The sequence below is a fragment of the Rhineura floridana genome, chromosome 10, assembly GCF_030035675.1.
Source record: "Rhineura floridana isolate rRhiFlo1 chromosome 10, rRhiFlo1.hap2, whole genome shotgun sequence".
NCBI classification, from domain to species: Eukaryota; Metazoa; Chordata; class Lepidosauria; order Squamata; family Rhineuridae; genus Rhineura; species Rhineura floridana.
In genome coordinates, this window is record NC_084489.1 from 69512820 (window position 1) to 69584908 (window position 72089).

The 72089-nt window shown below is 40.8% G+C and overlaps 1 protein-coding gene across 11 annotated transcripts; it reads left to right on the forward strand.

Annotated features, from left to right (window-relative positions):
- The first annotated feature begins 5905 nt into the window (after positions 1 to 5905).
- Positions 5906 to 50612, forward strand: CREM (cAMP responsive element modulator). Of its 11 annotated transcripts, none has more exons than XM_061586083.1 (8): positions 5906 to 5995; positions 17028 to 17151; positions 25907 to 26053; positions 31006 to 31103; positions 31209 to 31351; positions 33036 to 33224; positions 46131 to 46287; positions 48201 to 48755. In XM_061586083.1, the coding sequence occupies exons 2-8, from the start codon at positions 17032 to 17034 to the stop codon at positions 48343 to 48345; spliced, it is 999 nt and encodes a 332-aa protein (XP_061442067.1). In that variant the 5' UTR covers positions 5906 to 5995; positions 17028 to 17031; the 3' UTR covers positions 48346 to 48755. The 11 variants fall into 11 exon arrangements, with proteins under 11 accessions (XP_061442067.1, XP_061442068.1, XP_061442069.1 ...); XM_061586084.1 differs by lacking the exon at positions 5906 to 5995 and adding an exon at positions 6126 to 6378; XM_061586082.1 differs by lacking the exon at positions 5906 to 5995 and adding an exon at positions 6388 to 6515 and having other exon boundaries at positions 48662 to 50612.
- The last annotated feature ends 21477 nt before the right edge of the window (positions 50613 to 72089 follow it).

The following is a 72089-nucleotide window of genomic DNA, read 5'->3' on the forward strand; positions in this document are numbered from 1 at the left end:
AACCATAGTTCACAAATGGACAAAACTGGGTCGTGGTGATGGGTAGGGTTATTGTTAAGGGCTACAAGCACAATTTTGTAGCAAATATTCCAGTAATTAGAATTATTTCATGTGGGTATTATTATTTTTCTCTTGATACCTGATCCACCTATTTCCTTTCTGTGCCATTTCCATAAAGGGATACTTTTCCTGATGTTTCTACTTTCAGACCTTTCCTTCCAGGAGTCTGACATGATTAGTTATTGTAGGTAGTACAACACATTTGTTTACTCCTGGGAGTAATTGTATACCATAGAAGTCTCTAGAAGGCTTAGGCAAAAACTTTACTATTACGTATACTGTATTCTTTTTTTGGGTTCTGCCAACACCAGTGCAAGCCCCCGCACAGGACGAGCTGTTCGACAGTGGAACAGACTGCCTCAGATGGTGGCATCTCCTTCACCTCTTTACCCTGTCCTTTGATACCTCAGATGTATAATTTTAGGACCCACCCTATTTTGTGATTTTAGGTAGCTTTTCATGCTATGTTTTTAAATTGTTGTAACATGTCCTGGGACTTCTGGGTGAAGGGTGGGCAAATGATGACGATGATGTTGATGATGATGATGATTATGTGGCTGGATACATAATCGGGATATTGTAATAGTGGATGTCTTGCAGCAAGGTAAGACAACCTTTTAGACCCCTTTCAACTATAAAATCAATGTGACTATTTGTAGTAGATTAGAATTACATCTCATGAAGCTTTTTATTTAACACATTTGTGTCCTATCCTTTCACTAAGTAGCTCAAGAGCAGTGTACATAGGAGGCTATCCCAGTGTACAGTATTCTCATAGGTGGATCAGACTGACAGATGATTTCTCCAAGACCACTCGAACACCAGTCCTATTCATGCTGTTATGAGAGTAAACACCACCGAAGAAGTAATTGGGATCAATGCAATGTAGTTAAGGTGCTCCCAGGTCCATTTAAAGCAGGAGGTTTCAAAACATTTGATCGTATCCTAGTGGGGTGATAGAGTAGGCATTTATATTTAGGTTTCATACAGAATTAACCAGTGGTTTTCAATGGCTGAAACAGCTTCCTTTTCCTAGCATGTTTTTATGTTGTCGTTATTTATTATACAGCCTTGTGGGTTTTTCACATTCCGCAATGTTAAACTGAAAATACCCCCCATGACATTCTGATGCTTCCCATAAGCTCATTTCAAAACAAAACCTTACAAAACTTACAGTTCTGAACTCAGAAACACTTGCTTAACAACCCTCTCAATTTTCATGGCGATACACAAAACAGTCAGAGAGAATAGAGAGTTCAATGTCTAAAAAGAGAGAAAAAACCCCCAGAGCCCTTTTGGACTTTTTTCTCTGAGAGTTCTCATAATCTGTTGGAATTTATTAATAATCAGCCATATTCACAGAGTACCTGTAATCCTAATACTGACCATGTCCCATACTCTGACCTTCGTCGTCTGCAGTTTAAAAGTTAAAAAATGCCTGGCTGAGTTTTAATTAATTTAATAAATTTTGGCTGGCAGCCTATGACAACACAGGGCATGCTCAGTAAGAACCAACTGTCAGTGTTCTAAAAGCCAGACTCATAGCTGCTGGGCTTGCCTAATCAGGGGAACACACCCACACCAGACTTTGATTTCACTTGAGACAGTCATGGCTTCCCTCAGAGAATCCTGGGAAATGTAGTTTGTGAAGGGTGCTGAGAGGAGACTCCTATTCCCGAGAGAATGGTTTAACAGTCAGCCACTCTGACTGAAGGTCTGTGAGGGGAACAGGGCATCTCCTAGCAACTCTCAGCACTCTTCACTAACTATACTTCCCAGGATTCTTTGAGAGAAGCCATAACTGTCCATTCCAAACTGAAATAAAGGCCTGGTGTGGATGTGGCAAGGGAAAGCTTTGGTTTAAATTTGGTTGGGAGGCTACATGTGCCTGCTGTAGAATAAAAAGGTGGGGGAAACACTGAAAAGTAATGATTGTTGTCGTTGTTGTTATGTGCCTTCAAGTTGATTACGACTTATGGCAACCCTAATGAATCTGTGACCTCCAAGAGCATCTGTCATGAACCACCCTGTGTTCAGATCTTGTAAGTTCAGGTCTGTGGCTTCCTTTATGGAATCAATCCATCTCTTGTTTAGCCTTCCTCTTTTTCTACTCCCTGCTGTTTATTCCAGCATTATTGTCTTTTCTAGTGAATCAGGTCTTCTCATTGTGTCCAAAGTATGATAGCCTCAGTTTCATCATTTTAGCTTCTAGTGACAGTTCTGGTTTAATTTGTTCTAACACCCAATTATTTGTCTTTTTCGCAGTCCATGGTATGCGCAAAGCTCTCCTGCAAGAGGAGAGTTGATTTTCTCTTATCCGCTTTTTCCACTGTCCAACTTTCACATTCATACATAGAATTTGGGAATATCCACAGTCTGAATGATCCTGACTTTGGTGTTCAGTAATACATCTTTACATTTGAGGACCTTTTCTAGTTCTCTCATAGCTGTCCTCCCCAGTCCTAGCCTTCTTCTGATTTCTTCACTATTGTCTCCATTTTGGTTAATGATTCTGTTCACAATGTTTTCTGTTTCGAAAGAAAAGGGGCTTTCCTTCTGCCCAGTGAAATCTCCTCCCCTCCCCCCACCCTCCCTGCCGCTCCCCCACATCAGTGTTGGACTATGACCTGGAAGACCAGGGTTCGAATTCCCACACAGCCATGGAGTTGACTGGGTGACCTTGGGCCAGTCACTGCCTCTCAGCCTCAAAGGAAGGCAATGGTGAAACCACCTCTGAATACCGTTTACCATGAAAACCCTATTCAAAGGGTTGCCATAGGTGGGGATTGACTTGAAGGCAGTCCATTTCCATTTTCAAACATGATTGCACAGAAATAAATCCCATTGAACTCAAAAAGTATGCAAATGATCAAACCCTCCCTTCCTTCTCCTCCCTCCTATCCCCTTCCTTTTGCCCCTTCCCTCCCCCTTCCTTTGCTCCTCCCTCCCCATCCCCTTTCCCCTCCAATGCCCTCCTTCCCCTTCCCCCTCCTCTTCTTCCTCCCCATGGTCAGTTTTACCTATCTTAAGCATGATTGCATGGAAGTAAATACCATTGAACTCTATAAGCATGCAAATTATCAAATCTGCCCTCCCCCTTCCTTTGCCCCCCTCCAATACGCTCCTTCCCACTCCCCCCACTCCTCCCCCATGGTCAGTTTTTCCTATCCTAACCAAAATTGCATAGGAGTAAATCCCATTGAACTCAATAAGCATGCAAATGATCAGACCTGGTTTTCTCCTCCTTCCCCTCTCCTCTCCCTTCCTCCTCCTCGCCTGCCCACTCCAGCCCTCCCTCCATCCCTGGTCAGTTTTACCTACACTAAGCATGATTGCACGGGAGTAAATCACACATGCAAATTCAATAAACATGCAAATGATCAAACCTGTCCTCCACCCCTCCCCCTCCTGCCTGCTTCCCTCCCAGTCCTCCCTTCCCACCTCCTCCTCTTTCTCTTCCCCTCCCCATCTTCTGTGGTCAGTTTCACCTATCCTAAGCATGATTGCAGGGGAGTAAATCCCATTGAACTCATTAAGCATGCAAATGATCAATCCATTCTAAGCAAACTTGCACAGGATCCCATTTCTTACCTCCCGGGTTAAAAAGCGGAGGAATTCACTAATAGGCAAAAAACCTTGCGGATTAAGAATGTACCTATAGCTCACAGCTATTTCTATCAAACTTTAAAAAGCAGGGATATTGGGCACCTATAGTGAATGCACCAGGGGAGCGGGAGACCTGAACTCCTATTGTACTGCCCTACAAATTGGTCAAAATGCAAACACCATTTGGATTGTTCTTTCACAGTCCAATCCACTTCCTGTGTAGCTTGGAAGAATTTGGTAATATGTGCCTCTGAGCATATGGTGAGTGGTGGCAACACCTGCAATCAGCCCAAATAATAGAAAGAAGACATGTGCTGTGCTGATCTTGTTTTAGCAGGGAGGAAGCAACATTATTAAGACGTTGATATAGTTCAGATGGTCACTTTATATATGTCTGATTTACTTTGCAATTTTAGTGAAGTTTCCTATAGGAAATCATTTTCTTTTGTTTCTATTTCTGTGAATATGTGAAGTAGAGCAAAATTTGCACTAAAAAAACTCCAAACATAATTGTGGAATAATGGCACGGACTTCTGCAGAACAGTCTCCAGTGGAGCTCAGGAGTGTCTCAATTTGCACATAAAACAGTGGGAGGTGAAATATATTACAGCAAAATGCTAGGTGTGCTCTATGTTTTTAATTGACCGCACCCACCTTGCCTTAAATGAAGTGGTTTAAACATAGCAGGCTGAAAACATGCATCCTCTTTTTTCCAACAGCTAGAGTCATTGCTGAAGTAGCAACATATTGGAATCAGTCTGATTTTACATCAAACTGCAGTTTCAGATTCCACTGTTAATGCACCCAAAATAGAAACAGAACATAACATCCAATTTGAAACACAAAAAAATTCTGTCTTCACCATCATATGACACTGATCAATAAAAAGGCTTTGAAATTAATAAAAATAAATTTGACACAGATTTCTATGATAAATAATGAGGGAAATAAACTTTTCTAGTTTAGATTCTCTGTAGAAACATTAGTAACACAGGAAAGAAGCAAAGTAAGAACACCAACAAACATACACAAATATAATTCTCTATCTTTGGAGATGGCAGGTGTTGCCACCACTCACAATATGCTCAGAGGCACGTTACCAAATTCTTCCAAGCTACACAGGAAGTGGATTGGACTGTGAAAGAACAATCCAAATGGTGTTTGCATTTTGACTAATTTTATTTATTATTATTTATTTATTTTATTTATTAAATTTATATACCTCCTGACTAGCAATAGCTCTCTAATTTGTAGGGCAGTCCCAATATCTCAGAGAGGAGGTCAGGTCTCCTGTTCCCCTGGTGCATTCACTATAGCTGCTCAATTTCCCTGCTTTTTAAAGTTTGATAGAAATAGCTGTGGGCTATAGGTACGTTCTTAAACCGCAAGGTTTTTTTGCCTATTAGTGAATTTATATAGCGCCATCAGATACACATGGCACTACATAAAATAAAACAAGTCCCTGCCCAACTTTTTAAAAATACCACTTTACACAAGGGACGGGGAACCGGTGGATTCAAACTTCCTTCAGCCCTAGCCACCATCAGGTCAAATGATCAGGAATAATGGGAATAGCAGTCCAGACATTCCTGGAGAGCTGAGTGTCCCCCGCCCCCGATTTATACTCTTGCTTCTTTGGCTCTCGATACACACATTCCTCATGAATAGAAAAACAATGTTACAGCGCAATCCTATCCGTGGTTACGCAGAAGTACGCCCCTACTCTGCTCAGTGAGGTTTACTCGCGAGTAGTGCGCCTAAGGATCGCAGCCTCAGCCCCTAGTACTCCAACTCAAGGTGCCGTGCAATCCTGAGTTATGCTCACTCAGAAGTGATCCCCACTGTTTAGTGGCGTTTGCGGCCAGGTCAATCAGCGAGCGAGGCCTAACTTTAGATAGATTGGATAGGGAAGGTGCACGCCTCTCCATCTAACCCACAGTCATTTATTTCGTATTTGGGGGGGCCTCGACCATGAAAAACAACAGCCACTTCCCGCTTAGCCAATCAGAGGGCCGAAATGCCGGCTCGGCAGTTGGCGCAAGTACCATCCGTTAGGCCGTGTAAGTAACCAATGGGCGTTGGCTAGGGGAGGGGGCGAGGCCGGCCCGAGCTGGCCGTGGCCCCGCCCTTCGCTTCCCCTATTCTCTCCCCCTCCCTCCTTTCCCCGCCGGCTCAGGTGAGCGGCGCCGGCCGCCATTTCCTCAGCACCTCCCGTGGTGGTGACGGCGCAGCGGCATCAGCGCTGACGTGGAGGCGACGCGCGGCCTCGCCCGGCCCAATCCCTCCTCCCGTACCTACTTCCCCTGTGACGGGGGCGCCACGTACTCGGGTGAGTCGCGGGAGGGGGCGGGGACAAGAAGAGTGTGCGCAAGGCGGCCTGACCATGAAGGCTGCGGGGAGGGAGGCAGGGGCTTGAGGGGGGCAGCTGTGAGAGGCAAGCAGGCGGAGAAGAGTAGATGGGACGGCAGGAAGCAAGGGAGGAGCGAGTGGGCGAGCGGAGCTTGGGGGAGGAGGCTAGTAACAGTGTGGTTGTTACACTCTCAGAAAGGGTGGGCGCAGGTTGGACCGATATCAGATGGGGCTGAATTTGAGAGCCAGACCTCCGTACTCCGCCTTTTGGGGATCAGATGAAGTCGGGATCGCCTCTGCGCATGTGCAGAGTGACACCCCCCCACACACACGATGTGCATAATTGCACCCTACTCATCCACAGTAAGGCTGTTTCAGAATTCGGAGGCAGTAGCTTGCAGGCTGGTTTAAACAAACATAGTTTAAAAAGCACACAGTGAAATCTTGTCCATGTTTACTTGAAAGCAAGTCCCTTTATGTTCAATTGGGCCTATGTGCAGGTAAGTATCTGTAGGATTTAAGGGGAAGGGTCTTGGGTCAGCGGTATAGCATCTGCTTTGCATGCAGGAGGTCTCAAGTTCAATCCCCCACATTTCTAGCAAGGGCTGAGAGAATCCCAAATGAAATCCGGGAGAGCTGCTGCCAGTCAGTGCAGACAATATTAAAGTAGATGGGCCAATGGTCTGACTCAGTAGAAGCCATCTTCCTATGATTGTAGCCTAATGGCACAGTCGTGCGGAGTTCAATGAAACTTGCTCCCTAGTAAGTGTGTTTTAGGATTGCACTCTTAGTCTCAAGTTTTGATCTTCTCTTTTAGGGACTAATTGATGTCATCCTCTTTGTTTTCGAAAAATTTCCTAGTTGGTACTATGTGCGCTGCTGATGAGGGTGGGGCAGGAAGTTTAAGCAAGAGCTAGAAAACTGTGGCTTAAACCTTGGCTTAAGGTGGATCTGAAAGGGGCGACAACAAATTAGGGATGCAAGAAAAGTGATATGATGGCAAAGTGATGTGCTGGCCATGCGTTAGCGGCAGGTTTAGGCCTATGACATAAGGCGAGATTGAGAAAGGAGGAGTTGAGAATAAAGTAAAGGGTGCCCCAGTGTGATCCAGTGGCTGAAGTTAGACTTGGATCTGGGAACACATCAACTCAAGCTTACCATGCTGTGGTCCCGCTCTCTGAGCTGGCATTGGTCAAGTTGTGTTATCATAGCAGCCTTAGTTTGAAAACAAAAAGGGAATACTAGCAGTGATCGGTCACGCTGTTTGGTAAGGATGAGCACACAGACTGTGAAACACCTTAACAGTTTACATTGTAACAAGAAATAAAATATTTGCTGATAGCTGAGAAAAAGAGAAGAGGTTCTGTGTATGGAAGGGAAGAGGATTGTTTACAAAACATCTTATTGCTTTGCTTTGTGAAAGTGCATTTTTACCTAATTGATGAGATGTAATGCAGTGAAAGCCCCTTCTTATAAATGTCCATAGGTAACCTCTTTTGTGAATGTGGGAGTGTGTGGGGTGTGTTGTGAGTAAGTGCTTGTGAATGAGGGAGTGTATGCTGTGTGGTGTGAGTAGTGTGTGTAGGTGCTGTGTATGTAAATCTGGGTTTGTATTATGTGCCTGGGAGAGAGGATTCAGAGCCGAGTGGGAAGACTTGAGGGGGCCCCAATTGGTGTAGTGACGGGTAGAGGGAGATATGGCGTTGTGCGGAAGACTTGCCAGGTGAGGGGAACTCGGCCCAGACAACTAACGGCTGTGCCTCGTTCCAGTCTTCCCCACAACCACAGGTTCGCTGGTTGCCCTATCAGCCAGCCCTCAGATCTCCAGATGCTGCTTTTAAATGCCAGATCGGTACATAATAAAATCTCCCTCATCCATGATTTAATTGTGGATGAGGCTGCCGATCTGGCATGTATAACTGAGACCTGGATGGGCGAGCAGGGAGGAGTTGGCCTCTCCCAGCTGTGCCCACTGGGATACTCGGTTCAGCATCAGGGTAGATCTGAAGGTCGGGGAGGGGGGGTTGCTGTGGTCTATAGGAATTCCATCCCCCTTTCCAAGCACCCTGTCCATGTGACTACTGGTCTGGAATGTTTGCATCTTGTGTTGGGTCAGTGGGACAGATTGGGGATTCTGTTGGTGTACCGCCCACCCCACTGCCCAACGGACTCCCTAACTGAGCTGACAGAGGTAGTCTCAGATGTACTGCTGAGATCCCCCAGACTGATGATGCTGGGGGATGTCAACATCCATGCCGAGGCCACCTTATCTGGAGCGGCTCACGACTTCATGCTTTCCATGACAACCATGGGGCTGTCCCAATATGTTACTGGCCCAACACACGTAGCAGGCCATACTCTAGATCTGGTTTTCGCAACTGGACATGGAGATGATGATCTGATGGTAGGGAGTTTTACATCAGTCCCTCTGTCATGTACAGATCATCACTTGTTGAGGTTTAGACTTACAGCGGCTCTTCCCCTCTGTAAGGGTGGGGGATCTATTAAGATGGTCCGCCCCCAGAGACTTATGACTTCTGATGATTTTCAAAGGGCTCTGGGGAGTTTTCCGGCTGATAGGGCTGGCGCTCCTGTTGAAACCCTGGTTGAATGTGGAATGCAGAAATGGCCTGGGCAGTTGACACGATCACTCCAGCGCGCCCTCTCCTTTGTAGAGCTCATGCAGCTCCGTGGTATACTCCGGAGCTGAGAGCGATGAAACAGTATAGGAGACGGCTGGAGTGCAGATGGAGGCAAACTCCTGATGGATGCAATCATGCACTGGTAAGTGCCTATACTAAGTTATACTCAGAGGCAATAAGGGCAGCAAAAAGCAATATCTTGCTGCCACTATTAAAGCATCTATTTGCCGTCCAACGGAGCTCTTTAAAGTTGTCCGTGGGCTATTGTCTTCTGGCCCTAGGGACTCGGTGGAATCATCTGAGGCCCGCTGTAATGAATTTGCTAGGCACTTCCAGGATAAAATCTTTTGCATCCGTCGGGACTTAGACTCCAATGTTATAGCAGTTGAATCGAATGAGGTATCCAGAGCACGGCCTTGTCCTGATTCTTTGGATGAGCTTCAGTTGGTACAGCTTGAGGACGTTGACAAGGTGCTTGGATTGGTGCGTGCAACCACTTCTAAGTTGGACCCTTGCCCCTCTTGGCTAATAAAAGCTAGCAGGCATGGAACAGCCGGCTGGGCCAGGGAAGTGATAAATGCCTCATTGCGAGAGGGAGTGGTCCCTAGCTGCCTGAAAGAGGCGGTGGTAAGACCACTTCTGAAGAAACCGTCCTTGGACCCAGAAAATCTTAACAATTACAGGCCGGTAGCAAATGTCCCATTCCTGGGCAAGGTCCTTGAACGAGTGGTTGCCAGCCAGCTCCAGACACTCTTGGATGAAACCGATTATCTAGATCCATTTCAATCGGGTTTCAGGCCTGGTTTTGGTACAGAGACAGCCTTGGTCGCCCTGTATGATGACCTTTGTCGGGAGAAAGACAGGGGGAGTGTGACTCTGTTGATTCTTCTTGATCTCTCAGCGGCTTTTGATACCATCAACCATGGTATCCTTCTGGGGAGACTCTCTGATTTGGGAGTTGGTGGCACTGCTTGGCAGTGGTTCCGCTCCTGCTTGGCGGGTTGTCTCCAGAAGGTAGTGCTTGGGGAGCACTGCTCGACACCCTGGGTACTCCAGTATGGGGTTCCACAGGGGTCAGTTTTGTCCCCCATGCTTTTTAACATCTATATGAAGCCCCTGGGTGCGGTCATCAGGAGTTTTGGAGTGCGTTGCCATCAGTATGCTGATGACATGCAGCTCTACTTCTCCTTTTCATCTTTTTCAGGTGAGGCTGTCAATGTACTGAACCGTTGCCTGGCTGTGACAATGGACTGGATGAGAGCTAATAAACTGAGGCTTAATCCAGATAAGACCGAGATGCTGTTAGTGGGAGGTTCTCCCGACCGGATGGTGGAAGTTCAACCTGTTCTGGACGGGGTTACACTCCCCCTGAAGGAGCAGGTTTGTAGTTTGGGAGTTCTTTTAGAACCTTCATTGTCACTTGAGGATCAGGTAGCCTCGGTGGCATGGAGTGCCTTTTACCAACTTCGTTTGGTGGCCCAACTTTGCCCCTATCTGGATAGGGATGACCTCGCTTCAGTTGTCCATGCGCTGGTAACCTCTAAACTAGATTACTGCAATGCGCTCTACGTGGGGCTGCCTTTGAAGACCGTTCGGAAACTGCAGCTCGTGCAAAATGCAGCGGCCAGATTGATAATGGGGACCAGGCGGTCCGAACATATAACACCGATTCTGGCCCGCTTGCATTGGCTGCCTATATGTTTCCGGGCCCGGTTCAAGGTGCTGGTTTTAACCTATAAAGCCTTATACGGCGTGGGACCACGATACCTGATGGAACGCCTCTCCTGATATGAACCTACCCGTACGCTACGCTCAGCATCGAAGGCCCTCCTCCGGGTGCCTCCTCAGAGGGAGGCTTGGAGGGTGGTGACAAGAAAGAGGGCCTTCTCAGTGGCGGCCCCCGAATTATGGAATAGTCTTCCTGATGAGGTATGCCTGCCGCCGACATTACTATCTTTTCGGCGCCAGGTTAGAACTTTCCTCTTTTCTCAGGCATTTTAGTATGTGTAAAAATGTTAATGTTTTTAAATTTAAAATTTTAAGCTTTTAAAAAACCTTTTAAATATGTGTTTTATTGCATTTTATGCTGATTGTTGTGAACCGCCCAGGGAGCTTCGGCTATGGGCGGTATATAAATTTAATAAAATGAAATGAAAAATGAAATGAAATGTATAACTTCTTGGTTGCTATTAAGAAGGACCTGAGTATAATCTTATGTATGTTTATGTGGGAGTAAGCATCACTGAACATAATGGGACCTACTTCTGAGTAAACATGCCTAGGATTGCTTTGTTTCACTGTTTCATATGCCTTCCATGCACCCCCACAACAGTTTCAAGAGAACGTGCAAGGAACAAGGGCACCATATACAAGGCTGAAGAAAATTGTCTAAGCAGCCACCAGTTTTTGTTGATCTCAAAACAGAAAACATTCAGCATCAGTTCAAAAGAAGGGGGATGTGTGATACAGCAGGTAGAGGTCCGTATGAGGGGTAAGATGACATACAACTAGGGCATTTACATAATGTGCCGTGCTTCCCTTCTCTGATAATACACCTGTGCAAGTGTGAGAGGGGACCATTTTGTCTCCTTTATCTAGGTCATCTCCCTGCAGACTGTATTTGGAGGGCATTCATGCAGATCTGTTGCCTAAACTGTTGGTTTTCAGGTTTATAAAAATATTTAATTTGTTAATAGTGTCTTTTAAACACCACTTAAATGGCGTAAAAGACCCATAAGATTAAAAGCTGTGCTTCTGCCCCCCCCCCCCCAGCTGGAATAACAAGTGTTTAGCTGGAAATAAGTGTTTAGTTGTTGGTTTTGCAAAATAACACTAACAGAGCAAGTGTGACAATACCTGGTCCAGTGAAATAATCTTACACACAAACTGGAAACACGCTTTCAAGTTACACAACAGCAATAAAACCTATACCTGTTATGTCTAGAGTACTTGAACTAACTAGTACATAAAAATGATAGTACAATCCCGGCGCTAAGATTTAAAATCTGAAAGTCTTGACAAAAGGGAAATGGAGGGGGAAAATACAGGTTAAATGGGCTTTTGAATTCAGTAGCGGTCAGTTTAATCTTCTCTTTAATATGTTCCATGTAACAGCAAGCAAAAGGTGTTCAGGATCACATAAGTGCAAGAATGTTAGTATGACACCATATCCTTGTATAATGGGATTTAGGCCTTTTTCCAGAGCATGTTTATGTATTGTAAAGAGAAAAGTAGTTGTTTAGTGTCAATTATGTATCTCCATTGTATCTGGATTATGTTTTTTGGGTTGGGGTTTTATTTCAAGTGTTAAACGAAACAACTGCTGTTTAGTATATTTAGTATATATGAATAATAGCGCCTAATATATGGTGCAGTATAAATTAAGGTAACTTGAGGAGGACTGATTATCACTCAAATTCTACAGCCTGAGATTCATGTTTTTTCAGTCAGACTCACTATTAGGGAAAATTGTAGGCTGTGCCATGTGTGAAGCTGTTTGCCATTTTTGTCTTCATAACTGGACACAGTTCCATCACCTGTCAAGGAGCAACGCATATGGCTGTAATGTTATGGTTTCAAGCATGACATTTATTAAATGCAGGGTTTATAACTGAAGTTGTTTTGGATTTTGATTTCAAAGTCTTTGAAGTCACAGTGAAAAATTGAGAGAATTTTCTTTCTTTTGCTGGCTATAGACATATGGAGAAAGACCCTGCTTTGCGATTGATAGAATCAGTCCATAAACTGTAATTGCAAATATTAATGACAACTTCTTAATTTGCAAAAAGCCTGTACTTTGGAATAAAATAATGTCTTAAAAGTATGCTTTCAGCATTTTATCAGCATAATAGTGTGTAGTCTTATTTAAATATTCAGTGATACTCATTATTGAACATTTGGATCCCATTCCAAATAGGAATGTAAAACAAGATCCCATATATGTGTTATCATGAAAATAATTTCTATAAACTACATATCTGTATAAAGTAGAACACTACATGTAGATTTTTAATGGATGTATTTTCTTGAATCGGGGGGATCCCCCCAATAAAGGTTTACTTTCCAAGTTTGAGACTCTTCTTTGCACTAAAATCCTTCTAAATTTGTGCTGGGGAGTGTTGGATTCTAAGGTGCTCTCTCAGTTCATGTGGGTAACAAGCCTGTTAAATGTGTCATATCAATGCAGCATGTGTCCTTCAGGAAACACATCTCAGAAGCTTTGGATGTGTGCAGGAATTCTCTGGCAGGTGAACAGGCATTGTTCACCAGGCACATAAAGGATTGCCACCAAAAGTTTGAAAGCTATTGTCATAGAGTACAAAACCTTCAAGAACTGAGCGGTGTCAGTTGTGGCATAGGTACCTTGCATCACACAACCTTCCTTGCATCACAAGCATGTCTTCAAAAGTCTTGTCAAATCGTAAATTCAAAACTTTAGTGAAGGAGCTTCTGTTTTTTGTTTTTCATTCTTGATTTGGAGTGCTTGTGTTCCATAACATTTATTAAAATCTGTTGTGTGTGACTGAGCAAAATCTTTTTACTTCTATGCATCTGCTTGATATTCTAGTAAACCGTGTGTACTGTGTAACATTGTGAGTGTTGGTTGCCATGGTAGTAGTTATGACATCACAAATGGAACATAACTTCACTGCAAGGTTCACTAGAAGGGAGTGCGGTCAGGAGAAGGAAGAAGTCCTTTTTTAAAAAAAAAATTAAATCATAATGAGCAAATGTGGCAAAAAACAGCATGCAAGAATTAACATAAGGTAGTCATTATGTATTTAGTTGTTAAAATATGTTTCTGCACTGCAGGGGTGTATAATGTGTTTCATATAGTGGCTCAGATAAATTGAAAAGTAGCCAAGCATATAAAGATCTTGACGTTTAGAAAGGAGGTTTTTCTGTATGTGTTAAAATGGGTTATTTCAGCAATGAAGTTGAGATCTGTGATAAAATCTTCTTTTAAAGTCCTCCTTTGAGGATTGGATTTTTTTTGCAGAAGTCCTGTGATCAAATATATATGTAATACTCTGGCTTTAGATCATGTGGCTGCAGGTGTAGCAAAGATATTGCCATCATTTTAGCGGGCTGCATCTCCACATAGCAGCCCTTCACACAGATAAACCCATCCTTTGGATCACTGTGACAATCTAAGATTATTTATTTATTTATTAGATTTATATCCTGCCCTTTCTCCCAGTAGGAGCCCAGGGCGGCAGTTTCCTTTGGGATGAGAATGATATTGTGCGTTATACTACAGGACTTTCTTTTTTGCAGACATGAGGTATCCATGCCTGGATATACTGTCATAAGAGTAGATCCACTGAAATTCATGGACTCTGTTATGATGTCCCCATTGATTTCAGCGGGCCTACTCTGAGTGTGACTAACTTTGAATATCTCCCATAATATTTAGCCCTACATCTTGTGGCATGCAAATATTGCAAGCACATGGTATAGGCTGAAAACAACTGAAGCTTCTTCAAAAGGTTTTTTTCTAAGGTTTTTACCTTTACCAATCTGCATAACTCCAGCCATATAATCATAACTGGCACAGAGTATGGACAAAGATTACACCAGTCAGCTCATGGTCTTTAGAAGCTACGTGAGACTGCAGATAAGCTACAGCCCAATTTAAAAAGGAGTGGTGCTGATTAATAGGAACAATGTTGAAACAACTTGTGTTGCCAAATGAAAAGGTCTGGCATAGCTGAGGTTCCCCCCTCCTGCATGAATACTGGGGATGGACTTTGAGATAAAGACCTTTATTTATGAGGAACAAAGAGGCTAATGACTTCCAGCTGAGTTATTTCACACCTGAGTTCTTTCACCCCAGTGCCAACAGTGTAATAGAACAAGACTGTGCAAGGGGAACCTCTTCAATTAATTTTTTTTTAAAAAAAGGTTTTATCTGCTCCTTAAGAGCACAAGAGACAAACAGCTAGTGATTTTTTTAAAAAAGACAAGTCTGGCACATTGAGACAGTTTAAATTTTGGTGTACAAGTTAAAACGTGTCCCTCCGAGCACCCCCTGTGCTGTTCCAAAGGATCATGGGGCACCCTTTTCATATAGCACATTCCCTTGTTGCCCAAAGACACCATTTCAGTTGCTTATGCTAGTCCTGTAGTCTCTAATGTAGTGACATGATTGTGTCATGAAAAGCATCTGCCTTTTCCCCAAGAGGCTAACTGTAATGTTAGTCTGGGTGTGTCTTTCAGCACCTGAACCACCTGTGACTATTGTGAGCTTCTTGTCCTTAACAGTACAGCCTCATCCTTTATTATTAATGTAATCTTTTCTCAAATATAAAAATATCATAAGCGTTTATAATATATTGTCATATTTTATGTAAACCCAAAATATAAGATACAAACAAAATTATTGTTACATGCACCCCAAACTCTGAGCAATGAGAAGTTTTAGGATGTTCCAGTATATATCGGGGTTGGTTTTGCTAGGATGAAGATCACTGGAGATTTACAGTGTTTATGTGATACAAAGTTTATTTACACACATATCCTACCTGAACATAAGATGTAAGGCTTACTGCATTCATACTCCCAATGGATGCTGTGTCCCATTAGATTTCTTGGAGGGGGTGCATGAAAGCTATAGCTTTGGTTTGTCACAGACCTCACCTCTGTGTCTCGTTCAGATCTAGTTTCAAGACTGTGAGTCCTCTTTCACACACAAAATCCCTGCTGGCATCGCCTCCAGCCACTGGATGGGGAAGAAAGTTCTCTGTCCATTAGTTCCTATGCCAACAAGTCACCTGTACTTGGCCAGCTCTTTATAAGGCCCCTTCCTCTCAACAAATCTGCCAGGCTAAGCTTGTTGAACCAGTTTTAACTTTCTTAAAGTAAAGGTAAAGGTGTCCCTGCACTTGGTAGTGCGAGTCATTTCCGACTCTTAGGGTGACGTCTTGCGACGTTTACTAGGCAGACCATATATATGGGGTGGGATCGCCAGTTCCGTCCCCGGCCTTTCTTTACCCCCAGCATATGCCGGGTACTCATTTTACCGACCACGGATGGATGGAAGGCTGAGTGGACCTCGACCCCTTTTACCGGAGATTCGACTTCCTCCTTCAGTTGGAATCGAACTCTGGCCGTGAGCAGAGCTTTGGCTGCGTTACCACCGCTTACCAGTCTGCACCACGGAGTCTCTTTTTACAACCAGAGACTTGGGGCTGGGGGAGTGATTGGGAAAGCTCATTAACAGCACAATCCTAACCGTGTCTACTCAGGAGTTAGCCCTATTGAATTCAATAGGGCATACACCTAGGTAAATGAGATTAGGATTGCAGCCTAAATTCAATTCCAAACTCTACACTACAATAAATCAAAATCTAATATAAAATGGACACCGTTTATATGAGCCAAAACCTCCTGGCTCACATTTTTATACAATTTGAATAAAGAAAGAATGGCACCTATGTGTTTGTACTGTTTCTCTTAGGCTGATTCTGCTGTCCCAGAGTCTTTATAGTATATTGACAATGTTAACTGATCATCGTTTTTCTCAGCTATATTGTCGACAATTGCTCCTGGGTCCAGTATTTGGCCAACAGTATTCTAGGCTGAAGTGAATTAGTTTGCAACCAACGTTCTAGGTTCCATTCTTACATAAGGATGTAGACAATTCAGTAATATTATGAAAGGGGATAACATAATCTTGTAGGCAATAATATTTTTAACACAATCCAGCATACCCTTCCAATATACTGAGGCTACTTTACTGTCCCACCAACTTCTTTAAAAACACCTTAACTGTATTTGTATACTGCCTGGGTGCTTAAAAGCTATAAGTACATTTTAAAAAAGTTTCCAAAGCAGAAACAGAGTGAATAACTTACAGTTCCACAAACAAAAATCAAGAAAGGACAAAAGCTCTACAAAGCAGCCCACCAAATCTCCTTGGGAACAGTATTCCACCATTATAGCACCATCTCTGATAATCCCCTGCTGTCATGGCTAGAAACTGTTTCCTCCTGAAAAAAAATAGCACATGGAAGAAGATCTTGTCGGCAGAGCTTAAATTTGGGGAGGGGAACCTGTAGCCCTCCAGATGTTGCTGAACTGCAATTCCCATCATCCCTGACCATTGGTCATGCTGGCTAGGAGTTGAAGGGCTACAGGTTCCACATCCTTATCTTAAAGAATGGAGAGGACCCATTCATGTATCAACAGATGGTGTTCCTTCATTGGGGTTTTCAGCTGATAAACACACTGGAACCCTCTTGTGGAATCAGACTCTGGTATACTTTACGTAGCAAAACCTTAAACAGAAGGCAAAAATGAAGAGATTGAATGGTGATTCAGGCATGGATTATTTCATGTCATATCTGTGCATTTTTCTCTGATTTTTAGACAAATGACCATGGAAACGGGTGAATCACAGCAAGATGGCAATGCAGCAGACTCTGTTGCAGAAAGTGATGCTGTTACTATACAGCCTCCACCTGGCCAAAATCAGATCTCCACTATAGCACAGGTAACTTGAAAGGCACTTAAAGCACCACCACTACCACCTATATGGCTAGATGCTGCAGTCAGGTAAAACAATGCAAAACCTGCCTGCAGGCCTTGAGTACATGAGCTGCTGTTTTGTGTTGCAACAAATAACATGCTGGACCTTGGCTATGAATGCCTTGAGCCACCTACACCATTCAGCCTAGCCTATTTTGCAGAGTTGTTAAAATTAGAATGGGATAATCCTTTGTCTGCAGCCATGGGTTGCTTGGAGGGAGGATGGGATACAAATTTTAAAAGCTAAATACCTGAGGAAAATTCAAAATAATTCTTACCAAAAGTGCAGCTGGTGTTGTATTGAGTCATCCATCATCTTGTGTTATATCAGGGATCTGAAACAGAGTGATAAGGTTATATACAGTACTGCATTGTGTCTGCAGTGTTAACATTGCTGTAGAGTTACGGCTCTGCTGGCCCTGAAGAAATAGCTTTTATTGGGCCAAAGCCTGGAAGTGTGGTAAAAACCGATTTTTGCTTGAACTCTGAGTTATGCAGAATATAGTTAACGTTGCATTACTTGTAGGTGTGGTTAATTATATGCTAAAACAAATAGTCTTAGGCTCTTCTAGTGGTTGGGATTGTAATCAAGCACTGCATCAGGTACATGTAATATGCTGAGATCTCTAAGTAGGTGGTTCCTATCCAGAATGCCTGATTACATGGATTCCGCTGCCTAAGGCTGGCAGAACTATGCAAGTGGGGTAGTGGCTGTTTCACCCATCTTCAGTCATTGTTAGGAAAGATTGGTGCCAAGTGAGACTTCTTTGCTAGTAATGTGGCCATTGTCCTTTGTATGCAGCAAAGTTACATCTTTTCATCCCCAGGTGAAAAGATGAAATTAAAAGATGAGATGTTTGAGCATTTCCTTTTGGGACAAGGACTGAGAGGTCAGACATTGACTGATAGAGTGCATGATAGAGACCGACAGAAGAAATGAGACAAGTTGGTCTTGCCTGTAATCTTGTCTCTAAGATGTGGGAAGGGCCATTAGTTTCCATTATGTTTCTGCTTTTTTGTCCAGAAGGGTGTTTTATGCAAAAGCATTCATTATTTGGTAGGCAACACAAACTCTGCTTTAAGACACCTTTATTACTTGCTTCTGATTTTTAGTGCATAGTATTGTGTGAGGTGTGAGTTAGGAAGCCCCTAGCTAAAAAAACCTTATCTTTGCCATGAACTGTACTAGGTAGCCTAAACAAGCAGCTTTTGGGTTCAGCCACAAATCTGCAGTATGAGGATAATAACCCTTACCTACCTTATAGGGTTGTTGGGTGGATTGCTGCAATGATATACACTGAATGCCGGCAGGGCTGTAACCACCGGCTGGGCCAAAGAGGTGATAAATGCCTCCTTGAGAGAGGGAGTAGTCCCTGGTAGTCTCAAGGAGGCAGTAGTGAGACCTCTTTTGAAGAAACCTTCTTTGGACCCAGATGTTCTGAACAACTACAGGCCGGTGGCGAATGTCCCTTTTTTGGGCAAGGTCTTGGAACGGGTGGTCGCCGGCCAGCTCCAGGCGCTTTTGGATGAAACCGACTATCTGGATCCGTTTCAATCCGGTTTTAGGCCCGGTTTTGGCACCGAAACAGCCTTGGTCGCCCTGTATGATGACCTTTGTCGGGAGAGGGACAGGGGGAGTGTGACTCTGTTGATTCTCCTTGATCTCTCAGTGGCGTTTGATACCATCGACCATGGTATCCTTCTGGGGAGGCTCGCAGAGTTGGGAGTTGGGGGCACTGCTTGGCAGTGGCTCCGCTCCTACTTAGCGGATCGTCACCAGAAGGTAGTGCTTGGGGAACACTGCTCGACACCCTGGACTCTCCATTGTGGAGTCCCTCAGGGGTCGGTCTTGTCCCCCATGCTTTTTAACATCTACATGCAGCCTCTGGGTGCGGTCATCAGGAGTTTTGGAGTGCGTTGCCATCAGTACGCTGATGACACGCAACTCTACTTCTCCTTTTCACCTTCTTCAGGTGAGGCTGTTGATGTGCTGAACCGTTGCCTGACCGCGATAATGGACTGGATGAGAGCTAATAAACTGAAACTCAATACAGACAAGACTGAGACACTGTTGGTGAGCTCTTTACCTGCCCAGATGGTGGATGTTCAGCCTGTTCTAGATGGGGTTACACTCCCCTTGAAGGAACAGGTTCGTAGTTTGGGGGTCCTTTTTGACCCTTCCTTGTCGCTTGAGGCTCAAGTGGCCTCGGTGGCGCAGAATGCGTTTTACCATCTTCGCTTAGTAGCCCATCTATGCCCCTATCTGGACAGTGACGATCTCACCTCTGTTGTTCACGCTCTGGTAACTTCTAGATTGGACTACTGTAATGCGCTCTACGTAGGGCTGCCCTTGAAGACCGTTCGGAAACTTCAGCTAGTGCAAAATGCGGCAGCCAGGTTGTTGACGGGGACCCATTGGTCCGCGCATATAACACCTGTCCTGGCCCGTTTGCACTGGCTACCTATTCGTTTCCGAGCCAGATTCAAGGTGCTGGTTTTGACCTATAAAGCCTTACACGGTGTGGGACCGCAATATCTGATGGAATGCCTCTCCCTCTATGAACCTACCCGTTCACTTCGTTCAGTATCTAAGGCCCTCCTCTGGGTACCAACCCATCAGGATGCCCGGAGGATTGTTATTAGATCTAGGGCCTTTTCTGTGGTGGCCCCCGAACTATGGAACAGCTTACCTGAGGAGATACGCCTGGCGCCTACGGTACTTTCTTTTAGGCACCAGGTTAAGACCTGGTTATACTCCCAGGCATTTTAACGTTCATGTTTTATATTTAATGCTTTTATTCTACTCTGTTGTGATTTTGTATGTTTTATTGTAACTTTGTATTTTAACTCTGCTGTTCACCGCCCAGAGAGCTATTCGCTATGGGAGGTCTATAAATAAAATAAATAAAATAAATAAATAAATAAATAAATAAATAACGTTTAATAAATCTTATATAATGGTTACAGTTGGATCCAGAAGTTATGTAGATTCCTTTGAAATCAGTGGAACCGGCATTCAGTTAACTTAGTTCTTATCCAGCTTAATTACAACACTGTTGTATTCCTTTAAAGTTTATAATGAAATATTTGGAGTCTTTTATCTCTCCTCAATGTTCAGTAAGCACCATAGGAACTGGGTCTGATCTAGATCTAACTGCCTATATTGTGTTGGCTTGTGTGTTGTTGTGTGAAACAGCATACATTACGTTGGAGTTAAGTTGAGCAAGAAAACGTCTTCAGAGCATGTTAAGAGTCTTTATTAAGACATTAAGGCCAGAGGCTTAAGAGTAAATACATGTAGAGATTCTTCAGTCACCCCCCCTTCTGGTACATCTCTCTCCATAGCTAAACACAAAAGACAGCCTCTCAGCTCAGAGGCATAATTCAGAAGAGCACAACACATAGTCTCTGTTAGAACTTTCCCAGTCGTTATCAGATGGCTACCATAGCAACGACCCTGGCAGTCCGTTCCCAGACAGATCATAGACATAACTCCCCCTTAACCACAGTTACGTCTTCACACTTGCAGGCTTCATGGAAAACTACTAGAGACAGTAATGCCAACTGGTCACCAGCCCAACAGCCCCCCTTTTTTCCATAAAGACTGCAAAATACACATGAAATACATCTCCATAATACATAGTCATACTGTCATACATTTCTACAATACCTCTTGCAATACATTTCAGTACATTGCAAACTTACATCTCAGTACAGTTCAAAACTTTATTTCTCAGTACAGTTCAAAACTTTATTCACTCAAACTTTGGTTCATTCCAGGCCTTGTCACCAGTTTGCCAAATTTCTCCTCACACAAAGGCTTGGTCATTATGTCAGCCACCATGTTGTTAGTGTCACAAAATGTTAGGTTAACAAACCCCTGCTGCACACAATCCCTTACGTGAAAGTATCTGACACTAATATGTTTTGTTCTCTTGGTATGAGCTTCTGATGTGGCTATCTTAATGCAGGTCTGATTGTCTTCATATACAGTAATCGGAAATTGCATATCAATGCCTATCTCCTGCATGAGCATTGCAAACCATTGTAGCTCATTACAGGCCTGTGACAGGGCCACATACTCGGCTTCTGCACTTGATGTTGCAACCACATTTTGTTTCTTGCTGCTCCAGTCAAGGCATGACCCGTGCCACATCACAACTATGCCAGAGGTTGACTTACGACTGCTCAGCTCCCCTGCATGATCTGCATCCACAAAACATTCAAGACCTCCTGTCTTTGCTCCTGACAAAACCAGACCCTTTGTCTTCGTGCCTTTCAGATAACGCACTATCCTTTTAATCCCTTGCCAGTCAGCCTCTGAAGGATGCTCTACCTTCCGGCTTAAAATACTGACTGCATTACATATGTCTGGGCGAGACACCTTCACCAAATATTGCAATTTCCCTATTATGCGCCTGTACTTCTCAGGATCTGTACAAGGCGTCTCCTGCACATTCTGTTGGAAAGCCACAACCATTGGAGTCTTCACAACATTGCATTCTGTCATGTTGCATTCTTCTATGATCTGATTTATTTTACTTTCCTGACTCAGTGTTATGCTTCCGTCTTCTGCACGCACAATATCCGTGCCTAAATAGTGTGTGACAGGCCCCAAATTCTTTGTGTCCACCTGCCTGCTCAGTTGCTCCCTTTGATCCCAAGGTTTTTCTGCAACTTTAATGCTTCTGCTCAGAATTAACTGCTGTGTTTCTGGACACCAAACTTTGAAATATGCATTCTCTTGTGCTCTAGGTGCACGTTTGCCACGTCTCTTACCCTGTGGCTTGTAAACTCGGCTGCAGTGCGCTCTTTCAGGCATCAGCCTGACTGCATTACATGAATACTGTGGCTGTGTGCTTTTAACAGCTGTCTTCTTACAGCTCTGGCAGTCATTCCCTTTCCGCCCCATTAAACTCAAGGCATTAGCACACTTCACACCCATGGTCATTTTAAACTGCCCTTGTGTCATGAAACCCTGACAGACAACATTTTCTCCTCTTTGCACCCAACATTTTCCTTTATCAAACCAGACTGAAAATTGACAACTCACCAGTTTTCTCACAGATAAAATATTATGAGCCAATCCTGGAATAAACAAACATTCTGACATTAGTCCAAGTTTGTCAAATTTAACCAGACCACGTGCTTTTACGGATTTCCGTGATCCATCAGCAAGTAAAACAAAGTCCTGCTCATCTGTAGACGTGTAAAACAGACTCCTGTCTTTAATTAGTATATGGCTTGCTCCGCTGTCGACAATAAAGTTAATTTGTTCCAAGTCTTTAGACTTCTGTTTACAAACAAAGTTCACACTTCCCTGCTTCAAGCCTCTGTCCCTGGAGTTTCGCTTGATTGCACAATCTTTACGGAGATGCCCACGGGCCCCACAGGCAAAACAAGACTTCAGCTGCTGTTGCTCCCGCTTGTTTTCCTGTCTGCTTTCGACAGCCTGCTCCGGTTCGGCACATTTCTCCGCCTTGCTTCTGACAGCCTCCACCGGCTGGGCTCTCTGCGCCTCCTGCCTCCGCTGCCATTCCTGGGACAAATTCTGCAACGCGTCCCAGATCTGTTTAGCCGACGGCTCATCTCTCACACACATCAGTTGAGAATCCGATAGAGCCAAGATTATAAACGCCTGGGCCCTCTGGTCTCGACGCTTCCAGGCCGCGGTCGGTACCGCCGGGGTTTTTTCTTCAATCACGTCCCATAAATCCTCTGTTATCAGCAAAGCCCTCATCCTCGGCTTCCAGCTGCCAAAATTCTTTTCATTAAGTTGTTCCATCAGCAAGCCTCCCCCAGACAGGTTTACAGCCATGTTGCTCACCTCCGTCTGGTTCAATCAATCAAGCTGCCCTCTCTGGAACTCCGTCTGCAGTTCAGACCAGCAACTTACTCCCGTGTAATGCGCTGTGGAGCGTAACCATCCTCTGCTACCACTGTTGGCTTGTGTGTTGTTGTGTGAAACAGCATACATTACGTTGGAGTTAAGTTGAGCAAGAAAACGTCTTCAGAGCATGTTAAGAGTCTTTATTAAGACATTAAGGCCAGAGGCTTAAGAGTAAATACATGTAGAGATTCTTCAGTCGCCCCCCCTTCTGGTACATCTCTCTCCATAGCTAAACACAAAAGACAGCCTCTCAGCTCAGAGGCATAATTCAGAAGAGCACAACACATAGTCTCTGTTAGAACTTTCCCAGTCGTTATCAGATGGCTACCATAGCAACGACCCTGGCAGTCCGTTCCCAGACAGATCATAGACATAACTCCCCCTTAACCACAGTTACGTCTTCACACTTGCAGGCTTCATGGAAAACTACTAGAGACAGTAATGCCAACTGGTCACCAGCCCAACATATTGTACATAGAATTAAATGCAGCTTTGGAAGTTAAGCATTAACAAGCCTGGAATACTGAGAATACAGAACAGTGGAAGCAGCAGAATACCTATTTATCTGAAATAAACTATTCCTGAAAGAAGCTTACTCTGTGTCTGTGTGTGTGTGTGTGTGTCTGACTATTTTTGGCATTACCCTATGCAGTGCTATAAAATTTTGTTTCCCACTTTGTGACATTGTCCTGCAGACTGTCTGCTTCCAGTAATATGGAGTCTTTGCAAATACTCAAATGGCAGTGCCATAGCTGGTTCCCTTCCTTATTGACATCGAGATTGCCAGAAAGACTGCAATCTACATATGAGTAATCAAGCAAACATTTGTGAATGTGAGAATAGGAAAGGGTGCAGTTTTAACATATTGCCATTAAAGCAGGAGAGGAAACAAATGCATCTCTTGAATAGCTGTAATTTGTTTTTTGTTCTGCCAGTTTACAAATAGATAAATGATATAAATCATAAAAATAAAATAAAAGGGTGAATGAAAGAAATACAGGATCCCTTGGAGATTCCTTGTAAACTTTCAAATATTACCGGTCCGGCAAGGCTAGCTTGCAATCCAGCCATTTAATGAAATTGAAAAGTGGCTTTAGTAGCTTTCAGTGCACACTTAAGTTACAAGAGAAGGACCTTTTACTTACACACCCAGGTTTTTATATGCTGATCTCACATCACAAAATGGACTGGATGAGGGCTAATAAACTGAGGTTCAATCCAGACAAGACTGAGATGCTGTTAGTGGGTGGTTCTTCTGACCAGATGGTGGATGTCCAAACTGTTCTGGATGGGGTTGCACTCCCCCTGAAGGAGCAGGTTCATAGCTTGGGGGTTCTCCTAGAACCATCTCTGTCACTTGAGGCTCAGGTAGACTCGGTGGCACGGAGCGCCTTCTACCAACTTCGGTTGGTGGCCCAGCTGCGCCCCTATCTGGACAGGGATAACCTGGCTTCAGTTGTCCATGCTCTGGTAACCTCCAAATTAGATTACTGCAATGCACTCTACGTGGGGCTGCCTTTGAAGACGGTTTGGAAACTGCAGCTTGTGCAAAATGCAGCAGCCAGATTGGTAACGGGGACCAGACGGTCCGAACATATAAAACCGATTCTAGCCCACTTGCATTGGCTGCCTGTATGTTTCCGTGCTCGATTCAAGGTGCTGGTTTTGACCTATAAAGCCTTACACGGCTTGGGACCACAATACCTGATGGAACGCCTCTCCCGATACGAACCCACCCGTACACTACGTTCAAGATCAAAGGCCCTCCTCCGGGTGCCTACTCCAAGGGAAGCTCGGAGGGTGGCAACAAGGGAGAGGGCCTTCTCAGTGGTGGCCCCCAAATTATGGAATGATTTTTGTGACGAGGTGCGCCTGGCGCCAACACTGTTATCTTTTCGGTGCCAGGTCAAGACTTTCCTCTTCTCCCAGGCATTTTAGCATGTGTTTTTAAATTGTTTTTATATTGTTTTGGATTTTAAAATTGTGTTTTAAATTGTTTTTAAAATATGTTTTTAAATTGTGTATTTGTTTTAATGTTTTTGATTGCTGTAAACTGCCCAGAGAGCTTCGGCTATGGGGTGGTATACAAGTGCAATAAATGAATGAATGAATGAATGAATGAATGAATGAATATAGCTGGCTGGGTTTCTTATACTGGGCACATTTGGCATTGTTAAAAATCTTGTATAATTACAACCATCTATATAAAATCATTTCCATTTCCATGATTTTCTTCTTATACAAGCTCAGTATAAACATTGGACTAACCATTTATGAGAGCCCCTGTGGATTAAATGTTGGGACTAGGACATGGAAGATCCAGTTTAAAGTTGGTAGACTTGCTGACTGGCCTTTGGCAAAATGCTTGTTCTTCTTTGTTTGTAAAATGATCATTCAAACTTCCTTGTGTTTAACGAACAATTCAATTCAAATGAGGAAAAATAATGATTACTGTATCAATTTGTACAAATCTATTGCCATTAAAGGGCTACAAAAATGATTGTATCTTGGTCCTCATCCATGTTATACAATATGGTGACTGCATTTTTATTTGAACCAAAAAAAGGCCCTTTCAGTTTTCAGTGGGGTAAAGTCCCTTTTGTCAGTGCTTAATGTGTTACATTTATTTAGTATGAATGACACGTCATCTGTTTTTGAAAACCCAATTGTTACTATAAGCAGATATGATTTTTACCATATTAGAAAACAGCACATCATGTTTCAAAGGTGAAACTTTAATATCAAACTGGATTTTTGCCAAATAAGTAATATGGGTATGTAGATGCTTATATTGCTAATGCTTTGTTGATATTTTTCACCAATGTAATAGGTTTCTGTAGCAGGATCAACAACTGGAAGAGGATCTCCCTCCGTAACTGTCGTGCAATTGCCTTCTGGTCAAACTGTCCATGTGCAGGGAGTGATTCAAGCCACCCAACCTTCAGTTATTCAGTCACCACAATTGCAATCTGTTCAGGTTAGTTGTGCCTCTCTTATTTTGCTATAGGCTTTGCTTCAGGGCTGTGGAGTCGGTACGCCAAACCTTAGACTCTGACTCCTATTTTTCTACTGTCTGACTGACTCCGACTCCACACAAAATTGCTTCCAACTCCACAGCCCTGGAAAGGGCTGTAAATGTCTTTTTAAATTGGAAGTACTCATAGGAGCATTTTTATCGCTGCCTAAATATGCGCTGATCTTGGCATCACAGCATTTGTCTTCATCTGGGTCCTGTCATACACTGACACACAAAATGTTTTCCATCTTGAGTTATGGTGAAATGCTCAACTACAGCTGACTTCATGGGAAGCTTCTTTGACATTTTGAATTTATATTTTAAAAAATTTGTCAATCAAAATTTATTTTGAAGTCTGAGTCAGTACATTTCTACTGACTCCGACTCTGACTCCACCCAAAATTGCTTCCGACTCTGACTCCACAACTCCGACTCCACAGCCCTGCTTTGCTTAACCTTCACTTGGCCTCATTGATTTCTGATTTGTGCTCTAGAAATCGACAGAAGAACTTCCTTGTATTTATGGCCAAGATTTCACTGCTGGTTGACTTAATATTTTGCTAGCAATAGTATATGAACATAATTCTTCTGTCTGCTTCTTTAAAGATTGATTACTTCACATCAGAGCATGTAGGCACACACCTTACTCATAAAGATTTATCTAATTGTTATGACCCCTTTCCCATGTGCTGCTGCTTTTTCTTTTTCTGTATGGATAATCTTCTAGCAATATTGTAAAGTAATGCATATGTGATGGCCAGGCACTGTGCATGGCCAGCTGTGAAAATCATGCATGAAGTACAGATGCATAGGTGCAATTCTCAGTATTCTGTATATACTGTTTACTTACAAAAATATGTTTCAAGTCCTCATTGTGGTAGAGAAACTTCTCAAGGGTACTTAGGAAGCAGAATGTTGACACTCCTTGATGTCAATGTGTTATCAGTTTCTGGTATCCCATCACCCACTGATGTTGCCTCCAAATTAGTGACAGTTCAGAATCTTTGCCAATATGCTTGTTTCAGGTGGCATGATCTAGTTTCTGAAGTAGGAAATTTTCAAGTGCAGATCCCATGGGATTTCACATTTATTGTATTTTTATGGTGGGGACAGTGATTTGAGTCTGAAAAGTTTCCAGTGTATTTTTCTGCAGAAAAAAATTCATTTCATAAGTAACAATTAATGGATAGCAATTGTAAATGCAATTTTAGGCAAGCTTGTTAGTTTCAAAGTTTTTAGCTTTGTTTACTAAATACATGTAAAATAAGCATGCTAAATTAGATAATTCTAGGGCATCAGAAAATTTTCTGATGCACACTACCACATGCAAAATTGTGTAATTCAGGTGTTTTTTTTAAAAAGAAAACTCACATCACTGGGTAGGAACATCCCTGATGCAGTAAATATAACACCTTAAGAATAGCATTTATTCTGATTGTGAAATGTATTCATGGTATGTTTCTGGGTTTACCCAAGAGCAAGGGTGGGGAACCTTTTTCAGCCCAAGGGCCACATTCCCTTGTGGGCCATCATCTGGGGTCTGCATGCCAGTGGTAGGTGAGGGGCAAAGGAAAAAATGGGCAGGATATCAGATGCTTTTTCCTTTCTACAGTAATATACATTCCAGCCACATAAAAACCAGAGTTTTGTTGTGTGAGTACACGTGCGCGCATGCGAGCACACCCACACCCACCCACCCACCCACTCACCCACATGCTTCTGCCCAGGCAAGCAAGAAGCATAATCACAATAGACACATTCTAGCCAGGAAAAAGCACTTGAGGAGGGCATGAGACAGGACCTGTGAGGGCTGTGGGTGGCTTTCGGGGAGGAGCATTGCCTGGGCAGAGTCCTGAGGACCAGATGGAGAGGCCTGGATGGTTGCGTTCAGTTCCCAGGCCTGAGGTTTCCCACACCTGCCCTATAGGTTAAGAATTATGGGTTTGTTTATTTGTTTATTATATTTATATACTGTCCTGTATTCAACCAACCTTTACTCAGAGTAGACCCATTGAAATTAATGGACCTAAGTTAGTCATGGTCATTAATTTCAATGGATCTACTCTAGTAAAAATCAGTTGGCCATTTGGACAATGTGCTCAAGTGTAAGGAGGAGAACAACACTAAATTTCGAGGATCACATAAGCATCCCTGAAATACGCAAGGAGGGTTACTGTACATATGGCTAATTCAATTACATTCCAAAGACAACGTCTGTAATTGTGAGTACAAGGATACAAATATACAAAGGAGAAGAGTGAGAAAGATGAAAGAGCGATATTAAGGAAGGATGAGAAAGAATTATAAAAGAGATACAGGGATGCTGAAGAAAGGGGAGCAGGAGACAGCCGCTTTAAAAGTTATCTCATCCTGTCACTTCTCTTCCATGTTGATCCTTTCATTTCTGCCTCTTCTGTTTTATAACCCCTTTCATGCTTTTGCCGTAGATTTCTGGCAAAACTTCTTTGCTAACCTTCTCTTCTGCCAGCTCTCTTGTTCAGCCAGCTGAGATTCCCTCTGCCAGAAAATAATCTTTCCCTTTGGATCTCATGAAGTATTGTACACTGGCTCCTTGTAACTTTCTCTGCATCAGCTTCGAGCTTATATATTTATTTTGTTTGGAGTATTTATAAACCACTAAACATTACAAAATACCATCGTGGTGTACGGTAATGATAAAAACAAACAAAGAAAAGCAGACAGAACAGTTCTCCAAAGAGAAATCTGATCCTGCCTTTGAGTCATCCTTCTGGGAAAGCCTGTAGAAATAAGGATCCAGTGAAGTGTATACAGTGTCGGAGCCTACCCATCTTCAGTGGTCCACAAAGCAGGTGGCACTGCACTGAAGGACTTAGTATGAGTTGCCTTGGAACAAATCTCTGGCACCTGTGGCACCAGAAGGAGGGCCCTGTAGATGACTGCAGTAAATGGAGTAAGGTGATCTCTCAGATATCTTGGCCCCAAGTTGTTTAGGGCTTTATACAGTGGCAGCAAAACCTTGCATTTGACCTACTAACACACTGGCAGCCAGTGCAGTTCCCTGAGCATTAGTGTTACCTGTTCACAGAAGGCAATCCCAAGCACTGGCTGTGCCACTACATTTTGCACTAGCTATCGCTTCTGGGCCAAATGTAAGGACAGTCACCCAAAAGTGCATTTCAGCAATCCAATTGCAAAGTTACCAATATGTGGTCCTCTGTAGCCAAGTTATCCCTGTCTAGGACAGAGCTTGGAAAAGTTACTTTTTTGAACTACAACTCCCATCAGCCCCAGCCAGCATGGTCACTGGATTGGGCTGATGGGGGTTGTAGTTCAAAAAAGTAACTTTTCCAAGCTCTGGTCTAGGAATAGCTGTAGTTGGCATACCAGCCAAAGCTGGTAAAAAGCACTCTCAGCAATCAAGGCCACCTGAGCCTCCAGTGACAATGATGCTTCCAGTACTGTTCTAGCATTTACCTTTTACTTCTCTGCCTTTACGTTCTATGTTTTTTTCTCTCTCTCTCTCCCCTTTCTCTCCGGCTGCATTTCACGCAAGCTGTTCTGCTGTTAGTTCCCTTTTGTTCCTTTCTCCCACTCATGTTAAGCTATTATATGTAAATTGCTCTCTCCTCTTCTGTCGTTCAAAGATATTTATTTGCCATTTTTTATATCTTTACTTCAAAAATGTGTTTCCACCTTCAGATCCTTTTCTGCTCTATCATTAGCTCACACCCCTGTTGCTTCTCCTGGCCTTCCTTATCCCCTCTCCTGAGCAATGACTGTGTTACTCGCCTCTGTCTTCTGTGTAACAAATAGTAAGCTGCACTAACCAGAGTCTTACTTTTCTGTGAAGGAAAACAGATGCCCCCTCACATACGCAAAGTGTTTCTTTGCTCTCTTAGCAAGAATGGGGAAGTAATTCTCTGGCTAAAGCTCTGCATCTTTGTTGAAACTGCTGGTTTTGCAACTGTGACCTTGCTTCAGAAGCCAAGATGATCAAAATTTTGCATAGCCCTTACGTAGGGGCATTGCTAGGTACTTAAAAGACTTTGGGCACAGGATCGTGATAACCTTTGCATATGTTAATAGACAGGAAATGGAATGGAAACTGCCCTCAAGTCAATCCTGACTTTTGGCGGTTCTATGAATAGGATTTTCATGGTAAACAGTATATTCAGAGAGGGTTTACCATTGCCTCCCTCTGAGGCCAAGAGGCAGTGACTGGCCCAAGGTCACCCAGTGCGCTTCATGGCTGTGTGGGGATTCGAACCCTGGTCTCCCAGGTTGTAGTCCAACACCTTTACCACTACACCACACTGGCACCATACACCCAATAGACAGATGGATGCAAATTAAAATAATGGGTGGCTGGGGGTGGTCTACCAGCTCTGTTGTTTGCAGCATGACCTGCAACCCTGTGGACAAAATAAAAACAATAAATTGGGAGGAGAAGTGCAGGAGATTCAGAGCCCAATGCGAAACACCTGTGGCTTGGTCCCTCTGGGCCACTTCCATCAATGACCCTACCCTTAGATCAGATATGGGGAACCTTTGGCCCTCCATATATTGCTGAACTACATTTCCCATAATCCCTGGCAATGGGCCGTGCTTGCTGGGGCTGATGGGAGTTTTAGTTCAGCAACATCTCCAGGGGCAAAGTTCCCCACACCTACCTTAGATAGTAGATCTTAGATATAAACTTTACAGTTTATAATTTACAAAGCTCTGCTAAATTTGCAAAGCAGTTTTATGAAATCCTGTGAGATAGAATTCTAGTATTAAATTCTGCTCTAGAAACCTGGATTGTATGCTGTGGATGTGGCAGGAACACTTCCATTTGGTGTATAGAAACTTTTTTGTATATAAAAAGGCCTTGAACTCTCTTACGTAAGTCAACTCTAAGAGGATGAATTTTCTAAATCTTTATATTTTAGGTAGCATCAGCTACAAGCACAGATGACTCTATAGAGTCGGAGGTTGTCATTGATTCTCAGAAGCGGAGGGAGATCCTCTCAAGGAGGCCTTCATATCGGTAAGCTGTTCTTTGGTGTTGCAACAATTGCTATTTTATGATTAAAATCAGTCACTCATTTCACAGGACATTCTTTAAATGTGTATATATATTTGTTTGTGTCAGAAAAATTCTGAATGAACTTTCTTCTGATGCACCCGGTGTCACTAAGATTGAAGAAGGAAAGCCAGAGGAAGAAGGAGCGCCCTCTGGCATCCCTGCCATGGCAGTGCCAACCAGCCTTTATCAGACTAGCACCGGGCAGTACAGTATGTATTCCATAATATCAGAAAACACATTTAACTGTTGTTCTTAAAAGCAAAATGCAGATTGCAAAATTAGTAAGACAGAGCTATTGGGGAGAATGGGGGGAAAGTGTCAAGGAAAAGTCTCCATAAAAACAGTGAAATACATTTTTAGTTCAGTAGAGCTCTCTTTTGATTTACCATAATCATATAAGCAAAAATGAAAGCTTGCTTGCTTTGTTTCATTCTTTGTCTTCAAATCTTATTCATGCTCCTTAATGCGTGTGACTTCAGATCTATAGATTTCATTATGTAACTGAAGGCCAGGATACACAAGGAACTTTGTGTCTTCTATAAACACTGCCTCTCAAAGCTATAAATGCAACTCTTGGTAAAGGGTTCTTTTTAAAAAAAAATTAGCTCAGGATTAGACTCTTAGCATAATTTACTGGGAACTAAGCCTGCACTAAGCATCATTGACATTGACATGAAGGAGGACACACCCCAAATTCTTATAATTTATTTATTTTATTTTATTATTGTATTACATTTATATCCTGTCCTTCCTCCCAGAGGAGCCCAGGGTGGTACAGAAGCTGTTTCTGCTGAATTGTGCACTTTGGTTTTTGTGTAGAAAATTACCAGGAATCTAGGCTTTACTGCTGTGCTTTGGAATGAAAAGTCCTAGGCTGGAAGTGCACTTAAAATTCAGTAGAGAAGTAAAAGTACATTATAATAGTTGCATATTTTCATTGTAAAATATGAGAAGAGTTGAAAGATTTGTGATGGGAAAATTATTAATAGGGTTTGTTTTGCCATTAACTGATAACAAAACATTTAGCATGCAACATTTTACTTTGCATTACGTTGTTCCTGTGCTGACACCTAAAAATTAGTATCCTGTAATATAATAAGCCGTATATAAAATGTAACTAGTCTCGTATTGTATTGTAAGGAGAAGATAACAGCTGGTTCTTGCTATTTTCTCTTGTTCTAATTAGGAGATAAATAATTTTGCTACTATTTTGTACTGTCTTCTATTGTGTGAGCTGTTAAAAGTTGTCTCCACACAGCTTTAAAAGCACCCCCTAGGTCAATATCAAGTTGAGTTAGACCAGGGATGGGGAATCTGTGGCCCTTCAGATATTGTTGGACTCTAACTCCCATCACCCCCAACCATTCACCATACTGGCTGGGGCTGATGGGAGTAGGAATTCAAAAACATCTGGAGGTCCATAAGTTCCCCATTCCTGGGTTAGACTGCATTCGAATTGAAAAAGTGGTGGTATGTACCAGATCTGTGTTATCAAAACCGCTGATAGCTTGACAGTCTTAATTTTTTTCTTAATTAACATAGAACACCTACTTTATTCTTAACACCTAAAAAAAAATGGTAAGAGAGCACACCCAGAGCTAGAGAATTGCAGAGATGAAGTAGGGGACCTTTTCTCAGGACCTGTGTCTTTATCAGGTGCAATCACTCCTGTTCTGATTCAAAGGCTCAGCAGCATTACCTGCCTTTGTAGAAGAAGACTGATTGGAAAGCAGTGACTGCAGAGCCTCACAGGAGCCCATCATTAATTTCTTATGGCACATGGTTCTTTCAAGTCACACTAGTGTGTCCCAAACAGAATTTGGGAATGGCTGGTTAGAGCTGTTTCAAATACTCTTGTTTCTGTTGTCTAACATAGCTATTGTTTTTGTTAAGTTGCTATAGCCCAGGGGGGAACAATCCAGATCTCTAATCCAGCATCTGATGGCGTTCAGGGGTTGCAGACATTAACAATGACAAATTCAGGAGCTCCTCAGCCTGGTGCTACCATTGTACAATATGCAGCTCAAACACCTGATGGCACACAACAGTTCTTTGTTCCTGGGAGTCAAGTTGTTGTCCAAGGTATGTTCTTGTTTTGGGTTTACTTCTAAATGGTATTTGTAGATCTGTATTTGTTTTGAACTCTTCTATCCTCCTTTTCTATTGAAAAACATAAAGTCGTTTACAAATAACAATCCAGTGAAAACAATGACAACTTAATTACATAAACCTCCCTTTAAAAAAATCAAGTAAAAGCAATAGTAAAAATAAAAACACAAGTCACTTGGTTAAAAGCCTTAGAGAATAAAAAGGACACAACCTAATGTCTGAAAGAGTCCAATGTTGGTACCTGCCATGGGCCCCATGGAGAACATTTGCAGGATTGGGAGATCGGGGAGGGGATTGCAGATGTTGGAGAAGGGTCTGGTGAGATCATAGAGGAGATGTTTCCTGAAACCCCTGACAGCCCTGTGCCTAGTAGTCATTTTAGTGTTTCCGCTGAGGATGGCTTCAGCAGCCCCCTCTTGCCTGTGGTGAAGAGTGAGGAATGTGGTCTGCTGTCATCGCCGGCACCTAGCCCAAACTTATTTGTGCATCAGCCAGGCCTTAATGAATCTGCTGGACAATTAGACTGGAAAGTGTTAGATTTAGCTTGTGTAAGTAGTGTGTCTGCCCCCCTCTCTTTTATATGGAGTGTCTTTGGGTGAGAGCTTTGTTGCGATAACTTTCCATTGCTTCCACAGCCTGGTTGCACCTGCTGGTTCATGCCTTTTGATGCTTTGTTCCTGTGCTAACCTCTGGAATAAAATTCTATGCAAAACCCAGTCTTTGAATCCTGAGTCTGCTTCTCTGGTCAGGAGCCAGGACAGTAACTCCTGAACCAATGCTGTGTGTTCTATTAAAAAGGGTGCCATCACTGAAAGGGCCCTCTCCTCAGTTGTCCCCAGCCTATTTTTTTATTTCAGTGGAGGTTCTCAGAGGAGCTCCTTTGAAGCAAATATTTGAGGTTGGGCAGGTTCTTAAAATGATTATACATAATCATGGTTGCTTAGTTGACAATGGAGGGTTTATTTCTGATTCAGCAGTTGTGTTAAGAAATACAAACAAGTTGTGAGTAGCTATTTCTGCCTCTTAACTTTGCATGGTACATGTTTCTTAGATTGTAAAAATCAAACCAAAGGCAAAACATTTACAAGAAATTTTTTAAAATGCCTTCCTATATTCAACTGCTTATGTGTTGTGTGACCTAAATTATTTCCTGTGGGAAGAAAACTTTAGCTAAAGTGTAGCAACCGTTAATGTCAAGTGGAACAATGGCTATTTACTTAAAATACTAAGATTCTGATTTTGACAGGGCTTCTCTAGATTTTAGTTAAGCTTCCTAGAAAATGTCTAAAATCAGGTTTTAATAACATGAGGGACATTCATCAGTGTTCTAGGGACACTTAACACATTGCACACCAGCAAGCCTGGCTTTGCCTTGGTGCATGCCCTCAACAGGGAACTGCAGCCAGTTCTGTTTCTCTTATGAGTGTGTGTGTGTGTGTGTGTGTTATTTATCACATTCACTTTTCATATTTTTAAATGATTTTATAAATGATTACATAAAATGATTTTATGTTCTTGACAAATGATCGCCCGAGCATTCCCAGAGTAGTGATATCGGTTAGATATATTACTGGTCATGCTGGAAAAGATGGAATTGTATTTTATGTTATTTTAATGCTGTTTTATTATGTACTGTGTGTTTTGTTTTTTCATATGCTGCTTTGGAATTTTTAAAAAGCTGATTATAAATACTTAAAAAAAATATTTTGATGTACAATTCAAAATCCTCGAGTATGTACCGAACAAAGTAATAATGTGGGAAGCAGCTCAAAGCTTCCCTGGAACAGATGGCACTTCTCTTTTAACAAATAAATAAGATGCTAGAAGTTATTTTAACAGAGGTGTGATGTTTGGCTTCTTGAATCTTTTGCCCATGCCAGTAGCATTGACATTATATAAGAAATATGAGTTAATTCATCGGATATATTACCACCTAGTATGACTTAATACCAGTGGAGACTGGTGACCCTGAAGACAGTGGGTCAGTGAATCTACTCCAGGTTTTAGTCTGAAGGAGCTGTCCTTAAAAGTTAAGACTAAAAGCTGGAGTGGATTCACTGACCCACTGACACTGGAGCCACCAGTCTCTAATATGCATTAGGGTGTGGTGTATTATCATTACTTTGTCTGTGCATGCTTGGGGGGGGTATAACATGGCTTGATTAACTTTGTAAGAAACAAATTGAATTAGTGTGTTTACCTAATGTGAAGCCTTGGATAAATGGATGACACAGTGACTTAGTATGCGATGTTCAGGACAATGAGAATATATATTGTCAAAATTGTCCTAAAAAGCAATTGTGCATGTACTGTCAAAGAGCAAGCCACAGCATCCTATGGCATTGTTGAAATCCTATATAAAGAAAAGGAGGTGGTGACTAAAATAGCAGTAATGACTAGTAATTCTAGACTAGTGCAGAAGCAATATTTGTGAAATCTATTGTAGCATTGAGCAATGCCATAGGAATTATGTCTCAACCTAAAATTAAGAGTTCTTGAATGAGAAGCTGAAGTACTAGGTGAAGCAGAAGCTGTTGCACCTGAGACAGGGCGGGGCGAGGAGAAAAAAGAAGCCCTGTTAATTAGCAGCTGCCTCTGCCCCCTACTTCTTTCCTCGTCAGCTCTGATGATACTGGGTAAATTGAAGTTAGGTGAGGGTGGGGGTTGGCCTGCAGTGATGGATGCAACATATTTCTGTATATAATTTGATTATGTTGGCCTTTTCACTGTATTGGTGCCCCCTGCAGGATGGGGGGGGACATACTGTATTTTATTTTTGTTCCTCTTGTATACTTTTTACGAGTTAAAGCACATCCAACTCATATTTAAAGCACATAACTTCCCCCAAAGAATTATGGGAATTGTAGTTTGTTAAGGATGCTGGGAATATGTAGCTCTGTGAAGGGAAAACCACAGTTCCCAGAATTCTTTGGGGGAAGTCATGTGCTTTAAATGTGTATTGGATGGGCTTTAAATGTATGGTGCAGATCTGCCCTAGAACACCAGGGATGCTTCTGTAGCATTTAGGATGAGGAGCGTCTTGTTCCATTTATTACTCTCTTCCTGCTTTGTAAAAATTTCTTGTGCTTTAATTCCTCTGTGACATGGGAAAAGAGATAAACAGAGGAGCTCTAGTGGAGGAAAAGATGGAAAAGCATAAGCTACGTGCCAGTAGCTTTCCCTTCCCCCCAACAGACATGGAAGAAGAAATATGGAGAGGTTATTTTTAATTCAACCAACATAGCAGCTGAGGACTCGAATTCAAGTATTACTTTTTAAAAGTCAAGAGTTTGAGAAATTGTCAAGAAATGTTTGACTCCGAGGAGAAAAATTGTGGCTGTGCCATATTCCCTTCTGTTGAGTAAGAAGCATGAGTGACATTGCTTTTGAACAGGACACTGTATCCAGGTTCTGCTTGGGGAAAAGGAAATACTAATGCACAAGCAGGAGTTGTTTTGCAGTTCTGGGGAAAAGACAGAAACTGCTACTGAAATCTTCTAGCAGTACTTTAAGATGGAATTACTCCTGGTCATTTGTGGACCATCCAGCAGTAGGAGCATGTCTAGTAGTAGCTGTAGCACTAAACCCTGCAATTACATCCCATTGACATTTTATCAGTGGCCAAACAGAATTGTGGTTCCAAAAATTGCATTTGAGAGGTCTATTAGTCTAGTTGTTTATATATGAGTGGTTATTACCTACTAGCGTTCTGGAATGGTGTCCATACAATTGTTGTTAGAAGGAGCACCTATATATATATTCAGTTACAGCCATGTAGCCCTACGTACACCAGTAACTTTGATGCTGGGGTTTATTCACGGGAAGAGGAGAGGATCACAACCTGTTTATGGAATTGTGTCATTGACAAGAGTTTTGTGAGACAAAAAACAGTTCCTACCACCAACAAATTCAGGAGGAAAATATTGGTGAGAGCTTGGAGTGAATGGATGGGTTTGGGGAAAATGAACTTTTTTTTTATTTTAGGCTGTCAATAATTGTATGGAGCTGTGCTATTTTTTTCATGTGGGGGTATGCCTGGGATACCTGCCAAGAGCCAATGTGCCATGAAAGGCAGGGTAGAAATGCATTAAAAATAAATACGAACAAGTTCTCCTGATGGGAATATAAAGCACCCTTAGCAATGCTGTACTTGTACTTGTCAACTCAGAACTATTGAGTTCAATGGGAGTTACCTCCAAGTAAGTGTGTATAGCAGGAGTGGGGGCCAAGAACCAAGCTTGGCCTGCCAGACCTTCCCATTTGGCCTGTAAGGCCTTTTTCCTCAAGCCGCAACCGCCTGCCCTGCACCTGACATGTTGACACACTGCTGCAGAAAGCAGGATTGAACTCTGTGCACATCAGTTGCTGCATGTGGAGTTCAATCCTGCTTGGTTCGGTCATGCTGGCAAATTTTCTCTGGAAACTGACTGGTGTGCCCAGAACCTGCCCAAAAAAGCATTGACATCCCCCCACCCCCGTGCACACCAGCTGATTGCATCCTTAAATATTCTTTGGGTTCTTTTATATTGTTGAGTACATATTTACAGAAAAAGTATTTACATGTATAACATCCTTAAATATTCTTTGTAACCTGACTTTTAACGGGAATGAAGACAAATTTATGGCGGAGAAGGGTATAAACATACTACCTCGAGGAACAGACGCACTGCACTTCTGAATATTGCAGGGGAACAGCAGTGCAAGAAGGATATTGCTTTCATGTCCTCAGGGCTGTGGAGTCGGTATGTCAAACCTTTGACTCCGACTCCTCTGTTTTTCTATTGTCCGACTCCAACTCTGACTCCTTCATAAATGGCAAAAGTATATTGATTTATGTTAAAATATTAATATTAAAATATTAATTTTATTTTGAAGCCAGAGTCAGTACATTTCTACCAACTCCGACTCAGACTCAAAATTGCTTCCGACTCCACCCAAAATTGCTTCCGACTCCGACTCCACGACTCTGACTCCACAGCCCTGCATGTCCTTCTTGTGGACTTTGCGTAGATATCTGGTTAGTCAGTGTGGGAAACAGGATGTTGGGCTGAACCTTTGGTCTGTTTCCTGGAATTGCAGGGCTGGCCTCTCTCAGTAGCCAGGTGACCCAGGGACACTGGGAGGCTACACCCCCTGCCTCCCGGGAAGAACATCATGGCAAAAAAGAGACCTACCTGGATCGATTGGCTAGTGAAGGAGCAGATGCTCCTGTGTTTCCTTTTTCCTTTTGTATCATGTCAGATGGTGAGCAGGGGTGTCTCATCCTTTAATATATATATAGTGCTTAGAAAGCTTTAGGCGCTTTATTATGTCATCATCATGCAGCAAGGCTCCTTTAAGGAGTCTTAACAGTCTACTATGCCACAGAATTAAACATGGTATTTATTTATTTTATTTATTAATTCTGTTTCTATGCCGCCTTTCGGCCAAATGGCCCTCAAAGCGGCTCACAAAAAAAATAAAAAATAAACACAAATACAAAATACACATCAGAAAAAAATACAGTGCACAAAAATTTAAATAACAAAATATTAACATTGTTAAGAAAACAATGTGACCATCACACATTTGAGGAAGGGGCTCAAAACCCGCCAAGAGCCTCCTCTTCTTCATTTCAGAAATCTTTAGCAGACTCTCTGGCGTCCACAGGCCTTTTCAAGTTGGATGAATTCTTTTGCAGCTCTTCAGTTCTTATGACACTTCTCTGATTTCCTACTTCTCTTGCGTCAGCTGTGATCTTTATGTTTGCTGCACACTACTTTGATGCTTTCGTTTACCGTCAAGAAAGAAGAGTAGCTAGCAAATGTTAAGCAGTCGCTGCCAGCCATCCTGTAGCTGTACAAAACAGTCCTACCCTGGCTTGCAAACTTTTAATTCCTACAGCTATTGAATTGCATTATTGTATAGAGTACAGTTTTCAGAACATTTATTTTGAAAAGCATTGGCACCAAAATAGCTTCAGACCTTGCTACAAATGCGTCTGTGGAGCCTGATTTATAGTTGGCTCCCTGGATTTGTGCCTGTCTTTGTATTGTGAGGAAAGCAAAGCTAGGGTACATAAAAAGTCTGAAGTGATTGTTTGTTAGCAAAGGTTTTCCCTGGGCTCCTGTTTCAACGAGCTGTTCCGGTGAGAAAGCACATTAATGACGGGGTAAGCTAGTGAGGTCATTGTGATGTCAGTGCTGGAGCTTGTAATCTTGCACATGCTTGCTTGTTTGGAACATTTAATGTTCAGCTGGTGGCAGAGGAGAAGTCTTTGAGCAGACGCTGGTCATGGCTGTAACAAAGGATGAAACCGGTAGGCAATTTTGTAAGCTTCTTTTCAAAAGAGGAAAGGCAGGTTATACTCCTGCTCACAGCTAAGCTGCTGTTGTTCCATTGACTTCAGTGGAATTTAAGCAGCCTATCTGCAAGCAGGATTTTTTGCTAGTAGAACATCCAGCAACAGCATATATTCTGTAGCACTTTCTGGCCAGGCACATTTTTATTTTCACAGTGTGCTTACAAAAAGCTCTTGTTAATATTTCCTTAGCTGATGCAGCATTTTAGTTAGACTGATGAGTGCTCTTTTGAGTGTTGTGCTTCCCTTGCTAACTTGAGCACTGAAGCATCCCTTTTATTTAAGCAATTGAAAATGGAAATGGACTGCCTTCTAGTTCATTCCGACTTATGGCTTTATTTAAGCAACCTGTCTCTGTCAGTGCTACTGCTTCTTTTTCTTTAACAGCTTGGCAGCATTTGAAGGATTGCTTCTTCAGCTTCTACCAGCAAAGTGCAGTTGCGGACTCTGCTTTGTTCAGCCATCTAATTGTTCCTGTAGCATTCACCTCTCTAACAGATAAGAGAGAAAAGAAGTAAAATTTGAGTGATCTGTGGATGTTCTAACAATTCTTTGACTCAGTCTTTATTTATTTCATGCTTGTTCCGCAGCCAATCGAGTTCAACAGGCTGTCGTCACTAGGTTTCCTGGAATCGTGTTTCAGCAACGGGGCTGGAAAAGTTAAACTCCACAAACAGCATACACATTGACGTCAGCTGCGAGTCATGCTGTGATTTAGTCAGTTCCTTTCTGTTTCATCCAGCGCTGCCGCTGGCACGTTTTATAGTGTTATTCACTCTGCCTCTGGAGCTAAGTAAATCTGGTGTGTGTGTTTTGTTTGCTGCTGACCCTACGGTACCTTTTCTAAGAGCCATTCTTAACGACCTCAGGCTCATGTCAGCAAAAGAACTAGGAGCTGTGCATCAGACTTAAGTAAAGTTTATAATCCTTCTGGTAAAGCTTGCGGGTGGAGTGGGGTGAGGACGTGAGCAAACTCATCGTCTTTTTGTGTAGCATGTCTGTTTCTGCTTGCCAGTATTCACTGGCAGTTGTTTTTATCAGCTGTCTGTGTTGGAAGTCGGGACTAGACTGACCATTTATTACAGGAGTTTCACTTTTGTAATGTAGGATATTTGACTGATCCCCCGTCAGTCATAATTTATGAATTATGATTTAAATACTGCATGAAACCTGAATTCATGCTCTTTCCCTTCTCCTCCCCCTCCCCAACTCAGTTTCTGTAGGAAAACAAAACAAAAAACAATAACAGCCATAAACGTTGTAGGTAGCCATATTGGTCAATTATGGGGGGCGGGGGAGATCCAAAAGCCATAGCAGAGTAATAATTCTATTAGGGTCAACTAAAATGACCCAAAGTAGTGAACAAGCTTTGGCGTTTTCCATACTTTTTTTGGATGTTAAACAAAACTGCAGAAAATAGGTGGGGTGGTGGGAGAAAGCAGGGCATAATGGAAAAGCTCAAAGATCTCTGGTTTGTAACAATCTTGAAATGAAGTGTTGGGGATTTTATAATGTAAGCAAGACTTTTAACAGAGTAAGCAAGATTACCCCATGCCATATGCAAGAAAGGTTGCAGGTTGCAGTAAGGGCTACTGGAACAATGATACAATGGCTGTTATCTCACTTTTTGGTGCTATTCTCAAGCTGAAAACAAAGGTTGCATGGTGTAAACCAGCCTTTCCCAACCAGTGTGCCTCCAGATGTTGTTGGACCACAATTCCCGTCTTTCCTGACCATTGGCAATGCTGGCTGAGGCTGACGGGAGTTGTGGTCCAACAACATCTGGAGGCACACTGGTTGGGAAAGGCTGGTGTAAACATTCTGGGAATTCCATCTGTTTAACTCTGCCTTTTTGTGTGCTATTTTAAAGCAGCTTTTATCATACAAGAATTTGAAGTGTTGTTGGTCAGCATTGTATTTTACCGCTGAACAGTGTAGGAACTTCATAATATGTTGGGATAGGTATGGAGGAAGAATAATGCCATTGGAACTTTAACCTCTGCCTGTATAAATCTGCTAGACTGCAGACTGATTATGCTTGTTGACTCCAAAGTGGATGGATATCCTCAAGGCATCACGTGGTCTTTGACATGGACCAGTTTTCCCACTGCCCCTTTCCATATGAAATAAAAGCTTGCTGTTAGTCTGTGTACATCCATAGCATACACTACACCAGTGATGTCACAGACAGCTAGGGATTGGAGAGAAATTGAATTCAGTTTGCATTTAAAGCTGAATTTATCAAATTAGCACTTTCTGAAACAATATGAGAACTGAATCACAGCCATCCTTTGAAATTTGCACTTGTCCAAATTTTACAGTGCAGTTCTCCAACCAAGCAATGTTTACAAAAATGTGTATATTAGGTAAAAGTGTGCATAAAATGAATATGAAAATAAGATACAAAATGTATTATATTAGGAGAAATTACTTGCAAAAATGTGTATATTAGTCAAAACTGCATGCAGATGTGTTAGGAGAAATTAACACTAAAATGCTGGAGAATTTTCATGAGGATTTTTTTTAAAAAATGGCAAATTGCTGCAGAAATGCAGAGAACTGAATTTAAGATTGGAAAAATGAGAAACCAAGAGAACCAAAATTAACAGATCCTTCCATCCGGAGACAGTAGAAGTCTAAGCATAGCTTCATGCAGGAACATCCTATACAAACCAAGAACAAGTGATACTGAATGTTTAGGCATTTAACATAAAGCCAGTAAGCTGAATGTACCCTGTTTTGAGTCATTCACTGTCATTACAAAATTTACATAGCTATTGCCGATATTGGTAAGGCGTCTAATCCAATGGTATCTGGGTATACTTTACAAAGAACAATAATGGGCATTGTTTGGAAGTAGTTTAGCAGTGGAAGCCATGACCACAGATGGCAGGATTTACCTGGCTGTCATTGGTGTTTGTATTGTTAAAGGAAGGAAGAAAATGTTAACATTTACTTGAATTTAGTTATTAAATACGTTCAGCAATAATGAGGTTCAGGCTGAAATTTATTTATTTATTTATTTATTTATTTTATTAAGCTTATATACCGCCCGACTAGCAACAGCTCTCTGGGCGGTGAACATTAAAATCTGCCAGCCACCATCCCAACCCCTTTTTTTTGGTGATCATTGGCATTGAGAGACCAAGAAAGCATCCGCCTGTCTGGATAGATCTAGACCTGTGTGCAATCATGACTCTCCTACATTTGAAGAGATGAAGGCTCTATATCCATTCTGTAAAAATGCCAGTGTTGTCCAGAGTTACTGACTGTTAGTATCTCCCAGAATAGGCCTGCAGAACATGTGACCCACTAAGCTGAATTCAGTCCATCAGCTATATATGGTGGCTTGCCAGGGGCTTGAGAAACTTGTGTGTCTGGAGAATAGTAAAATAGTGAGTTGGTGGAGGCCTGTCCCACATAGCTGTCATCTCACCTTTAATTGGGTAATTTAGTACCTACACTTCCTGCGTGGTTTCTGTTACTGTTGCTTATTAATTAAGTGGCATCAATAGTATGCTAAGTCCTATATAAAGCATATATCTGCTAAAGTCCCAACGTTTGCTTCATCACTGAGATGAAGGAACATGGACTGGCTACTAAAGAGAAGGCTTTTTTCAGTGGTGGATTCCCAGTTGTGGAATGCTCCTTCTCAGAAAGGCTCACCTGGCACCTATGTTGTTTTCTTTTCCATCTCAGGTGAAAAGTGAAGACCTTTTAATTTTCTTAGGCTTCTCAGATTTTTTTTTTAAATGTAGTTCTCTTTAGACCGTGAACATTTATCTGTTGCACACATTTTATTCTGATGGTGTTTTAACTTATGTTTGATTTTATGTTCATGTTGTATTTTTATATTTTATGGGTTTGTTTGTTTAAAAAATGTACGCTGTCCAGAGAACTTATTGTTCATGGGCAGTACAAAAATGATGTAAATAAATGGATTTTGCCAGCCAGTCAGTCAGTCAATCAAGTCTGTCAAATGGAGCTATTCCTAGCTGATGAGCACTAGAGGTGTATTAAGGAGGTCTGCTTTTATCTGCCAAATCTGGTGATCCTAGGCTAGAACTGGATCCATATCACCAGCAGGGTTGCTCCAGCAAAGACCTGTACCAGAACAAAAAAAGCTACTGCACCATCAGTGCCCGATTGACATGGCAATCAAGGGGGTACAGTTTCCTGTTCCCTAGCCAGGGTTTAGAGGATTTGTGGGGTGGAAACAGTGGCACATTCTTACAATCTAGGGACCTGAGGCTGCCTGACTCACAAACCTAGGGTTCTCTTTTTATGGAAGAACCTGCAAACAAGCATACAGAGAGAAAGTCTCTTTGTGGATGAGTTAAAGTTTTGTTTTCATCAAAGCAATTCAATGTGAAGGGGGACAATTAATAATTTCCCATGCTCCTATAGTTTATATCCATTTATATACACTCAGAGAAAAATAAATAGTAATTCTTCTTGGTTAATTAGTATGCTATTGAGGAAGAAACCTACAAATCCTGTGTTGACCTTGATTTTTTTAAAAATTGAGAAGCATCTTCTTTAACAGTGCCATTTAACTGTAAGTTCAGTGGTGTTACATGAAATGTCCCAGTTTCTCCACACTTATAGAAACCAACAGGAAGTCTCTCTCTCTCTAGCAACACTGTAAAACAAAGTTTGGTTGAAGAGCCGCTGGGCCTTGTGTTCTGAACGTTGGTGGGCAAACAGTGTGGGAGGGCTTCATGCTGCTTTTGGGCTTCCCGGAAGCATCTGCCTGACCAGTCTTAGAAACAAGATGCAGGATGAGATGGACCCTCAGCCTGATCCAGCATGGCTTGTGCTCAGCTTTTTGCATTCTGTAAGCCTTTATCTAGTGAACGAGAAACTTTTGGGGTTGGATCAGATTCAGGAGAACCAAGTTAGGAGGTGACACAGACATGTAATATTAAACAATATGAATACATGACAAGGGAAATATGAATCAATCAACACTGCCCTCCATGTACAGGTGGCCCCCGTTCCAGACCCCTGCCGTAAAGCAGAAATCGCCATAAAGCAGAACCCCATTGAGTATAATGGGGTGCGTTGCGCGAAAATGATGCCAAAATGCCGCAAAAGCGCAAAAATCAGATTTAAAGCGGGGAATGAAAGCCGCCGTGTTAGCGGAACGCCGGGAAGCGAAGCTCCAGGAAGCAGGACCCTACTGTACAATACCAAAATGACTTTTTGAAAACAAAAGAAAACACAAATGGCCTGGCTATTTGCTGTGTGCCTAGGGCAGTATTGCTTCCTCTGCAGAAGGAAGTGGAAGAAAGAATATGAAGAACTTGGCATCCATAATGATGCTGAATGATGGTTGAGGTCTTCAGATATCAGGCCTTTGTATTAACCCAGGTGAAGCTAGGGACAGAGTATCTCTATTCTTATCAGTGGTGCCTTTGCTTTATTATATGTGTATAGATCTTGTTCCCTGTTCCCATCTCATAAATAATTCTGTTTTTCCTGAATTGATGAAATGTAACTGATGGGTTAACAAATAGCATCACCATTTATGCTGTGAGACTTGCTTTTGCTAAACTGAATAAAGTCCACAGAAGCATAGATAGGGCTTTTAAACATTTATAGTATTTGGAAGCATTGTTCACAGAACTCTTGGTTGGTAGGTGTCATCTTAGAACAGACATTCCTTCCTACCTGAGAAAAGGAAGAACACATTATCTGAGGTGTGTTTGGCTGAAACGTGTGAACACATTCATGAATCGTATAAAACAGATTTCTCTTTGGATCATAATGTTTTCTGTCTTTTATGCACAGGTGTGCAGTTTTCATCTCTTAACTGACTAAAAACCAAACAATTGACAGCCCTTATTTTTAATAGCTTTATCTCATTATCTCCTTCCTTAGTTTAGGATTGATCTTGTGTGGTTTAAAAACCAATGGATATGATGCTTGTTAGAGTTTGCTCTGTGATAAATGATCAGAAGAGTCCATTTTATGTTGGGTTCCAAGAATGGATTTGAATAGACGAGGAACATTCTCATCTAGATCTTATTTGTTTAATTATGTATTATTGTAGAGCATATTTAGCCTGCCCATCATCCACAGAACTCAGAGCAGATTGCAGAACTTGAAAACAATAATACATCCATATAAAATAAACAAAGATCACATTAAACACACCAAGTTAAAACTACCAACATAAATGTTAGCATCAGGCTAATATCCCCAAACTTAATGGGCAAATAAGCAGGACTTAGCCAGATGCTAAAATGTCAAAAGTGTTGGTGCATGGGGGAAGACATTCCATAACTGGGATGCCAACACTGAGACGGCCCTATCTGTGTCATCCATGACCCTTGGTAGGGAGAAGAACCCCACCCCAATCTAAGGACCCAGCCATAGAGTGGGAAATATGTTCCTCCTGGCATCTGAAAACAACATGCTGGCCTACAGCTGAGAGCGTGGGACTGGAGTATGATTTGGTCAGTTCTTGGGTTTGGCTATAAACTATGTCACTTTTCTTTTGTATTAAAACTATCATTTTCTTCTTTTAATTACAGCTGCTACTGGTGACATGCCAACTTACCAGATCCGAACTCCAACCACAGCCTTACCTCAAGGGGTAGTCATGGCAGCATCCCCAGGAACGTTGCATAGCCCACAGCAGCTAGCAGAAGAAGCAACACGTAAAAGAGAGCTAAGGCTCATGAAAAATAGGTATCATTATTTTAAGAAAAATAATGAGTTGAAATTACCTTCAGTGAAGCTGTTTTGCTTTAATTTTTAGGGGTGCTCTGTTAATTTTCCAATAGCTGATTTTGCTTCTAGTATAGTAGCAAAAATTTGCTGTGGGGTATTATTTTTTTGGTGGTTGATTTATTTATTGGAGTTTGTGTCACTTTAGGCTCTGTTGTTTGCATTTCTTGGTCTTTGTTCCCAAACATATTAATCTTTTTGCTACCTGTTTGTCTTCCTGTTGCCACTTTTGTGCCATCTTTTTGCTGTTGATGCTTGAGTGCTGATATTAATGTCTGTTGTTGGCATGTGCTTTGCAGGAAAAAGTTGAATCCATTGTAACTAACCTTGCCATTGCTCACTGCAATCATGGTATTGCTTTTTCTCATGCCTTTAAATTGCTCATCTAGAAGTATTCATGTCTTAGATTCTCTCTCTCTCTCTCTCTCTCTCTCTCTCTTCAGGTTTAGTCTAGTGTCCACTGTCAGTAACATGCATCAGTTTTTTTTAACATGGCCATTCTTTCTGTATAAATAAATAAATAATGGCTAGGATCCCAACCCGCATGTAAAGATGTTCACAGAAGGAAATCTTGCCCACCCCCCATCTGCATGTGGAAGTGCTTTTTGTTTTTTTGTGAACCCCACAAAGAAGAGGTTGTATCCCACCTTATAAAATCTCCCCAGCCTTTGGGTGAGTTAACATGAGGAAGTGATGGCATGGTAAAAAGCATCATGTTCATTTGATTGGCTTATTTACAATATTTATATACTACTTTTCAACAAAAAAAGTTCTCGCAGTAGTTTACATAGTACAGAGTGAATTCCAAGTATGTTTCAGTAAAGTTGTTTTGAGTCTCAGTGGAGGAGAGAAGAAGCTTCAGATTGTTGAGCAAGTGCCAGAAATAGTATGAAGAGGTACCCATAATCCAATATAGCAGTTTCTCATATTTACTTAAAGGTCTAAATCTTATTATTATTATGTGATCAATGCAGTGTATGAACTTTCTCTTCCTTTCTAAAGAGCACAACATGTGTGTTTAAATGTTGTTCCCATGGTTTAGCCATAGCCGGTATAGTAAAGTGGCCACGAGTTTTAACTACAGCTAGTAAATCCCTCATTTGCCGTGACAGCCATGAATTTACTTGGTAGCCTCACTCTCTCCATCCAATGAGTTGGGGGCAGGGCTAAGGAATAGTACAATAATAATGATTTATTGTTGTATAATAATGATTTATTATCTCGAAGCACTTTGAGCATTCCAAAAAAAATAAGCTATAATAATTTTAAAACACGAGATCCAAATAAGATATAAACAATAGCAATTCATTTCCATTTTAAACTCTTTATAATTGATTTTACCTTTTGCCAAAACCCAGTGGAGTTTTTTGGTAAAATGTCAGTCTGGTATCTAGACTTCACTCTGAGAAGAAAGCATGACATTTATCTTTACAGACATATCATTTTATTACATTTTAGCAGGCACAGACTCTGATGCTTCAGCTACCAGTGTATGCATGCAAATATGGATAGTTATGGAAACAGATGATGTGGGATATTGTGAATCCCATGCTTTTTGTTTTAATGCAAGTTTTTAAGTAGCTAGTGGTGCTTTGTTAACATCTGATAGAACGCTGTCTAGTCGTCTATGTTACAATAATTTTCTCACACAAAAGTGCTACACTGATGCTGTTTCTGTGTTTGTCATCAAGCTTTATCTGTTGTTCTGCATTGTCTGTTGATCATTGTGCCTTAAGTGGTGGCGTGATTGTTGTCTGGCTTAGCGATATGGCACTTGTTCATGCCAGCATTTCTTGTGTTGGAGGCTCTTATTTATCCGGGTTTTCATTGTGTTGTGCCTGCTCCTATAGTCATTTGCCTTGTGTTGGTTCCAGGGAAGCTGCTCGTGAGTGTCGCAGGAAGAAGAAGGAGTATGTCAAATGTCTTGAAAATCGCGTGGCTGTGCTTGAGAACCAAAACAAGACTCTCATTGAGGAACTCAAGGCCCTCAAAGATCTTTATTGCCATAAAGCAGAGTAACTGGCACTTGGCCATGGACCCTTTTTTGTTGTTTTTGCTAAGAATGCTAATCAAGGCATGAGATGAAGCAATTCTACAGATTGCCATGTGACCCTTGAGGAAGGGACAATGTGTTGCCCTTGCGATCCCAGTTTTCCTTAGGTGTTTTTGAAAATATTTTGAAAAGAGTTGTTCAAATTTTGGAAAGCATCATGGTGTCCATATTATAATGACCTTCATCACTGCATTTCCCTCTCCCCTCCCAACTGCCCCTGCCAGTCCAGTAGCATGCCAAAAAGTGTTTTTGTTTGCCCTTTTTTATTTCTGCTTTTTTCAGGGAAGCTGCAAAAGAATGTCGACGGCGGAAGAAAGAATATGTGAAATGTCTGGAGAGTCGTGTTGCGATGTTAGAAGTTCAAAACAAGAAACTTATAGAAGAGCTAGAAACCTTAAAAGACATTTGCTCTTCCAAGACAGACTAGTGTCAATATTGAAACTGTGAACTGGCTACAGCATGTACAGATGCTTCTGCAGGCAATCTCTAGTCAACAAGAATTATGACTTTTCCTTTGTATCATTTGTCTTCTACTCCAGCCTCCAACATTCCTGAAATGCTGCATTTTTGTAGATTCCAAGTTGAAACTTCAGGTGTCTTTTTCTTATCCAGAAAGAGTCAAATGTTTAAGGCAGTGTCTGTTCCATCTTTTCAAAATGCAACATGCGTAAGAGCTGCTCCTCTGCCCAATATTTGCATTAATTACTTTAAATGTCTAATTTTGGTAGTTCCCACTCGCACCAGTATTTTAAAGTGATCAAAGATAATGCATCCAAGACAATAAAATAAAAACCACCCAAAGAATCTCAGGAAAGAGTTATATATAAATATATATATATATATAAGTATGTTGTAATGACATACGTGTATTAGAATACTAGTTTACAAATGAATTTATGGCATATTTTTATATTCATCGCTTTGTGAAGAAAGTATTGTATTGCTGTCACTGAGCGCCATGGTTGAAACTAGTTTTTAAATAGAACCATGTTGGTTAAACTTTGTAGTGTTTGGTGTTTGTTTGAACATTTGGCCCACCTAAAAAGTTTTAAAAATTAATGGTGCATGTTGTGAAGTAATTTTAGCAGACATATTTACTGGGTGTCTTATATTTCATGAGCAATCAACAGAATTGTAATGGAAGGATCTTGAATCAGCTCACACACATACCTGCTGTCTATGCAATGATTTCCTGTAAATAATAGTGGGTTTTTTTAAAAAAAAAAAAATTAAGTCTGCATCATACAGATAGTTCCCTCATGATCTTCATCCAGGCTAACCAATCTTCTTTAAGGGTATTTCACACAACTTCCACAAGCATGGTTAGTCAGCTCTGCTTAGAGGGGGGAGGGATTTATACTACTTGAAATGTGCTGGGGATGTAAACTACATTTGTGGAATATGATTTCTTTTGTCCATTGAATCAGTACAAGCACAGGGTGGCTCTGTTTCTCTACCCCGACATTCATTTATCTATGTTGCTTTGCAGTTCTGTGACACTCCTCTTTTTCTTATGTTTCCTCCTGGTCCCATTCTTTTGTATAGACCTGGTTCCCATGCCCATTAGCTAAAACATATATCAGTTTTCCACTGATCTGGAGCTTGGAAACTATAGACAAAATGATGCAGAGCACATGTGGATATCAAGCAGCTCTTCACAGTTGTTGTCACAAACAAGGATTTTCTTTTGCATGACTTTAGTAATGCTTCCTTTTCCTGTGACAGCATATATATATTTAAAACAGTATAGTAAACTGTGAATACTAACACTACACATTTGTTTCGTGGTGGATCCACTAGAAGAAATTATAGAGAGCTAGTTGGCTACTGTTTGGTTTTCAGAAGATAGAGGAAAATATATATCTGGATGACTTCAGAAGACTTAATTTCATCTCATCTGGCCAAAAGACCATTGCTTCTGTTCTTTTAACATATCTTTGAATTGCAGGCAATATGTCACAGTGAGGGAGGTCTCTCTCACTCCCACTTTACAAATGGTGAAGAAATTGCAGATTGCCCAGGACTTGCCCATGGAAATTTACTCATGCCTTTTTCAAGCAAGTTGAGAAATGTTCTATTCACTGTGGAGTTAATTGGTACATGTGGTTGGTTTAGAGGTTTCTTGAAAGAAAAGTACTATCATGTAAAGTTCTCACCTCTAGCCAGACGAAACAGGCAAGGGATATGGTGATTAGGCTACATCAATATGAAGCACACTGCTGTTAGGGAAGAACAAGGTACTTGCTTAGAAATAGGGTATCTAATAAAGAAAGACTTTAAGTATATGTTTTCTACAAAAGCATACAATTGGTCAGTAGCTTTTGTTATTTTCTCAATAAGATTGATAAATATATTTATAGCTAATAATAAGTTTTGTCAGTTTCTTCACTGTCACTATATTTACCACATTTTTGCTAACAGGCACTCTCAGAGGTCAGTCTTAGGCTGCATACGCATCATACATTTAAAGCACACCATACATTTAGTTTTTTAGAGGTGCTGGAGTTATAGCCCTGTGAGGGGTAACCTGCAGTTCCCATGATTCGTATGTATGTGTGTGCTTTAAATGTGCTAATGCCTTCATACATTTTAGTAAACGCACAAGCAAGGAGGATTCCATTTCCTCATTTTTATGGAAATGTTTGTGCCCATTTGTGCTGTTTTTTATCTTGTCTAGCCTCCCACTGATCCTGTGAGGTAAGTCATTACTATTTTTTGTGTTTTTGTTTTACTGAGAAGCATCACTGGCTAGTAGATGGCAACTTTGCCCAAAGCCATCTGATTTCAGTCTTATGTTCTAAATGCTATATTTAATTAGATTTCATCAATGAAAGGGAGTAGGTGCTTACTGTATAGGTTACTGCTTGATTCTGGTTTTGTAGCTTCCGTGCCTGCCCTCATTAGCATTTAAATGGAGCACGGCTGCAGCTTTTAACCTGGATCCTTCATATCCAGTCCCAACATGTTGTCGCCATTGCACATCATACTTCTTTGGTCACATATGATCATCACAGCTGCTGGTGTCAGGAAATATGACTCATGCAGATGAATGGAGAGGGCTCTAAATCACATTAACTGCATCTTGAAATCTCTTTAAAATAAATGGCAACTACAAGGGAAAGGAAATGCTGTTTACCAGCTGAGGCTTTTCCTGCCCTTTCAATGACTCTGCTGATGGTGTTTGATGTGGTTAGCTCAACACAATGATGGTGCGGATATTGATGTCACTCCTACATCTTGTTTTTACTTCCAAGTAATTATTTTGGTGTGTGGGTCATTGCAGTTCTTGTAATTTCCCTGTAATCTGCAGTCTCAAGGTTTGTGGTGATAGCTGCAACCACATTTTGAGGCACGTGTCCTGTAATATGGTCAGGCTTGTGCAAGATGCAAAAGCTTTACCAGATGTATCCATAACACTTGTTAAAAACCTGTCTGAGTTGGGGAGGAAAATGTAAGAAGTGGGAGGGGACTTCTACTAACTTCAGAAGAGTACATAGTGCACATGTTATAAGTGCACATGTTTAATTGTGTACTTCATCAAAATCCTCAGTAGCTTTATCCATTGTAAAATGGCTCCTTTGTTTTACAATGGGTTAACAAAATGTTATGGATTGTTCAAAATAAAATTGAGGCTAAAAACCAGAGATTTTTATTCTGTTGAAGGATTCTATATGGCTAGGATCTCTATTATTATTATTATTATTATTATTATTATTATTCCACCCTTCCTCCCAGCAGGAGCCCAGGGTGGCAACCAAAAGCACCAAAAACATTAAATCATCATTAAAACAAAACATCTTCAAAAACGTTACATAAAAAGCTTTCAAAACATCTAAGATTAAGAACATTTAAAAAAAAAGAAGGTTTAAGAACATATTAAAAGCATATTAATTAAACTGATCCCACTAAAATAAACAAAGTTTAGTCAGTGTGATTCAGATCAATTAATAAAGGCCGAATTGCACAACTGACTTTGGTGGTTAGTGCTACATGCAGAAAAATTAAAGAATCCTGCTGATTCATTTCAAAGATCCATCTAATCCAGGGTCCTGTTTTTCACAATCACCAGCCTGATGTCTCTGTGCTGCCCACAAACTGAGCATGAAAGCAAGAGCATTCTCCTGCTGTCTGTTCTCAGCAACTGGTATTCACAGTGGCTTGTGCTAGCACATTATGCTAAACAATGGGTTAGTGGTACTTGGATGAAACGAACTGGAGGGAAGTGTGGAGCTCATGCAGTCCTCTTCATGTGGCCAGGAGAACAGTTTCAGCAGAGTGTTAACAGATTTTACTCTTTTTTATATATAATAATTTTTATTATTATTCAAATTTTTATAAAACAAACACAACAAAATCAAACAACAAAAACAATACAACAAAAATAAAAAGAAAAACTTGACTTCCGATTTGTTACAGATCAGCTATAAGTATATAATATATGTCAAACCTGTCCCCTAAAAAATACGAAATTCACTTTTTTCCATAATCTATCTTAATTAATCGTTGAATCCCATTATCATCATTTCATTTTTTTCTTTCAACAAAAAGTCCAAAAGAGGCTTCCATTCCTTAAGAAATGTATCTGTCTTTTTTCTCTGAGAAGGCATGTCAATTTGTCCATCTCAACCAAGTCCATCAATTTCAATAGCCATTCTTCCATTGTTGGTATTGATTCCATTTTCCACTTTTGTGCATATAATAATCTTGCTGCCGTAATCATATATAATATTATTCTTCCATATTTCTTTTCCTTTTGTTTATCCATAAAACCCAATAAGAAAAATTCTGGCTTTGACTGAATATTTATCTTCAAAATTTTTTGCATCATCCTACCTATCTGTGCCCAAAATAATTTTGCCTGTTTACACGACCACCACATATGATAAAAAGATCCTTCTTGTTGTTTACATTTCCAACATACATTAGAAACATTACTATACATTTTTGACAACTTTTCTGGAGTCATATACCAACGATACATCATTTTATAAAAATTTTCTTTAAGATTATAACATAATGTAAATTTCAAACCTTTTTTCCACATATTTTCCCATTGATCCATGTGTATATTATAACCAATTTTTTTTGCCCACTTGACCATACACTCTTTTACTTGTTCTTCTTCCATGTCCATTTTCAATAAAAAATTATACATTTTTGCAATTGCACATTCATCATTTGTACACAAACCTATTTCAAAGTCAGATTTATTTATTTCAAACCCATACATTTTCTTGTCCATTTTGTATCTTTCTAACAATTGTAAATAGGCAAACCATTGTGAACTATATCCTTCCTTTATTAGTTCTCTCTCTTTCATTATATATTCTCCATGCACATTTTCTAATAGTTCTTGGTAAGTTAACCATTTCTCTTTTCCAGCCATTTCTCTTCTATAAAATGCTTCTTGACTTGAAACACATAGTGGTATTTTCGAAAAAAATCTTGTTTTGTATTTATTCCATATTTTCAACAAAGGACGTCTTATAAAATGATTATTAAAATCCACATTAACTTTTACTTTATCATACCATAAATATCCATGCCATCCCCACTTCAGGTTATGACCCTCCAAATCCAATAATCTTTTGTTCCTCAATACAACCCATTCCTTTATCCAGACTAAGCAACAAGCAGCAAAGTAAAGTCTCAAATTTGGTAATCCCAATCCTCCTCTTTCTTTAGCATCTTGTAATAATTTAAATTTAACTCTTGGTTTTTTCCCCTGCCAAACAAATTTAGAAATATCTTTTTGCCATTGTTTAAAAGGTAAATCAGAGGATATGACAGGTATTGTTTGAAATAGAAACATCATTCTCGGCAATACATTCATTTTTATTACAGATATTCTGCCCATTAATGACAACTGTAATTTATCCCATTTTAACAAATCTTTCTTAATCTCTGTCCATAATTTTTCATAATTATTATGAAACAACTTTGAATTTTTATTTGTCATAATAATACCTAAATATTTCACCTTTTCTTCTATTTCAAAATCTATCTTCTCCTTTAACTCTTTTTGATCCCTTAAAGATAAATTTTTCACCAACATCTTTGTTTTTTGGTTGTTGATCTTAAATCCTGCTAATGGTCCAAATTCTTCCAGTTTATCCATCAATACTTTGATTCCTTCCAAGGGATTTTCTAATACAATTATCAAGTCGTCAGCAAATGCTCTCAATTTATATTCCTCTTTTTTTATCTTTATTCCCGAAATCGTTTTGTCTTGCCTTATGTCTCTAAGCAGCACTTCTAGAACCAAAATAAATAAAAGAGGGGACAGTGGACATCCCTGTCTTGTACCCTTTTGTATTTCACATGAGTCCGTTAAATCCCCATTGACAATTATCTGTGCCTTCTGTGATGTATAAATCGATCTAATCCATTTTATAAAGTTATCTCCAAAGTCCATTTGCTCTAGAACTTTAAACATAAATTTCCAATTCAAATTATCAAATGCTTTCTCAGCATCCAAGAAAATCAAAGCTGCTTGTATGTCATTTCGTTGTTCTAGATACTCCAGCACATTCAAAACATTCCTGACGTTATCACGTAATTGTCTTTTAGGTAAAAACCCCGCTTGATCTTCCTGAATAAATTGTTGCAATATTATTTTCATTCTTTCAGCCAAAATCATTGTAAAAATTTTGTAGTCATTATTCAATAAAGATATTGGCCAATAACAACAACAAAAAACAACAAAAAACAAAACAACAAAAAACAACAAAAAATTAACAGATTTTACTCTTGACTCACTGTTGCGTTCAAAGGGATTCTGTTTAAAACAAACTTGGCCTACTTTTAACAACCCAGTTTTGTAATGTATGGTTTCAAGTAGGCTTGCTATTCAACTTGCCAGAATTTGTTTTAAACCAGGATTCCTGGTTTGAACATAATGCTAAGCCAAGATGCTGGAAACGTGTTGCTAAACTCTGCTAAAGCCCTTCTCCTGGTCCCATGAAAGGAGAAGAGGGTGGATGTGGTGTTCTTGAATTCAAGTGATAAGAGAGAGGGAGAAAAACACACATTTCTATATCCGTTTTCTCCACTACCATGCGCAATTTTATAAACCCTTTCATGTCTCTTTCTTCATCTTTTTCCTGAACTAGACAGACCTTGATCATTTAGCCCTTGCTTGTGGGGAAGGTGTGATCATTTTGGTTGGCCTTAGAAAAGAGATTAGGATACCAAAAGAAATTTTAGGAATTTAAGAGACTGCCATGTAGAAATTCATACCATTGGTCCATCTAGCCCATTACAGAATATTCTCTTTGGGTCTGACTCTCCAGGGTTCCAAACGGGAAGAACTAGTGACCATATTTATCAATGGGAGTTGGAGTTCCCATGATCTCACTCTTTGGATCAGCATCTTCAGGCCTAGTAATTGCGTGCAACTGCTGTGTATCAGAGTTTTGTTTTTAATAATGAATGGGTAGATAATGTTTTTTTGCTTCATGCATTAGCTTTTTGGAGCAAAATTCCTCTGTGAAAGATCCCCTTTCACGTTAAATCATTGTCTACTACTGTTTTATGTGCTGAATCAGGGTGAGGTGACTGTGGACCACAATGGAAGTATTTTTGCCATGATCTGTTTAAGGTTTTCTCTGTGGCCGTGAGACCTAGAACTCCCCCTCCACCTGTCCTGTTTGGGAGTAAATGAGACACATGGGGTTAAAGCAAAACCATCAGGCTGCACAAAACAACTACCAGGTGTCCACGTCTGTAGTAAGTGTTTCTTATAAACACAATAATGACATGCATTTTCCTTATTAATAGATTTGGTTTATATGTCGTGTTAAAAACTTCTTTAGCTGAACTGAAGATCCGTTTTGCTTTTCTGTTCTGAGAGAAGAAAGACATGCGAAAAGCTTGTACCCAGTAATTCCAGTAAAAGAGTACTAAAGATACTAGTTATCAGCATTTTAGTCTAAAATGCCTTTCCCTTTCAAAGAAGCGTTAATTAGATAAGTTTTAAAACATCCAGCTAGTTGGTATTCCTATCATTAACTATTTAATGGTCTGGTTTTGGATGTTTACACTTTCATTGAATGTAATTAGTTTCACTTTTGGTGGTGAAGAGTGGATATAGATGTTTTTCTAATAAGAACAGCACATAATACTAGTATCAGCGCATAATACTAGTAGCTGGAAAAGATGTAGCTGTATACTGATTTATCTCACTGTCTTTCAGTTAAAAGTTAAGTCAATCAGAGTTGAGTTGATTTTGCAAGATTACAAGGGCCCACAATATGGAGTCATAACACGTTAGAGGGATGCATAGCACTTTTAAAAACATAGTTTTTATATGTTGTGCAGTTGTCCTTTGGTCATAAGAAGAGCCCTGTTGAATCAGGCCACAGGTCAATTTAGTTCAGCAGCATCCTGTTCTCACAGTTGCCAGCCTGATGCTTATGGGATGCCTGCCAACAGAACCTGAGTGCAAAAGATATCTTCCTACCTGCAATTCTCAGCAACTAGTATTCAGAGGCATGCTTCCTTTGATCTTGGAGGTAGCCATCATGGCTACTAGCTGTTGATAGCCTTGCATTCCATGAATTTGTGTAACCCTCTTTTAAAGCCATGCAGGTTGGTGGCCATCCCTACATCCCTGTAGTTTGTATATACAAATGTACATGAAGGCACAAATATTATGGGTTGTATATGTCCTACTCAGAGTAGACCCATTAAAATTAATGAATCTAAACTACTCATGTTTATTAACAAGTGGGTCTAACTGAGCTAGGATTAGCACAGAACGCCATTCTATATAGCTAAGTATTGCTTATTTCTTCCTAAGATAAACTCTAATAAATGCATTTGTTGAATTAGAAACATATGAAGCTGCCTTATACTGAGCCAGACCATTGGTCCATCCAGCTCAGTACTGACTGGCAGCGACTGTCCAGGATTTCTGGCAAGGAGTCTCTCTCAGCCGTACCTAGAGATGCTGGGTATTGAACCCGGCATGCAAAGCAGATGCTCTACCACTATGCTATGGCCTTCACCATTACCGATTAAAGATACAGCTGTAGTTAATTTAGTATTTTCCTCTAGTATAGTATTCCTGGGAAAAGTGTAGACTGCTCTGGAATTTTTATGGTATCTTCCATAGTATCCTCCTAGCCCATTACTGTTAAGTTCTATAACCATGTTCTATAATATAGGAATCAAATTGATTATATAATTGGTAGCAGAAGATGAAGTACCATACTTTCTGCAAAAACAAGACCAGGAGCAGACTGCGGTACAGATCATGAACTGGTAATATTGAAAATCAGAGTAAAGCTAAAGAAGAACAACAAAGCAATCATAATGCCAAAATGCAATTTAAATAACATCTGAGAACATTATAAAGATCAAATAAGAAACAGATTTGAGGCTTCAAACTTAGTTGACAGAACCAGAAGAACTATGGAGTGAAGTCAGAGACATTATCAGTGAAGAATGCAAAAAGACAATACATCTTGTTAAAAAGAAAGACCTCAATGGATGACTGAAGAAACTTAAAATGGTTAAAGAGAGAAGAAAAGCAAAAGCAGAAGGAGATAGAAACACGGTTAGAACCCTAAATGCAACAATACAGCGACTAGTATGTAGGGACAAAGAGAACTATTACAATAGTTATTGTATAGAAATAGAAGAGAACAACAAAAAAGTTAGAACAAGAGCCCTATCCCAAAAGATTAGAGAAATTAAAGGGAAATTTAAACCAAGAGATGTTGAATAATCAACAGGGGAACATGCTGACTGACAGAGATGAAATGACAGATTCATTCATGGATGAACCATGTGATGAAGAACCAGATATTTTAGAATGTGAGGTGAAAGCTGCTCTTAAAATACTTGAAAGAAACAAATCACCAGGAATAGATGGCATATCAATAGAGTTGCTACAAGCTACTGAGACTAAATCTGTCCAAAGATTGACAAAAATTGTCAACAAATATGGAAAAGAAAACAATGGCCCATAGACTGGAAGCATTCAATATACATCCCAATTCCAAAGAAAGGGGATCGTGGGGAATGCAGTAATTATCAAACTATTGCCTTAATATCCCATGCAAGTAAAGTAACGCTCAAGATTCTACAACAAAGGCTCTTACCATATATGGACCGAGAAATGCCAGATGTCCAAGTTGGATTTAGAAAGGGAGGAGGTACCAGAGATCATACTGCAAACGTATGTTGGATAATGGAACGGACCAAGGAATTTCAGAAGAAAATCACCCTGCGCTTTATAGATTACAGCAAAGCCTTTGACTGTGTAGATCATGAAAAACTATGTAATGTGTTAAAAGAAATGGGGGTGCCACAGCATCTGATTGTCCTGATGCGCAACCTATACTGTGGACAAGAGGCTACTGTAAGAACAGAATATGGAGAAACCGATTGGTTCCCAATTGGAAAGGGTGTGAGACGGGTGTATTTTATCACCCTATTTGTTTAATCTGTGCACAGAACATATCATATGGAAAGCAGGATTGGACCAAGATGGAGGTGTGAAAACTGGAGGGAAAAATATCAATAATTTAAGATATGTAGACGATACCATACTACTAGCAGAAACCAGTAATGATTTGAAACGAATGCTGATGAAAGTTAAAGAGGAAAGCACAAAAGCAGGACTACAGCTGAACATCAAGAAGACTAAAGTAATGACAACAGAAGATTTATGTAACTTTAAAGTTGACAATGAGGACATTGAACTTGTCAAGGGTTATCAATACCTTGGCACAGTCATTAACCAAAATGGAGACAATAGTCAATAAATTAGCTGAAGGCTAGGATTGGGCAGGGCAGCTATGAGAGAACTAGAAAAGGTCCTCAAATGCAAAGATGTATCACTGAGCACTAAAGTCAGGATCATTCAGACCATGGTATTCCCGATCTCTATGTATGGATGTGAAAGTTGGACAGTGAAAAAGGCGGATAAGAGAAAAATCAACTCATTTGAAATGTGCTGCTGCAGGAGAGCTTTGCGCATACCACGGACTGTGAAAAAGACAAATAATTGGGTGTTAGAACAAATTAAACCAGAACTATCACTAGAAGCTAAAATGATGAAACTCAGGTTATCATACTTTGGACACATCATGAGAAGACATGATTCACTAGAAAAGACCATAATGCTGGGGAAAACAGCAGGGAGTACAAAAAGAGGAAGGCCAAACAAGAGATGGATTGATTCCATAAAGGAAGCCACACACCTGAACTTACAAGATCTGAACAGGGTGGTTCATGACAGATGCTCTTGGAGGTCGCTGATTCATAGGGTCGCCATAAGTCGTAATCACCTTGAAGGCATATAACAACAACAACAACAACAACAACAACCATGCCACTGTTGTATTTCTCAGCATGAAGAAAGAGCAAAAAGGAACAGAAATGAAATAACCACTGTTGAAGTGTACATGCAAGCAACACAGAGAAGTACTTTGCTGATGTATGAATAAGCTACAATTTGCGAAGCCACACATGATCCATCCATATTATGCACCTGAAGCAACGGGTCTTGAGATGCATGTCAGAAAAAGTGATGTCACAAGTTCTTGGAATTCAGTTTTGGGTTGCTGACATCTCAAGGGCTTTTCAAGAATACCTCTTTTAATTGACTTCACCTCAAACTTGCTTGCATGCATTAAGATTGAAGTGAGTTGTGTCAACAGCTCCTGGTAAATTTAAGGTGCTGTTGACATCTGTTTCTGGCATTCTTTGACAAATGGCCTTCTAAACAATAGCATTTTTATCTCTGAAGGGTTTTTCTGATAATATCTTGTGAAATTTTCCATAGTAGTTGTACAATGCCATCTTGTGGACAAAGGGAACCTAAAATATTGATAGAATTTTATCGGTATAGAATTGAAAAATGGAAATGGACTGCCTTTAAGTCGATCCCCACTTATGTGTGGCCCTATGAATAGGGTTTTCATGGTAAGCGGTATTCAGAGGGGGTTCACCATTGCCTCCCTCCGAGGCTAGTCCTCCCCAGCTGGCTAGGGCCTGCTCAGCTTGCCACAGCTGCACAAGCCAGCCCCTTCCTTGTCTGCAACTGCCAGCTGGGGGGCAATTGGGCTCCTTGGGTCTATGCAGCTTGCCCACGGCTGCACAGGTGGCAGGGCACGTAACCCCTGAGCCACTCACTGTGGAGGTGTTCTTTAGCCGGTGCTTTACACCCTGGAAACATAAGGGGGATTTGAACTTACAGACTATGGACTCTCAGCCCGGCTCTCCTCCCCACTGTTCTATTCTGTGTTTAAGAGCTCAAAAACAAATTTCAAGCTGTACTTCTGTAAATCTCTTAAAGTGGTAGTTATATACGGACAGTAGGGAAGATCTTTGGATCCCATAACTGTGTTTTCAATTTTAGCATAGACACTATACAGAAAGAAGCACTTGTAAGTGTACATATGCATACACATCATACATCCTCTCATGGATGTGCAGACATTTTATGATGTAGATAATTTTTTTTTACTTGTGTTAAATACAGAAATCTGCTTGATTGGAATTCCAGTTGCAAGACTGCGGCAACTGTGGCTGTAAATTTCCACATTCTCTAACAAGCATTAGCCTAGGAACTTGTGGAGACAAGGCAGCTAGTCTGAAATGTGATACACCCATTATATCTATATGATCAAGCCTATCTCATAGTATTTACCAGATATGCAAGTTTTTCATAGAAATAGAATCTGACCGATTAGTTCCAGCTGGCCTTTTTATCTTCCTGAATATTGATATTTCTCTTAGCTGGAGAGCATTATAAATGATCCTCATTAACTACACACCATAAAAGGGTGTGACACCACATGAAATAATAATCCTTTTTACATATAGGGATGATTCCTTGTAGGAAACGTTTGGTATTGTTTTGCTGTGGGTGTGGTAGAATGTGTTTGAAGGACTTGGCTTTGGCAAAAGTAGAAAAAAACTTTTTTCTTCAGAATCCATGTGTTAGGTAAAGGGACACTTTCTATTTTGTCCTGGTCCTGAATTTTGTCTTGGAGATTTATATTTATTTTGGCCTTGGTCCACATAGGCCAAAATCATTTATTTATTTGTGAGAATTATAGTCCCTGTCTCCACTGAATGATTCTTAAGGCAACAGGTTGTATTAATACTAGATCCCCTCCCAAGCTCACACAACCTAGCAGTCCTTAGTCTTCTTTCTGATCAATGGGGTCAGAGCATCATGGTTCCCTTCAAGTTCTGCATACCCAGGCAACTGGCAGTTGGAGTGGAGAGTTCTTTCCTGCAGGGAGTGGGGGAAGCAAGCTCCCTGTAGCTGCCTTTTCTGGCTGATGGATGAGGCCACACTGGTCTTCCCCATGCTATGATGTTCTTCTGAGCAACCAGTGGGTGCAGTCTCACACTTGCCCTAGATCTCCTGGCTGGTGGCAGAGGCCAGAGTATGCTTTTATCCAAATAGAATCATAGAGTTGGAATGGTCCTATAAGGCCATCAGGTCCAACCCACTACTCCATGCAGGAATCCAAATGAAAGCATACCTGACAGGAGGAAGTCCATCTGCCTCTTGAATGCCTCCAGTGTTGGAGAGCCCACCACCTCCCTAGGTAATTGATTCCATTGTTGTATGGCTATAACAGTTAGGAGGTTTTTCCAAATGTTAAGTCAAAATCTGGCTTTCTTTAACTTATTATTCAACCAATTTATTCCGTGTCCTTTGAATTTTGTTTCTGTCTTTCAGAGTATTAGCTATTTGCAAATTTGATAAGCATTCCCTGTACCTCCTCATCCACGTCATTAGTAAAAATGCTGAACAGCACTGCGTCCAGGGCTGAGTCCTGTGGTACCCCGCTTGCTACCTCCCCCCAGTTTGAGAAGGAACCATTGATAAGCACTCTTTGATTCTGTAGCCAACTGTGGATCCACCTGAGGGTTCCATCCTGCCCACATTTAGCTAGTTTGCTAATCAGAATATCATGGGGTACTTTGTCAAAAGCTTTGCTGAAGTTGAGCTATATTATGTTCACAGCATTCCCATAGTTTACCAAGGACGTTACCGAATCAAAAAATGAGATAAGATTAGTCTGGCAGGATTTGTTCTTGATATATCCATGTCGGCTTCTAGTAATCAGTGCATTGTTTTCATGGTGCTTACAGATTGACCGTTTTATAATCTGCTCCAGAATTTTCCCAGGGATCAATGTCAGGCTGAGTGGTCTGTAGTTCCCAGGTTCCTCCTTTTTGCCCTTTTTGAAGATAGGCTCCAAGTCATCCTGCACTTTACCCATCCTCCACAATTTCACAGAAATAATAGACAGCGGTTCTGAAAGTTCTTCAGCCAGTTCCTTGAATACTCTAGGATGCAGTTCATTGGGCCTTTCACATTGGAACTGGCTCTAAGTGGTTAGGTATTCCTTCTCCATTTGTCTGTCAATCTCAAACTGCAATCGTTAGTACATATAGAATTTCCTTGGCCCAACATGCCTTGGATAAAAATCTAAATAAATTAATCAAGCACACTTTCCTATATTTTGCTTCTGTTTTATGCTGTGGGTTTTCCATCTTTGCTTACTTGTTTGCATGCGTGCCGGTGGGAGGCTATGACAAGGAGTTGAGGTTGAGAGGATAGTTGTGTCCAACCAGCTGTCAGTGCTGGACCCTGCCAAGTTAATATTTCCTTTTCATTTCCTAGCTTTAAAAAGTATATAGTTAATTATCAGCCTACTATCCAATTAAAAATGTCAAATAAATTTGCACATTGCAAAACTTGACATGCATGGCTTCTTGAGGCAAAAATGAAGTATGTGATCATTTGTAATTTAATGCATATATTTAATAATGCCTTTTTCATTCTGTATTACAATAACACATCTAGGTCCAAACTAACTTCAAAAATGAACGCATGTCCTTAACTCTGGGCTCCACTTATAAGCATTTGCCTTTAGTGAGTGGTAAGCAGCGATAACGCAGCTGAAGCTCTGTTCACGACCGGAGTTCGATTCCAATGGAAGGAGGAAGTCGAATCTCTGGTAAAAGGGGTCGAGGTCCACTCAGCCTTCCATCCATCCGTGGTCGGTAAAATGAGTACCCGGCATAGTCTGGGGGGTAAAGAAAGGCTGGGGAAGGAACTGGCAATCCCACCCCGTATATAAGGTCTTCCTAGTAAACGTCGCAAGACGTCACCCTGAGTCGGAAACTATTTGCACTACAAGTGCGGGGACACTTACTAATTAATCAATTACAGTTTTTGTTAGTTAAACCAAAGTTTGCGGCCTAATAGCAAAACATTTAGCAAAATTTAGCAAAAAAAAAGATTCAGAAAAAAAGTATCCTGTGAGGATTGTTTGAATTAAAATGGTCTGAGACAAAACACTGTGGCCTAAAGTTACCTGATGATAGCGCCCTCACCTTTCAAACTTGGTCCCAATGATTTTGACTCTGAATGTTTCCTGATAAAGAAAATGAAGAGCATTGGGACTGTGGAACACTTTGTGTACATGAGAGCTGTAGGTGTATGTGTGCAATAGGTCGTAGCAATTTTTTCATTGACAGTTTACCATGTAAGTACAGTACCATGTAAGTTACCTGATGATAGCACCCTCACCTTTCAAACTTGGTCCTAATGATTTTGACTTTGAATGCTTCCTGATAAAGAAAATGAAGAGCATTATATCTGTGGAACACTTCGTGTACATGAGAACTGCTAGGTGTATGTATGCAATAGGTCATAGCAGTTTTTTCATTGACAGTTTACCATGTAAGTACAGGTAAATGAGGGAGGTGCAGGCATGAATGTGTAATGACTAACTATGCACTGTTGACTGTGAGCAGATATGAAATAATTAGCAATGAACTCTGAAGTACACTATGATGTGGCCTGAGAGCAGTGATACCTCCAGGCATTTGGGAATAGTTTTTCAGAAAGTGGCTGAGGGCCAAATTTATGACATCACAAAGCTGCTGGAGTGTTACTCAGCCAGTTAGACTTAAGAGGTCTGGAAGTGACTGTTTGCCTCTTCTTCATGAGTGGTGGTTGTGGTGCTGTGGGGGACCAGAATCATTGGTAACTAAAGAATCGCCTGCACAATTATGGGACCTGCAGAATTTGTTATGCTGTATAATTGCAGCTTGCACTGAAGTAAATGAAGTTGCAATCTTATACTCACCTGGGAATAATTCCCATTGAACTCGATGGGTCTTACTTCTGAGTAGATGCATATAGGATTGCACTGTGAGTCTATTAAGGGAACATTCCAGCTAACATTAAGCATTTTAAAAGTCCTGATTTCATGGGAGAGACTTAAGCATGTGCTTAACCCTACCATTGTGAGCCTTAAAAGCGCTCAGCTTTGTTTTGATTGCGTCCTGTGTCATTGTTTTGCTTCTGTTGCTGTAACACAGGCATGAGGAACCTGTGGCTCTCCAGATGTTGAAGGCACCCAACTCCCATCATCCCAGACAAAGTTGTGCTGCTTGGGGCCAATGGGAGTTGTAGTGCACTAACATCTGGAAGGCCACAAGTTTCCCATTCCTGCTGTAACAAGGGAGAAAATACTTTTAGTTTAGCAATCATCCCTTTCAACATCCTATTTTTATTCTGCTACTGAAATACATCTTAACCAGAGATTTATTTGACTGGGGTGCAGTCAAGAACTAGGAAGGTGATAGTCTGTATTTGTTTTGCGATGTAATTTTATTGTTGATTTTATGTTCTTCATCACCATGATATTTTTGAATATGGGAGGTATAGAAATTTTTGCATATGTAATATATTTCTGAAGAAGAAAACATTTTAAAAATCATAACTAGGGTATGGTATCATAATGCCATTGTATAAATCTATGGTGTGACCGCATTTGGAATACTGTGTACAGTTCTGGTCGCCTCATCTCAAAAAGGATATTATAGAGCTGGAAAAGGTTCAGAAGAGGGCAACCAGAATGATCAAGGGGATGGAGCGACTCCCTTACGTGGAAAGGTTGTAGCATTTGGGGCTTTTTAGTTTAGAGAAAAGGCGGGTCAGAGGAGACATGATAGTAGTGTATAAAATTATGCATGGCATTGAGAAAGTGGATAGAGAAAAGTTCTTCTCCCTCATAGTACTAGAAGTCGTGGACATTCAAGGAAGCTGAATGTTGGAAGATTCAGGACAGACAAAAGGAAGTACTTCTTTACTTAGTGCATAGTTAAACTATGGAATTTGCTCCCACAAGATGCAGTAATGGCCACCAGCTTGGATGGCTTTAAAAGAAGATTAGACAAATTCATGGAGGACAGGGCTATCAATGGCTACTAGCCATGATGGCTGTGCTGTGCCACCCTAGTCAGAGGCAGCATGCTTCTGAAAACCAGTTGCCGGAAGCCTCAGGAGGGGAGAGTGTTCTTGCGCTCAGGTCCTGCTTGCGGGCTTCCCCCAGGCACCTGGTTGGCCACTGTGAGTACAGGATGCTGGACTAGATGGGCCACTGGCCTGATCCAGCAGGCTCTTCTTATGTTCTTATGGTAATTCAACTCCTTCAAGGTCTTCCATTATTTTGGAAATATGTTCTGTATGTATATGCTAGATTTTTTATTTTGGCCACCTCTCTGTGCCAATTTACTGACAATAATTGCAGAGAGGAGTGGGAGAATTGCATAAAAGGTCAGGCTTAATACAGGGTAGGGTCCTTTTTAATTATTGTGTAAAAGGCAGGTTGCCAAGGGTGACTTTGATGTGATAACACAGATAATTAGTTCATTTTCTCTAACATCCATTTAGGTTAAGTATGTTGTTGAGAAATTTGCATACATTCCCATGGTACTCTGCATAATTCCCATATGGAGAATACATTCGTTGCTAGCCAGTGTGTCCTGCCTCCTGACCAGAGAAGCAAACTCAGGATTCAAAGACTGGGTTTTGCAAAGTTTTATTCCAGAGGTTAGCACAGAAATGTAGCATCAAAACATACTAGGCTTGGATCAGAATACCAGTTGGTGTAACTAGGCTGTGGAAACAATGAAAAGTTATCACAACAAAAACTGTCACCCTGGAGACACTCCAAATAAAAGGGGGGAGTACTCTACTTGCATGAGCTAAATCTAGTACTTTCCAGTCTTAGAAGCAAGGCGAGGGCTTTTCTTGGGAAAAGAGGATAATTTCTCAAGTTGTGATTGTCTTTTCTCATGCTTGCATGACCTCAGGGAAACTGTCAGCTCTGACTCTGAGAGATTCCTCCTCATCTCTCTGGAGTTGTTTAGCAGATTCATTAAAGCCTGGCTGCTGCATGAATGAGTCTGGGCTAGGTGCCAATGATGACAGAGTACATTCCTCACTCTCTGCTGCAGGCGAAGTGGGGTAGGGTGGGGAGCTGCTTAAGCCGCCTTCCTCAGCAGAAACGGTAACAGGACCACTGGGCATAGGGCTGAAGGGGTCTCAGGAAGCATTTCCTCCATGGTTTCACCAGATCCTTCTCCAACATCTGCAACCCCCTCCCCATTCTCCCAATCCTGCCAAATGTTCTCCATGGTGCCCATGACACAATATAACACTCTCTGACATTGTCCCCTTGCATACTTTCCTCAACATCCCTTAGAGCAGGGGTGGGGAACCTCCAGTCTGCAGACCAAATTTGACCCTTAAGGGGTCCTAATTTAGCCTACGATGCCATTCTTTGCAAAGCATGCCCACCTGTCCCACATTGGATCTCATATGTGACATTGGGTGTGGGGCAGGTATCCACGTGGCTAGAAAGGAAAATTCAGGAGCTTAAAGTGACCTCTTGATTGCTCCTTTGCTGGAGCAAGATGCACAACTACCATCCATCAGCTGATGGGTGGTGGGAGCATGCCTTGCTCCAATAGCCCAAAACAGTTTGAATTGAAACAACTGCTAAAACTGAGTTTTCCCTCTCTGTTTTAGCAGTGGTTTCAATGAAAACTTTGGCAGGTGGGCATGACAACTCAGCTGTCAGTCATATGCTGTCATAATGACATCAAGTGATTGATAGTTGGGTTGTCCCGCTCACCTGTCAAAGGTGGTCTGAGGGGTGGGGACAGATAAAGATCTGTCCCATGGACCAAAAAGGTCTCCGCCTCTGCCTTAGAGAGTATCCATATAGACCAGGAAAGGTCGGGGAAGGGACATAGTTTGGTAGTCAAGCGCTTGCTTTGCATGCAAAAAGTCTGAAGTTCAATCCCCTATATCACGATAGGAAAAACTCCTGCCTGAAGCCCAGAGGAGCTGCTGCCAGTTGGTGTCAACAGTACTGAGCTAGATGGAGCAATGGTCTGATTCAGTCTAATGCAGCTTCTTACCTGTTTTTATATGTTCTCCACACATTCATATGCATGTGTAGAGTCACCAGTGTTTTTTTGTGTTGCCTGCTGCATTTGCATTAATCACCATTTAAAGTCAACTTCTTGGAAAAACAATTAACTACCAAGCTGCAACAGTCAAGTGTTAAGCAGCAATGAAAAATCCATGCATCAACTGAAAAGGGAAAGTATAAGAGACAGTATGTATGTTTTGTAAATACTTTCAGTGGAAACTTAATAGAAAAGGATATTCCAGGTTAAAGCCACCAGAGGGAGCCAAATTTATTCTAAATCTGGTGGTGAATTGCTGTACTCTGTATTGATCAAAAGCTCTCTGACAGAAATTAAGAATTTTAGGCAGCACTTTAAGAGACCTGAATTTTCCTAAATATTAGGATGATGGGGGGTATCACCGTCAGTAAAACTGCTTTAGGTTCCGGCTACTTCAGCTTCAGTTTATTTACTTTTCGGTAAAGTTGTTTTCCTACCTGTACTATGAGAGCTAACTGCCCCTCCAATCCTGTAAATGCAACAAATAACATGTTTTCATGTTATCATGCAGGCACACTTTTCAAGGACCTGTGCTTTCCTGCAACTGTAATGTTCAGTGTAAACTTGGTGGCAAAGCTGGTTTTGCTATTGTGTAAAATGGCCCTGAAATTAAGACACTCCTCTTCAACCTTGGGTCCCCAGATGTAGTTGGACTACAACTCCCATTGTCCTTGATCATTGGCTAATCTGGCTGGGGGTGAAGGGGATTGTGGTTCAACAACAGCTGGGGACCCAGGGTTTAAGAGGGCTGATTTAGGGAAAGGATTTTTTTAAAAAAACTTTTTTCTGGAGTCATGTACCAACGATACATCATTTTATAGAAATTTTCTTTAAGATTATAGCATAATGTAAATTTCAATCCTTTTTTCCACATATTTCCCCATTGTTCCATTTGTATGTTATAGCCGAAATTTTTTGCCCATTTCACCATACCATGGATAAACAATTAGAAAAGAAATCTGGAAGAATAATATTATATATGATTACGGCAGCAAGATTATTATATGCACAAAAGTGGAAAATGGAACTAACACCAACAATGGAAGAATGGGTATTGAAACTAATGGAATTAGTTGAGATGGATAAATTGACATGTTTACTTAGAGAAAAATCGATAGATACATTTCTTAAGGAATGGAAGCCTCTTTTGGACTTTTTGCGAAAAGACTACAATGAAATGATGATAATGGGATTTGACGATTAATTAAGATGCTTATGGAGGAAAGTGATTTTGTAATGTATTAAGAGACAGGTTTGATATATATTATATACATATAGCTGATCTGCGACAAATCGGAAGTCAAGATTTTTATTGTATTATTATGTTTTTGTTCTTTGAATTTGTTTTGTTTTGTTTTTTGAAATTTTGAATAAAAATTATTTAAAAAAAAGAATTAAGCTTGTAAAGCTGATCTGAACTTGGCAAATAAATTTGTCTTCCATTGTTAATGCTTTTATTTTTAATCATTCATGATAGCACCTACATCAAATAGCATGGCTGCTTCACTATGCCAGAGGCAACACTAGCTTTAATTCTTCTTGCTATTTCAGTGTGGTTTAATTGTTCATGGTTATTTTTATTCACTGCATTGCAATAAAATATGGAATACTTGGTTCATAACATCTCTGGTTTTGACATCAGTCTATCTTCATACCTGATGGATTTCCTAAATACATGTATATTGTTCAGTGTATTGCTCTCTTTCAGTTTACCAATCAAAAGTAAAAAGGAGAGCGCATTATTCTTCCATGCTTGATGAAAGGGGGTTGATGTGTACATTACAATTACTGGCTCTGAAGGCCATTCCAAACTATAACAAACTGATGTTGACATAATTCCTCTACAGCTCAGTAGAAGTACCCCACTGACAGATAAGTTGACACAATATGAATCTTAACCACATACACTTCTGAGATGTGGACAAATGCATTTACTGGACTATTCCCTCCTCTCCGTAGCTATTAAAGCCTATGGATCTTTCCTTAGAACCATGAGTTTCCTAACTTTCATTTAGAAGCAAGTTTCTAGCTTTCATGAATATGATGTGACAATGTGGTGCCCAAGCTGCTTAGATGTTTATTACAATCAAGCAGTATATATATATTGTTAAATATAAATGTACTGTCTCTTGCAGTAAAATCAGCAAAGTGTCTTGTGGCATCTGCAAGACTAATACATTTATTATGGCATAAGCTTTCACGGACTTGAGTCCACTTTATTAGATCCATGCAGTGATCTTTATAAAAACTAGAGTTTAAGTAGAAGGAATTCCTGATGTATTGTGTTTCAAAGTTAGTTTGCCTGATAATGGGTTTCCAGCATTGGTTGTTGGTACCATAGCCATTCCATCCCTGAGAGCTCCTGTTGAAGAAGCACAATCAAATTGCAACTCCTCACACCAACATACAGGGAATAATGGTACTCTTCTAAGGAATTTACTCTTTACCTGTGTGATGATACTGAATGAAGCTACTGCAGCATCTTTTTCAGGTTAACCCTAGTAGATTCCTTTAGTGTGGCAGCTTATTTGATCTTATTGATGTGAGGAGCGAACTTTTCCCCTTACAAATTGATTTTAATTATACATCAGGGCAGGATAGAATAGTGAGTTATGTGAGTAGTATAAATCCTCTGGCCAAAATGTTTCATTTTGACAAAGAGGTTTTCAGTAATTTTCTGACAGTGCATTAAAAACATGTTTAATGGTCTCCTTGAGGTTTATGTTATGTTTGGCTAAGGTAGTGTGAGATGTTTCGGAAGTCCTCTTTGCTAATCAGTGTTATCCAATGTTCACTCAATTCGCTTGATTAATTAAATGCAAATTGTCTGGTTTAACTTGCAGCAAATTTAGAACTTAATCAGACACTAATACTGATAGGATTCCTCCAGATGATGTCTACATGAGTGCCAAAAAGGCAGCTACAGCCATGGGAAACTTGGATGACTTTAAAAATGGTTTAGACAAATTCATGGAGGATAAGGCTATCAATGGCCACCAGCCATGATGCCAGTGTACTACCTCAAGTGTCAGAGGCAGTATGTCTCTGAATGCCAGTTAGTGGGAAGAGTGCTATTGCATATCCTGCTGGAGGGCTTCCCAGTGGCATCTGGTTGGTCATTGTGAGAAAAGGATGCTGGACTAGATGGGCTTTTGGAATGATCCAGCATGGCTTTGCCTATGTTGTAACCAAAAGGGGCAAATTGGTAGAGACAGAAAGAATCTAAACCAAGAATGGGAAACTCATAGCTCCCTAGATGTTGTTGGGCTCTGACTCCAATCAATCCCAGCCAGCAGTGCCAATGGCCAGTACAATGGGAGTTGTAGTCCAGCTACATCTGGAGGGACATTGTGAATACAATACATTGTTTACATTGTGAATACAATAACCATCAGCACATGCACCTTAAGTTAAACATGTATGTTAATATAGGACCTCCAAATGTCTAAATACATGTCCACACAAAACTGATATCTTTATGAAATATGTTCAAATATAGCCAGGACAGTGAGATCTTCAGTCCATTGCGTAATACACAGTGGGTATTTATCCTTCCAGGCTTGAAGTATATGTCTCTTAGCAACCATAAGGGCTCACAAAACTCACTTTTGCTGTCTTGCTGTTAACCCCCATGCTACCAGAATACAATTTAAAAGTGCATGAGCACAAATATCAAGGATTTTGCCAATACAAAATTAATGCAAATAACACATTCAGACCAGAAAGAATATATCACTGGATGAGTCCACATAATGTGCTTCCAAGAGGCATTCTCAGTATTACATCTTCAACATCTATCTGTATCTATATCTATAGGCGACCAAGAAATAAAATTCTATAATTATTATTATAACATCTATCTATATTGGACAGTGCCCTCCCGTACAAACATTGTGGAGTCCAATATACTCAAAATATTAATTTTTGCTGAATTAATCTCAATTTCATGTCTTGGGAAACATTCTGTATAAATTCTAAGGGAATTTCCTATGGTTTAGGCTGTATAATAATTCTAATTCCTTATTCCACACCCCTCTTGAGTTCCTGAACTTTTACCTTACAAAAACCCATTAAGCATTTATAAACAACTATTATGGGTTTAGCTTTCTGTAAGGATCCAATAATTCCTTCCAACAGTTGAGGAGATGCTGAAGCACTCAGAGCAGATGGGCCATAAATAAATACTAACATATGTTGTAACTGAAGATATTGCCACTCTGCAATTATCAGTTATTCATATTTAAGCTGTAGAATAGGAAATGGCAAAAATTCCCCACCTGAGCCATTCAACTAACCTAACATATATATCCCACGTACAACCCACTTCTTCCACAAAAAAGGCTGCTTCTCTATCTTCAAATCTGGATTACCCTCTAGAGTTAATTTTGCATGAGCCTAT

Bases quoted from the DNA above. Each gene is read 5' to 3' on its own strand.
- CREM (XM_061586082.1), top strand. The intron at 31,104-31,208 runs GTAAGCTGTTCT...TGTTTGTGTCAG, and splicing joins TCAAGGAGGCCTTCATATCG to AAAAATTCTGAATGAACTTT. The intron at 31,352-33,035 runs GTATGTATTCCA...GTTTTTGTTAAG, and splicing joins GACTAGCACCGGGCAGTACA to TTGCTATAGCCCAGGGGGGA.